Below are 68,815 nucleotides of genomic sequence, written 5' to 3'. Positions count from 1 at the left end.
AAATAGCTTGTCTAAGGAAAATGGCAGATTATGCGATAACGTTTGCCAACTGGCTTATCGGTAAGACTCCTCTCAGTTTGATTGACAGACGGCATAATCTTCCTACGGTGGTTTAGGTGATTATTAAAACGTTCCTATAACACGGCATTTTATGTATACAGATAAAGTTGTTCTTTTTTATTTTATTTTATTTCATTTCATTTATTTATTTTTTAATTCAATTTTCAAATATAACATACAAATACAAAAGTTAACATTTTCATAATATAAAATGCATATTTTTGACAAATATGCGTTCTTGTGTTTGGATCCGTATCTGTTTATAGATTTATGAAGTGTTTTGAAAACGCCCATTTTAAATACCCTCAATATATAAATATTTCACTAAAATTAATGATGTTTAGCTGACACGTTTACACAACAATAAAGATACAAAATATTATAGATGATGCTAATACATTTAAATATTTAAATTACTATTTTGTAAATATTAACGTCAGCAAACCGTGACGAACGTTATTTCGTATTATAAAACGTATTAGTTTTTAATAGTTCAATCCCTGAAACATGTGAACAACGCCCATTTCCTTTCATAAAACAGAGTTGTTTAGATTTATGCAACATAGATATCTAGATATGTCATTAAGTGAGTTTTTATTTCTGTAGGAATTGAAATACTGCTACACTTTGGAATGACGTAAGAGACGCAAGACGTCATAAAATCCATGTTTTTTCTTTATTGGCAGCTTGTTATTCTAAATCAAAAGCGATATTAATAAATAAAGAGCCGATTACTTCGAGAAATAATAAAGTCTTGATATACATTGCCAAAGATATAACAAAAGCATGTCTTAACCCAAATTAATCCAAAAGTGTAAAACAAGGGTCTGAATATTAATTAAAATGACGGTCCGAGCAATATTATCCCAAGTGAGAAAGAAGATGGACTCAATCAAAATAGCATAAGTGAGAGAGAGGAACTTAATAAATATATTCAAAGAGAAAGAAGGTTAAAATCAAAATTGCAAGAGCGAAAAAGAAGGAAATCAAATAAGTATTCCACTTGAAGAAGAAGAAGCTATCAAACGTGAGAATGAAACAAAACCATAGCATAATAAGTAAAATTGAAAAAAAAATGTCCCTAAAGTAAACTTTTAGTCAAAGAGACAAAGGAAAATGTCAAAATAAAAATATTAAAGCTAAAAAGACAAAATGAACATCTAAAAGATGTTTTTAAAAAGAGATAAGAAAAAACAATTACAATTTTAAAAAAGCATGTTGAGAAAGTAGAAGGTCAAATATCACCATGTCCAAAGACAGGAGAAGGTCCAAACAAGACATTACAAAGAAAAAAGGAACAATCCCCTATACAGGAGTATGAAAAATACGAAAGCAGAGACATTAAACAGGTGTAACCGACATGAAAAACGGTAAAATTCTAACAGTAAATAAAAAATAGAGAAAGATAGATAAAAATATCAAAGTTAATATATCGAAAATGAGGAACAGAGTCCAAACAGAATAGCCAAAGTAAGAAACAAAGAATGAATGTCTATATGGATAAAGAGGATGGTCCAAACAGAAATATCAAAAAAGTGCATGAGGAGCTTCAATTTAAAAAAAGGCGAAAGATGAAAAAGAAGATTCAAGTATTCACGGCAATATTGGAAGGCAAGAATGTTAAAACAAAAGCATCCAAAGATAAAAGAGAAATGTTCATATAAAAATGGTCAAAAAAAGCAACAAACAAACTCAAAAACTTTCCAGGGATAGAAGAAAGACGTTTGAATAGAGTAAGCAAATAAGTTTAACAAAAATATATAACCATAGAGACAAAAAAATGATAAAGGCACATAGCTTACTTCGTTTCCTGTAATTATATGAGTGTATTATTTGCAAACAAATATTGTTTTACCTTTATTGTGAATTATCTGCCCTTGGATTAAGCAAACAATCAAAGTCAGAAACATATCACTCAAAAACGAGAACGGTGACCCCCATTTTTTTTGCTTAAAATGTTATCATACTTAAACAATATGCCAAGCCTTAACACATGCTATTAAACGGTTTTAACTTTACCTAAATGTCTATGTGAAAATTATCGAAAACGTCTTTAAAAGAAATACAATGTTCGTTAAATATTCTGTTACATTGAAGCTGTTCATGGACCACTGTGGTTAATGCAGGCTACCGCCCTATCGCCCTACCAACACTATCTTAAGCAGAATGTTTATAAGGTTATTACAGTAGTATCTTCATGACCACTTTTATAACGTTTTAAACATTCTTAATACTCAAAAAGATCAATGAAGAAATCGAATTACTTTACATTTGAAAATTCATTAGATCTTGAGTTAGTCTAGACCAATACTCGCCTTTAAATTAAATAATGTTATATTTTATTGTATATGTTACTATAATTAGTAATAAAAAATGGGTTTCCTTTTTTTGGAATATGACATGCGAAAATCCAGTAACTGAACAAGTGTGCCAATAAGCCATATTGTCGCACTTGCCAAGGGTGCCAAAATCCCATATTGAGGCTATTTCCGGTCACCACGCACCTGTTGACCAGTAACGGCAGAACGTCCGCGCGTATACACGTTACGTAATTGACAACCGAGTCGCAAAAAACGGCCGTCTAGAGGACGTTGAAAAATTGACTATTTTATCTGCTTAAACATACATTGAAATATCTATTTTTCAAGCAATTAATTTATATATTAGAACAATTACTTATTCAAGTCTGAAAAATTGCTACGGAACATATGCAATAAACAGGTCATTACATGGGGCAAGTGTGCCTTTAGTCCATATAGGCACACTTGCTTCAAAATTGCCCTCGGGGAAATTTGAACCAAGTGTGCCAGTATGGAATAAAGGCATACTTGCCCCATGTAATAACCTCTACATATTATAATATCATTCAAATACAAAAAAAAACGTTTAAATAACTCCCTTATAATATAACAATAATTTTTCCTTGTAAAATCAAGAGTAAGTGAATCTTAAATACATGTATACCGACATCACAATTCTATTTCGAATATAAATTAAGTCTTACTTACTTGTGTTTTGATAATTTATTATGAAAATTCCGTTGTTAGAAGAAGAAAATATTGTAGTCGAAACGTCGTTCACGTTTTACTTAAATCTAAATGGTGCAGATTCGTTAATCGCTTATGATTTAAACTGTTTAAAATTTAAACGTATACAACAGTTGATGTACGTGTGTTGGTTAAAATATAATTAAGTGTTTACATGAAGAAATTTGTGATAGAATAGTGTAATGATCTAGAAAATTTTACCTGATTACTTCATTCGTTCATTTTCACTTTCTGTCATTCATTGATCCTACTTTCGTTTTTGAAGCTTTTACTGGCAATATCACAGTAGTTGACTGGTGTCTTAGTTAGTTTTCACAAGACATCAGATTAATGTCACGTATCCTGCCAGATTTTATTCTAGTCTGTAAGTTAAGTTGAAATCCCTATATATTTTCCATTTCAGAATCGTGTTGTGCCATGTGTTTTTACGACTTGTTTATCTTTCCATGTAATTTGAATAATCCACCTTATAAGTCAGTTGCATATCAAATAAATCCATGTTTATGAATTTTTCTGCAAGATAACCTTTTTAGAAACTTGTTAAGTACATTACATTTTGATATTTTACATTTGACCTCTGTTGTGCAGATCCACCAATTTGGTTTTGACTGTGAGCAGTTGCTACTAGCAACCACCTGAGGCGGGTTATTTGAAAAAAGTTATTTATAATAAAAAAAACTTTCTATTTTAACAAAGAATAATGATTAACTCACGAGAGAGAACCTTTCAGGTAAATGAGTGATTTATATATTAGTTATGTATTTTTCCACATATTTTTAAGTAAGATATCAATGTTTTTATTATCAAGGGCACCTTGCACTTTGAACACAATATACAGTTGTGAGTTGTGAGCCGCACATCTCACTCTGGTGGGCTGTGAGTCTCACATCACAGACATGTGAACTGTGAGCCCAACATCATGTCATTCTAAATTGTTCAGAAAAATTAAATTTACACATTATATAGAGTTTTTTCATTCTTGTTTATAATATAACAAAGAATTAGTACTTGATATAGATCTTTTTTATACTTTGTTCAACTGGTATGTCAACACGGCGAATCTATCAAACTTAAATTAAAGACTCGTGTTTTTTCTTGATACCGTATAATCTCGTGCATTTTTAAAGAAATAATAGCGATTGTAAGAAATGATTTACTGTATATTGCTAATGCAAACATTTATGTATACATATTTTGATCTCAATTATTTATTTAATGTTAATGAAGTCTAGTTATTCTCTGTTGAAATATAATAAATTTCTATATAACACTTGATAAATGAATTCAAGTGAAACGTCAAAATTTAAACAGACTTATTTGTTCTTCTTGTGATTCAAACATTTGTTGAAGCCCAGAACTCTAGCCAAGTTCTGATAAATAGCACCTGGTCCACAAATAGCAGGCCATAGAAAGCTACCAAAACTAAACTTTCTTGATATACTGGTTAAACAAGAGTGCAGCAAACTTCTGAACTCCGGTCGACAACTTCTAGTCTATAACTACCATATGCAGACAGACGTACAAACAAAGAAGACCGTGTGCAAAGAGACTTTCAACTACTAGAGCGGCGTAACAATATTGTATAAACTTCATTACTATCATTATAATTTGGATACCATGGTTTTGATTGCGTCCTGAAGTACATTAATAACCAATTACTCCTTCCTTAATTTAACCAAGATATAACTGATATGTTTACTAGGTGACGGAGGCTGCTAAATATGAAAACAATAATCAACTAAGAAGGTTGGCATTCAATGAACGCATTCCTCAACAAAACACAGTAGGAGGACGGAGGACCACCGACAAGGAGAACAGCAGGAGGACGGAGGACCTACGACCAGGAGAACAGCAGGACACCAAACAAAAACAGGAGAGTTAAAAATAGAAAATCATAGCAACTAACAAGAAAAATTAAAAATGACAAACTATCTTTATGATACTATGCCATTTTTAGATTGCAATATTTTGGGCACAGTACATCAGTTGTGTTCTTCTTTGCAAAGAAACGGATGCTTTTTGTTGTTGTTGTTTTTTGTTGTTGTTTTTTTTTTTGGTGGGGGGGGAGGGGGGTGGGGGAGTTGGCGATGGGCTCAGTAAGTTTAAAGGATATAATTGGTATGAAAAAAGAGGCATACTTGTAAGTGACCAAAGCAAAGACACGATGCACTCATACATTTTACTACAAGCACAAATATTTACCTCTTTTTTCAGGTCCATTTTGTAATACCGTTTATTGCGTCCGTCACATGATTAATTAAGGGTCGAAAGTACATCCCTTACATGTAACAGTCTTACTCGAGTATATTGAAAAAATTCATACTATTAACAATGAAATTACATAATTATGCGAAGGTGGCAACATATTATTTAATGAGTAGTTTTAAATGTACAAATGTAAAGGGGGTTAATGTCAAAATAGAAAAAAAATAACTTAAGATAGGTGACTATTTTCTCACATGCTCCTCTTTACATTTAAGAGTTACACACGTTTTTGATATTTAAGTTTGGTTTTTATATGCTATAGTTTTATGTTATAATCGATTTATGTAAGAAAAAAAACACATACATGTACATTTGTATTTTATATGCTACAGTATTTTGTTTATAATTGATTTATGTAAGTAAAATAAACATTTCATATGCTATAATATTATGTTTATAATTGATTTATTTTAAGCAAATACATATTTTACAAAAAGATGTTACCTTGCGATAATTTAATAGCTTTTAGTTATATACTGATATATGAAAATGAGGAGCAAAAAGTGTTTGTAGTTTGCAACTTTAATTTTAAGCACAAAGATGAATTAAAAAGAGAATATAAAGGAAAGATTCTTAAAATGTGTATGGGAAGGTCCACGAATTAGTATTATGCTCATGCGAGTAAGTATTTTCTTCAACACTTACTTTTAAATATCTAAGATATTGTTTAATTTAAATTGGTAAGGCATCAACTGCTGAAACCCCGGTCATATACTTGACTTTATCCCTTTCCCCGAAGAATCATCAAAACATTGTCAATACTATCATAAATTATGAGTCCATCGTTGTTACTCTTAACAGGATAAATTAAGTACTTAGAAAAACCACCTTGTTGTCCGTCGTAAGCTATGTTTTATCCACCCGTTTCATGGGATGATTTTAATAGATTATCTGTTCCTTGATCTTTCACGAATAGAAGTTTATCAAGCCATCTTGTTTTAATACTTTTATATTTAATGTGAATCATTATTTAATAAACATGAAATAAGGTACACGCCTTAGGGATGAAAACTTCGATGAACTATTAATTTGTTAAAATAGAGAGTTGTATATAGTTTTACAGATTTCCTCAGGTTTCTGTCAAAGATGTTGTTTATTTTTGTTCTTTTTTGTTTGTTTTTTTTTTTATTTTGTTAGTAAACAATCGAATTACGTACTAAGCTGATTATTTTATTCGTTTAAAATGTTTTCCTTTGTCAGTGTTTTTCAGAATCACTTGCCTTTAGGCGGTCTGCAATATCTGTTTTTCTTTGTTACTGTTTTGCAGGATCTTTTGAACTTCTAATGACCATGGTTTTCTTGGCGTTCAGGTGGTTAACGACATGTAGCATGAATAATTTACATGCACGAACTATTTTAACAACTGCACTTTTTATTTGTATATGAGTATTTATGTACTGTATTTAATAATTTATTTCATTACGTAATAACGCAATATGCGTTATTGAATTTGAACTTTAATTTTAATAAAAAGACATGTTGAAATTTAAAAAATTGAAACTCATATGTTGGTCGTATATTAGAAAACTTCAAAATAGAAATAACATTTGCGCATCTCTGCATATCCTGTATCGTAAAATGTTAATTTGTTATCAGTGTTATCAAGGCTTTATTTGCTTGAAAAGCCATGGCGTATTGCATAACTTGAACACAAAATAACATGTTTTATACAGATTTCAGTCTACTTCAAATTTAATTAAATTAAATATTTATGGAATGTTATGTTTGCGCACTTTATTTTAATTAAAACGATCGCAAAAATATACTGATTCATTATACCCATGTAAATGACATCACGTTGGAAACTAAGTTATTAAGACCAGTCAACCCTTTGCTAAAGATAAAACAAGATAAATGTTTATAAAGTGACAAATGGAACACACGTTTAAAAAACAACAAATGATAATGACTTTTGTAAATTTACAATAACAGAACAGAACAGACTTTTATTAAAGACTTATATATAGTCTACAAACACTGAATACAATATGTAAGTGACTAATGTGTTACAAACAACACTATTACATTATTTGCATACTTCACCGATATAGTTTAAAATGGAACCAACAATTGCATCAAATAACTGACAAAGCACTTATGGTCTTTTTGGTATCTTTTTACAAATATACAACAAAACGTACAACGCTTTCGATTCTTTTCCAGATAAATATTCATTATAAAAAGCAAAGTTAAAATTAAAAGAAAACAAAGTGGCTAAATAATTAAAACTATCTACAACTTCTATATCTCAAACATTTAAAGTACATTTCTGCCGCGTCATGACAAAACCAACGTAATGTGTTTGTGACCAGCATGGATCCAGACCAGCCTGCGCATCCGCGCAGTCTGATCAGGATCAATGCTGTTCGCTTACAAACCCTATTACAAGTAGAGAAACTGATAGCGAAAAACATGGATCCTGATCAGACGCTTGAGAGTAGGGTCTGAGAACCATCCCCACTGCCCCTTACAAATACTCTTTGCATATAATTTTATACACTTTAACATGACTGTTATAGAAGTGTTCTTTAGAATTTGTAGTACGTTTATGGGGTTTCTGTTTTTAAAACATAGAAGAGAAATACAAACAAATCTTTAGCATATTCCTAAAGCAAACATTTTCCAAAGACTTTTTAAAACATAAAATGAAATAAAAAGTTTTGTCTAGATGCTTCATTTTGAAAGAGATAATAAATTTTTTGTTTCAATTTATCCTATTGAGAGTTGCTTCCCTTTAACCTTCTAATATTTGTTGGAACAAAAGGTATTTTCAGCAAAATTGATAGACAGGACTGATTTTAAGAAAATATGAATGCTAGAGGCATTTTATTGTACAAGTGGTATCTTGAGTGTTTCAACCTAATTTGGGTATGCTGAAGACGATGGGGTGGATATCAAGAAAATATCAAAATATAAGATATCAAAAAAAATTGACCTTGACCTTCAAAAGGTCAATTCAAAATGGCCGCTTGAAAATACTTAACAAGTCAGTAAAAGTATTATAATATAATAATGTCATTAATTATTCTTGTCAAAATCAAATGTTTATTCAATATTCTCAAAGTAAATACAATTATTCAGGTTATTATATAATAATTTTCTTGCTTTATAACGTTAATTCGTAAAAATCGTCCCAAAACAAGGTCAAAAAGGTCATGTACACATGCGTAACCTTTTTTATTTCGCAAAGCATGATTATTATTATGAAATGTAAAATTACATTTTGTTATTAAACTAAGGTCATATTTAAGTGTCTATTAAATGAATTTGAAACTGAAGGTTTGAGTTATGCAATAAAGCGGATAGAAATGGTTGAATCTTGTTGATTGTATATGTCGCCATCCAGGAACGGCAACAGTAACAAAACAGCTAGGTAATGGAGTTTTAACCAGTGATTTGTGGATAAATTAGAATTGACTGGCTTGGAGATTCCTCGGGAGACATTCCTATTGAATTTAGGTCTTTCATTGTGACCCCTGAGGATTCTAATGTGGCTAAGTCTTTGACCTTGTTTTTTCTATGATCCCATTTGACTTTGAACCTAGGTTGGTCAAAGGTACCACTAGTACTTTGAGCCTTGGATATTAATGACAAAGGCAGTCGGAATGCTTTCGAGAAATTAATTATTAATTAACTATGCAACATCACAGGCGTTCGGCCAATAATGTTCAAATTATCATAAAACAATCTCCCCTTCGTCATCAAGAACAAAATTACTATCTAGCACCTATTTACTATATAAGATATTTTATATAGTTGTTGATTATATAAAGGTAATTATTTTAATGATAATTTGATCGTTATTGGCTGAACGCCTGTGTGTAATATTGGATGCATTACCACTTCCAATGCAGAGATAATATTTTAATTTATGGATAGAAAACTCAGCCATTATGAAAAAACAGCCATTACGAGAAAAGTCTGACTGATGAGATTCGGACATTTAGATGATTGACTGTTTGACATGACCATTATGAAACTAACTCTACACTGAGGATTGTAACTTATGTGTCTGTTTAAGTTATATAATTACTATTGTTTTTAAATTTCTAGTGACGATATAAATCATTCTACTTAACATTTCCTGAATTTCCATACCAAAATGGGTGGATTGCCTTGGGCACCTATGAGATGTACGAGTTAACCATTTACTAATAAAATTTTAGGCTGTTGATCAAGTTAGATAATGTCATTGGGAGTAATACCGGCATATGGTACTAGGAATCCAGGTAGCAACTCTAAATACTTGCATATAATGTGAGATTAATGTCTTTCAAAGGTCTTTCTATTTCTGGCAAGATAACATTTGAAAGCTCTGATCTTGCAGATATGACAGGGAAGAGTGTAGTGGTCACTGTCCTTAACCCTCTGTATATGTGATAGGATTACGAGTAGGGACTTTTCTGTCTGTTGCATTCTAGTCTCTTATTTTTAAAGCTTTTATATATTATCTTTAATATTTTCCCCCCTATAAAACCTATGGGAAAAATGTTCGCCATCTTGGATTTTTCAGCATATTGGATTTTTTTTTTTAATTTGGTTTTGGTCTCTAAATTATTTACTTAAACATGCTTTGTGACAAATTTTAGGCTTTTCCTATCTTTAGAATTTTTTTATATATTAACCATTTTTGATAAACAAATTTGGCGGCCATTTTAATGGTCATTTTAAATGGCCATTTAAATGGTCAAGATCATGTTTTTTAAGTTTGGTATCCACCTCTATCGGATTCAGCATACCCGAAATAGGTAAAAAGACACCAAGATATCACTTGTACAACAAAATGCATTTAGCATCTTATAAAGGCCAAAATTCTCAAAATCAGTCCAGTCTATAAAGTGGTATTCTTTTTTATTCAATGTCACAAAAAATGTTTGAAACATGATTTATGTTTAGTAAAATTGTTACATTTTCCCAAATATTTACCTACTTTTGTTGTCTAAAAAATAGATAAAAAATCTCATACAACAAGAAACTGAGTCTTTACAAAAGACTTAGCTGGTCTCAAAAGAATTGTATCATTCTGCTACCATGTTCAATAGGAATGAAACATGTAATCTTTTTAGTTTTAACACATTTTGTTTTCCTTTTATTAAAAACAAATGAAAAGTGTGTATTTCAAAATGGTGATGTCACTTTGAACACATAATTACGTCACTTTAAAAAACTAAAATCCAAATGATACCATGATTTACTTTCCTCAAGTAAGTGTAAAAACAATCATGCAATATTTACCTGAAAATATATAAGATACTGAGTTGGTCGAAAGGAATTTTAACCATTTTGCAACTATGTGCATTAAGAATAGAACTGTCACATAAAATTAATGTACTTAGCTATAACTTTAAGAGCTATTTTTTCTATGATGAGCCACTATTGGTCAGTGTGTTTTTGTAAAATCATGACAGTAACTTTTAACTCGAATGTCTCTTTAATTTACAAAGAGTAAAATCTACTCAAAACAACTTAAACATTTAATTGTAAAGAAGGAAAATGTACTATGTGATAGTCATTTAAACTAATCATTACTGTTTCTTAAACATAATACATAAAACAGAGCCAACGATTTGCTTAAGACTATGATATTCTACCAGTAAGGAGGAAGGATCAGGGTAGGAAAGAGGGGGAATTGAGGGAGAGGAAAGAGGGGGAAAATAGGGAAAATATCAAATAAAAGGTTATTGGTGTAAACTACTTTGGCTTTCGTCTCTGCTGTTAAAAATACATATCTTTAAACATTATTTTGGGTTGGTGGAAGGCTCCATACATTGCAATTTTACCAAATGCCTAGTCTAAATACATTAAAGATGGCTAAGCAAAAGAAAATTAATATTCTGAATTATATTGAAAGACTAAATTATCATTTTTCTCCCAGTCTTTTAAAAAATACTCATACTTTGAAGTTTGTTTTGCAGTATATTTTTTTCAATCTTATAGTTGACTACTATTTGATTATTAAAATTTTCCAGATAAGGCCTTATTTTCTTAATCCTACTGTAATATATATGACTTTTTGCAATCAAAATTATTTTGTTTAAAACAATATCAAGTTTTGTACTGCCAAATAAAATATCTGTTGCCAATCAATTTTGGAAATCAACATTTATTTACATTTTTCTTTAATAAAATTTTGAACTTGTAACCAGAATTGTTTTATTATTAGGCAATCACAAAACAGGTGGAACAAAGTTTCTGATTCATTTTGACAAAATGTGCAGGTATCATCATCGATAATACTCACTTTTTTAAGCATATTTTAACATGCACGTGCTTATATTTTCATTAATATTATATTTTATACTCGATATTATTATTTATCATTAATCGTTATGATAATAATAATTATTATTATTATTATTATTATTAGTGGTTGTAGTAGTAGTAGTAGTAGTAGTAGTGGGAGTGGTAGTGGTGGTGGTAGTAGTGGTGGTAGTGGTCATAGTAGTAGTGGTGGTGGTGGTGGTGGTAGTAGTGGTGGTAGTAGTTGTGGTAGTAGTAGTAGTAGTTGTAGTAGTAGTAGTAGTAGAAGTAGAAGAAGTATAGTAGTAGTGGTAGTAGTAGTGGTACTACTAGTAGTAGTAGTAGTAGAAGTTGTAGTAGTAGTAGTTGTAGTAGTAGTAGTTGTAGTAGTAGTGGTAGTGGTGGTAGTGGTAGTAGTGGTGGTAGTGGTGGTAGTGGTGGTAGTAGTGGTAGTGGTGGTGGTGGTGGTGGTAGTGGTAGTGGTGGTAGTAGTAGTAGTGGTGGTGGTAGTAGTGGTGGTAGTAGTAGAAATAGTGGTACTAGTAGTAGTAGTGGTAGTAGTAGTAGTAGTAATAGTAGTGGTAGTAGTGGTAGTAGTAGTAGTGGTAGTAGTGGTGGTAGTAGTGGTAGTAGTAGTAGTAGTTGTAGTAGTGGTGGTGGTAGTAGTAGTAGTAGTAGTGGTAGTGGTGGTGGTAGTAGTGGTAGTGGTGGTGGTAGTAGTAGTAGTAGTAGTAAAAGTAGTAGTAGTAGTAGTAGTAGTAGTAGTAGTAGTAGGTAGTAGTGGTAGTGGTAGTTGTGGTAGTGGTGGAAGTAGTGGTTGTGGTGGTAGTGGTGGTGGTAGTGGTAGAAGTAGTGGTAGAAGCAGTGGTAGAAGTAGCTGAAGTGGTAGTGGTAGAAGTAGTGGTAGAAGTAGTGGTAGAAGTAGTGGTAGTGGTAGAAGTAGTGGTAGTGGTAGAAGTAGTTGTAGTGGTAGAAGTAGTTGTAGTGGTAGAAGTGGTAGTGGTAGAAGTAGTGGTAGTAGTAGAAGTAGTTGTAGTGGTAGAAGTGGTAGTGGTAGAAGTAGTGGTAGTAGTAGTAGTGGTATTGGTAGTGGTAGTAGTGGTAGAAGTAGTAGTAGTAGTAGAAGTAGAAGTAGTAGAAGTGGTAGTAGTAGTGGTACTGGTAGTGGTAGTAGTAGTAGTAGTAGTGGTAGTAGTAGTAGTGGTAGTGGTTGTAGTGGTAGTAGTAGTGGTAGTAGTAGTAGAAGTAGTAGTAGTACTAGTGGTAGTAGTAGTGGTACTAGTAGTAGTGGTAGTGGTATCGGTAGTGGTAGTGGTAGTAGTAGTAGATTGATTTGTTTTCTTGACTTTATATTTTCAATTTTATTTTTAAAATTGAAATTTTGAAATTAGTAACGTATCATTGTTTTCATGTTCATGTTTACAGTTATTTTCTTTTTTATTTCTTTGCACTTCTTTTTCTTTGCATCAGTATTCAAAAGAAAATGTGTTTTTTGTTATATTTTTCGTGAGCTGAATCTTATTGAATATTACTCAATTAAACATATAAAACTGTATATGTACGTATATATATATATATACCTTTTGAATTACGCTAAAACAAGTTCGAAATGATTTCAAAATGTACATGTAGCATGTATATAAAATGTAAAATAAAAGTTCATTTCTATATTATTATTTTTTTCATTTTGTAAATAAAATATGGGTGGATTACGAGTATCCCCCCCACCCCCTGTGGTGTGGCCTGGATATTATATTTTACAAAATCAATCGTTGAAGTATATTAACTACGAAATTTAAGAACATAACATTCTTGATAAACGTGCTAGAAATTTATGGATAAAACTTTTATTTTTATCTCCAATTTAAATTTAATTATTCTCTATAATAAGTATACCGGTATATGAAATATTATTATGACCACCGAATACAATTATGATTTTTAAAGACAAATACCTGTAATTAACTAGTACGATTTTGTATGTACAGGTAGTCGTTATCACAGACACTTGGGGTGTGAAGATCAAAACGCCTTTAAAATCGAAATAAAATGTATATCTGTCAAACCCAGCATATGTACTGATCATATATATATATTTAAGAATAATATATATAAATAAATAAATAATAAAAAAACTATAAATAATAATAAGTAAAGCTATTTCCTTCCTTATAACAGATAAAGAAACTTTTCCCAGTCCCCCATTGAGTCCGTGTCATGACAATGCTCAAAACGTAAAGTACACAGATCCAGACTGCAGCTGATTCAGATATTTCACTGTCTGTCGGTTACCCATATTGGCTGTAGTCAGTTCGTCGAAAATATTTACAATGTCTAAGATGTACTAATGGCGAGGAGGACAGCTTTGATGTGTGTGTGTGTTTGTTTTGTTTTTTGTTGTGTGTGTTTTTTTTTTTTTTTTTTTTTTTTTTTTTTGGTGTGTTTTTAGCTCACCTGTCACAAAGTGACAGGGTGAGCTTTTGTGATCGCTTTTCGTCCGGCGTCCGTCCGTCCGTCCGTAAACTTTTACTTTAAATGACATCTCCTCATAAACCACTAAGCCAATTTCATCCAAACTTCACAGGAATGTTCCTTTGGTGGTCACCTTTAAAAATTGTTCAAAGAATTTAATTCCATGCAGAACTCTGGTTGCCATGGCAACCGAAAGAAAAAACTTTAAATATCTTCTTTTAAAAAACCCAAAGAGCTAGAGCTTAGATATTTGGCATGAAACATCTTCTAGTGAGTGTCTACCAAGTTTGTTCAAATAAAAGCCCTGGGGTCAAAATTGGCCCCGCCCCAGGGGGTCATTGATTTTCCCTATATGCATATAGTAAAAACTTAAAAAATCTTCTTTTAAAGAACCCAAAGAGCTAGAGCTAAGATATTTAGCATGAAACATCTTCTAATGAGTGTCTACCAAGTTTGTTCAAATAAAAGCCCTGGGGTCAAAATTGGCCCCGCCCCAGGGGGTCATTGATTTTCCCTATATGCATATAGTAAAAACTTAAAAAATCTTCTTTTAAAGAACTCAAAGAGCTAGAGCTAAGATATTTAGCATGAAACATGTTCTAATGGGTGTCTACCAAGTTTGTTCAAATAAAAGCCCTGGGGTCAAAATTGGCCCCGCCCCAGGGGGTCATTGATTTTCCCTATATGCATATAGTAAAAACTTAAAAATCTTCTTTTAAAGAACTCAAAGAGCTAGAGCTAAGATATTTAGCATGAAACATGTTCTAATTGGTGTCTACCAAGTTTGTTCAAATAAAAGCCCTGGGGTCAAAATTGGCCCCGCCCCAGGGGGTCATTGATTTTCCTTATATATGTGTATATCTAAGCAAAAACTTAAAAAATGTCTTTGAAAAAACCTAAATAGCTAGAGTAAAGATATTAAGCATGAAACATCTGCTAGTGAGTGTCTACAAAGTTTGTTCAGATAAAAGCCCTGGGGTCAAAATTGGCCCTGCCCCGTAGGTCATTGATTTTCCTTATATGTGTTTAGCAAAAACTTAAGTAATTATCTTCTTTGAAAAAACCCAAATAGCTAGAGTTTAGATATTAAGCATGAAACATGTTCTAGAAAGTGTCTACAAAGTTTGTTCAAATAAAAGCCCTGGGGTCAAAATTGGCCCTGCCCCGTGGGTCATTGATTTTCCTTATACGTGTATAGCAAAAACTTAAATATCTTCTTTGAAAAAACCCAAATAGCTAGAGTTTAGATATTAAGCATGAAACATGTTCTAGAAAGTGTCTACAAAGTTTGTTCAAATAAAAGCCCTGGGGTCAAAACTGGCCCCGCCCCAGGGGTGTCATTGTTTTAACTATATGTGTATGGTAAAAACCTAAAAAATCTTCTTTTAAAAAACCCAATGAGCTACAGCTTAGATGTTAAGCATGAAACATCTTCTTATGGGTGTCTACCAAGTTTGTTCAAATAAAAGCCCTTGCGTTAAAATTGACCCTGCAGGGGTGCGGCCTATATACAGGTGAGCGACCTCAGGGCCATCATGGCCCTCTTGTTTTGTTTGTTTGGGTTTAACGTCAAATCGACCGACACAGTATATATTGTAATGCGACGTTCCATCCAGTTTTACTGGTGGAGGAAAACCTCAGGTGCCTTCCCATGTATTATTTCACACACAAGCGAGCTATATTAATCAGTCTATGCGTAATAGAGCATTGACGATCACAGACGTACGACAACGCGGTCGATAAGTTACAGGGGTCAATGTCTAGAGACAGATAATCAGATATCGAATTCACTCGGACGGTCTTAATGCGACATTGAGCGGTCAGATAGCCATCGTCATGTACGTTTGACAGACGCTTGTAAAGTTTCCGACGGCCGATATTCAGGTGGATATGTTTGGCATGGGATTTCATCTCATTAACAGCCAAAACACAATTCGATGGGTGCCATGGCAGTGTCACTTACATGAACAGGCTCAATCAAATAACAAGAATAAAGATAAACAAACCGAGCCTGCAACATTTTCAATTTTGACGTGTTGGGTTTTCTTTAGGGATTCTTATTTTCTCTAATTTATCGCCACATCATCTTTGTTTGTGCCGTGTGGAGGCTGTAAAAAGTCGCCCCGTACATTCAATCAGAGATGTTATATTTCCGATCCTTAAAGATCGTTCATCACACTTAATTGTTGTGATGGTGGTAATTTAGTTGTTTCTATTCGGCTATTTTCTTGTTGGGTGGTTCCAGTATTCCTCACTTGAATACTGTTGAATCACCCATAGGATATGTGGTCTGCTTTTTAAATTTGTCTTTTGACTTCTTATCTGTAATATCCAGGCTTCATAACCTCTGATCCCCTTTCAAATTCCATTTTCTTTAGTTCTGCCAATTGTTTTACCGTTTAGGGCACACGCATTTTTTTACTTGGTGACCATTATGGCACTTACGTGTCACATTGAAGACTCCATGATATCCGCCATATGAACACATCTGCGGATGTTTAAAAATTCTGGCACTTACGTGTCACATTGAAGGCTCCATGATAACCGCCATATGAACACATCTGCGGATGTTTCAAAATTCAAAATTGTACCAGTTCATGTTAAATGTTGAATTCTGCTTAAGCCGGTGCTAGGGGGCGTAGACGGTAGTTGACACTTGACAGTACCGTCCATGAACAGGCTCAATCAAACCAAGCCTGCAACATTTTCAATTTTGACGTGTTGGACTTTCTTTAGGGATTCTTATTTTCTCTATTTTACTAGTACTATCGTGGTATGATATTGGTTTCGGTTGAGTCCTGTTTGCTCAGCGTCACGCACGGTCAAGAATACTCTTCTATGGGTGCATAGGACAAAACTTGTCACCCATGTTTTCAAGAGGAATATATTGGTACTTGACCATGGCTAGCGATTATCCCGGACTGATTACATACTGAGGACATTTGTTTGGGACATTCTTGGAAAGTGTGTTGATAGACGTGATCCTCCATCTATAACGTTACATGGTCTCCATGCGCCACAAGTTATATGTCGCCCTTACAATAGTATAAGTAGTATATTTAGTGATTTATAAGACTCGAACTGCATATATAGCTTGTTGCGACAACATAGGGCGGTTCCACAGGATACTAAGGGCATGATAAAGTGATGAGGTTAACAAAAATGACTTTACAAAGTAAAATTTGTTATTAAAATGTTTGAATGACTTTGCTGAATTGATTTAAATCTACCAAAATCTACAGGTTTTTATAATTACTAGCGGTAAAGATTTTATGTATGTATCTACAATGTGAAGAGTATATATAGTAAATATGAAGTGATTTTAGTTTATACCCACATTTAATAGATAAATACAGAATCCCTAAGATGTACTTAAAAAGTCGATATTTTATGACCGTCCTCGTACTCCTTTTCAGAAAATTGTGAAAAGCAGTATAACATAGATATGTTTATCTTCTCGGGTTATATAGAGAATGTTTTTTTATTCATTATCTATAGTGTCTATCAATGACAATAAGTCATATTTTAATACATCATATCTGATTTGATAACAACTTCCTGTCAAAATAAATGCTTTAAATTTCAACCATTTCAATGGCCTAGTAGAAAGAGTTTTAGCCTCTCACTCATGTGGACCTGAGCTCAAATATCACGTATGCAATAGATAACGACAATGCAACAGTACAAAGACACGATTGTATGACAATGTAACAGTAAGAAGCCACATTTAAAGTATTCCTTACAAAGGTTTTGTCTTATTTGTTATTTTGTCCAAATATGAATTTAATCTATGGTAACGCCACTTTAACTGAAATTCAATCATTTGACCTTCACAAAAAATGATCAAAAACCTTGAAATTACCCATAGTATTGTATCTCAGATTTTACACGTGATCTTTCACCTAATTTTGGTGAAAACTTATGATTTTGTAGCATTTTTATTTTTTTTATTAACCCTTGACCTCATGTGCATATTGTAAAAAATGGCCGTTTTCATTGAAGGCCTCCTGTTACAAGTCCAAACTGCTATGAAACTATGAGAAATGCTTCAATACTCGGCACAAATGTTGATTGACCCATAGCCTCTGTAACATCATGCCAAATCTTAAATTACTTGTTATCTTGGCAACGGGGGACGTATCAAAATTGCGAAAAATCACTATTTTGCATTGTTTTTTTTTCTTCCACTAAAACTGATTTCAAAGTGCTGCAACTTCTCAATGGATTGAGATGGAGTAAAAGACTTTTCAGCGTTGGTTACACGTTACCTTACAATCGACCTGAGGCCATTTTTAGCCTGTCACATGTCCAAAATTTTCTTGGCGATGAGGGGGCTGCCGCCCCCTTCAAACCCCCGAAACACAAGGGGGCACATCTCCCTTGTCGCTACCCCCTGATGTACCTTGTGGATAGGGGGCGGCGCCAAAAAAATGATCACTTTTGTAACAACATTTCCCAAACGAAAAACGGTGGTGTTGGCCTAAATTGGGTAATTATCCCCCGCCGATGGAATCGGGAGGGGGATATAGTTTTGGCGTTGTCCGTCCGTCCTTCCGTCCGTCCGTCCATCCATCCGTCCGTCCGAATTTCGTTTCCGGAGTAGTTCTCTGCAACTACTGGCTGGAATTCAACGAAACTTTATGGGAATCATCAATATCAAGAGGAGATGCGCATCTGACCGTCCGTCCGTCCGTCCGTCCGTCCGAATTTCGTTTCCGGAGTAGTTCTCTGCAACTACTGGCTGGAATTCAACGAAACTTTATGGGAATCATCAATATCAAGAGGAGATGCGCATATCGTCGGCTTGTTCCGGTTAGACACTTTAACTCAGAGTTATTGCCCTTGATTAGTTATGTAGTATGCATATAGAGTAAAAATCGTTTCCGCGCTACTTCTCTGCAACTACTGGCTGGAATTCAACGAAACTTTATGGGAACCTTCAATACCAAGAGGAGATGCGCATGTCGTCGGCTTGTTTGGGTCAGACACTTTAACTCAGAGTTATGGCCCTTGATTAGTTTTGCAATATGCATATGGAGTAAAAATCATTTCCGGAGTAGATCTCTGCAACTACTGGCTGGAATTCAACGAAACTTTATGGGAATCATCAATATCAAGAGGAGATGCGCATATCGTCGGCTTGTTCCGGTCAGACCCTTTAACTCAGAGTAATTGCCCTTGATTAGTTATGTAGTATGCATATAGAGTAAAAATCGTTTCCGCACTACTTCTCTGCAACTACTGGCTGGAATTCAACAAAACTTTATGGGAACCTTCATTACCAAGAGGAGATGCGCATATCATCGGCTTGTTCCGGTCAGACACTTTAACTCAGAGTTATGCCCCTTGATTAGTCATGCAGTATCCATATAGAAAAATATTTGTTATCTCGCTACTTCTCTGCTAACACCGGCTGGAATTCAATGAAACTTTATTGGATTCTAAGAGGAGATGTGCATATAGTCGCCTTGTTCCAGTCAGATACTTATAACTCAGATTTATGGCCCTTGATTAGTTATGTAGTATGCATACATCTCATTGGCATTTCCAGATTTTACTATTTAACACAGAGTTATGGCTCTGTTATTTCCCTGAATATTTATCAAGTTCAAAGAATATTACTGTTTATGCCATGATTAATATATAAATAAAGCCTTATGTCTTCAGTTGTTGTGTTAATAATAACCAGTACTCGGCGGGGGATATAAATTCAACGAATTTGCTTGTTTTTTACTGTTTGAGGCCTATAAAAAAGGGGGGGTCGAAAACCCTTCAAAACACGTCTATATGAGGTAAAGGGTTAAAGGTCAATGTCATATAAAGGTCATGTAAATTAAAGGTGTCTATTATCTTTTAGATATATCTTATATTTCTTTTAAAAAGAGAAAATACTTTTTTATAATTTTGAATAAAATTTGGCTTCAAAGATGATGTGAAATTTTCACCAATAACATTTCAAAACTTCGTATTTTACATTGTTTTTTTTGTTTTTTTCTTCTATAGCAGGGGTCATCAATATGTTTCTTTCCCTCGGGCATTATTTCAAATTTATGAAGATTCCATTATATTTAGTTTACATTAAAGGTTGTCTTTCACTTAAGTAAACTTAACATGTTATTTTCCCTGAATTGATAGAAAGGGGCTTTTCCCTGTTAGTAAGTCTAAATGCAAGAGTTTATTCAGCATCATTCATATTAGTTTGATGTGACATTTTCTTGGAAATGTAGAAACGTTACAATAAGGGACAATACATTAGAAACCTCTATTTAATATGTAGATTTTTTTTCAGTAATCGACTAATTTAAAAGAAAACTAGCTTGCTGTTCTTATCTCTGAAATTATGTTTGTGAAAAGAAGTTAACAGCTGTATTTAAAAATGAAAGGGACTCCACTGAGGTTTTTTTATTTGACGGGACTTTTCATTTGGTGTAAGTCTTACACAATACCATATGAGCAAAATTTCAGATCATTTGCTCACTCCAATTTTCCAGAATAATTGTTCTTATTCTGAAATATTACAATAGACTTATACGTTGCAAGGCTTATCACTCAAATCAACTAAGAATAGCACAAAAATGCGATTTTCAATTTATTTCTGAGTATATTTCTAAATTTCTCTGTGTATATTTTGCTGTTTTAAATGCCCCAGCTGATCTATGTAAGAAATTCAAATTTTAAATTTTCAGGCTTTTGGACCTCAGTGGAGTTCCTTTAAAATGCACTAGATTGCAATTTCCCTCGGTTAGTTTTTTTTACTGTCACATGTTGACAACGATGGAGATGACATACAACTGAATACAGAACAAACCAACAACTCAATACAATATTTATAATTTTATTTACAAGGAAATGAAATGCAGGATTTCTTATAGTAATACTATAAACTACGAGCAAAATATGTACAAGATATATTACCATGAAAAATTTCAATCAATGCTTATATATAAAAGTTAAAACATTCGTTTGATTATAAGTGGCTTCCATCCAAAAATCAAGGATCGCAGGTCCTTGTTGCTAGTCAACAGCTCAATACTCATCCAGGGCCCAAGGGTGCAGACACGCGGTTATCCGTTCCACGCCGACATTTTGGTTGGTAAAATTAAAGACATTCCAATAAATTGACACACCTGAACATCTTACGCTGAAGCAACTTGCTTTAAGTATAAAGCTTAGATATAAAACACTATATGGAAAACCATGATGGATAAAAAAGATCACGGAAGATTGATACATTGATGACAACGTAAATTTTTAAGAAATTAAATTTTATATAGAAAGGACTGACAAACTATTATCGTAGCATCAACACATTATCATAAACATGTGTAACAATATCACATGTAAAATAACAGAGATATAATAAAATGTAGAGGAACTTATGACGTCATACACTTAAAATCTTTATCAAAATAAGTAACAATTTTGAGTTTCTGAATGTCAAACTTTGTGCGAAACCTGTAACTGACATAGGGGATAATCGAATTTCTATGATGTGAAAACTAGTATATCCCGAGGATCCATGAAAATAAAACTTGCTCTGCCTATAAAATAAGAAAACCCCGAACGGTTCAGTTTGTAACTTGATTGAATAAAAAGATATATTGAATATATCTAAATTTTAAGAACATAAATTAAGTTAAATAAAAAAACTCTTAACAAATTGATGATCTAAAACAATGATAATTTGTAAACCGCAATAAGGAACCTCAATTTGCAGTTGTTCTTTTCAGATTGCATACTTTTTTGTCCTCGGCAAATTTTATGTTCAAATCACCACTTGATACAAAAAGATCAAAACAATCTGATTAGTGTTCAACAAACAATTTTTATAATTTATTTTTAATTAATTAAATATTTTAAAAGATGTAAATCTCAATATGGAAATTTTAAGATGTTAAGTCAGTTGTATTGAGGAACATCTTTTATAAGCCCTTGATAAAACATATTCTTTTTTTATTTTGTTTTACGTTGAAACAGCACTATTAAGGTCAATATGGCGACTTCCTGCTTTACTGGTGGATGAAAACTTAAATACCCTTCTGTGTATTATTTCCGGTATAAGCTGGCATCTGAGAAGAGCCACCGATGTTTCGTAAGCTAGCTGGATAGCTTTTTCACATAAAATAATCATATGTTCTTGGTAGAATTCGAACCTACCCTTGGGGGGGGGGGGGCGAATACTTTGTCAAGTTTAAGTCAACAACCATAATCAATTTGCCACGGATATCCAATGAAATATTTTAAACATTAACATAACAATAAAACATTGCTACTACTAACGATAACTTAAGTAGATCAAATGTTAAATGAAAAAATAAATATAGAAATTCTTAACATGTCTTCTGTACAAGTATTAGCATCTACATTTTGTACCTTGCAAGTGATAATGACAACATTAAAATATATTATTCAATATTTTTTTAACTGAGATTCATTATTGGAGAATGTGAAATCATTGTGCAATAATTTTGTTTTTCTTTGATTATTGAATAGGTAACATATCTATTTTCAAGAATGTGTTTCTGAGTTACTTATGAAGACTTCACTACTTATTTAGTTAAATATAATAGCAAAGAATGTCATGAAATGGAGCAAAAATATTGCTTAGTCTGAACAATAATACAGAACATAATTATGACATTAAGAAAAAATGCTCGCAATAGAAGTGTGAGGTAAAAGATAAAAATCAATAGATGCAACACACAATATTTTTTGATAAGACCAAAATTCTGCAAAATCTTCACTCCTCACTTACAAACAAGATATCAGATGTCAATATAAATGACCAATCTCCATACAGAAGTCATTTGAAATGATAAAAGTATATCCACAAGAAATTAGTCGTCATGATGAAAGATAATACATGTATTTTCATTTCCCTTTGAAACTTGATTGAAACAGGATCTGTCACTAAAAATAATCAACAAATCTTCAATAATTAACAGTTACTGCACGTAAAGTAAAATGACTCACACATAGATTAGAAATGAAATATTGAGACAATTAAATATTATCCAGATTCTGTTATAATATACTTTGGAAATAAAAAAAATGTTGGGTTTTCCAACCCAGCTAAATCTGGGGGACAAACAAACTTTTATTACAGTTACTTTCTTCGAAAAGTAGCACAGCAGATTGACTTATCTTTAAATTGTACTTGTGCCCGTAAAGCTATTACAGTAAACTTATGTTTCTTACCGATGGACTGGCTTGGAAAGACCAACATTTGCCACGTTCTGGATAAGATAAAAACAATTGAGAGATCAATACTTTTATTAAAATAATAATAGATTTAACTGTGAGCATTGTCATATTTTCTTTCATTAATAGACATTGTCACACAGTGGGGATATTCATTTTGTAATCCAATAATCTGATAACTAAAATCAGACAGATTAGAGTCATGTAACGATCAAAGCTTGTTTCTACTTAGTATTGCAGAAGGCTTCTTTAGGTATAGTGTTTAAAACACTGGAAAAATGTGCTGCGGACATCGTTGCATGACTCAAAGCGGTTAACTATTTGTTTTAGTTTAAAGTGAGCTGCCGACAGTGTTACCGGATCCAAAGCGGCGACCTCTCATTTATTTTGTAATGTATGGGTTGCGTCACTAAACACATGGAGCTAACTCAGAGCTGTATGAGGGATGAAGTTCATGTATAGTTTCAATATTACTGCCCCAAAGAAAAGAAAGAACCACAACTTTTTATCAATAGGTGTCGTGCAATGTAGCTTAATTCCACGAACGCAGATACGTCGATGGACTCTAGCATAGTAATCAGCAACTTCTGATAAAAAAATCTTGTGCCAATGTACAGGAATCTTGCAATTTATACCCGGGAATCAAACAAAGTGCTGTACCTTGAAGTACGAGTTTAACGGGTTATTTTGGAACTTCCATCGTTTCCACCGATCCACACCTTGTTTTCACCCTATATCCAATGAAAATAAGATCACGGAAGATTGATGCGTCTTTTTAAACATTTATATCCATTTTCGCTTAACTGACATTTATGACTATGTGTTAATAACGATCTAGTAGATACATTGATGAAAACGTGAAAAAATCAAAGAAAATAAATTTTATAAAGAAAGGACTGACGAACTATTATTGTAGCATCAACTAACCATCATATACATGTGTAACAATATCACATATAAATCACAGAGATATATTATAATATATGAAGAGGAAGCAATGACGTCATACATTAAAAAAATATCAAAATAATATAATGATAAAATCTTTATTTATAGAAGGTAACATACAAAGTTTAAATAGTAAAAAGTATACTTGCTTTCTGTACGGCCTTCTAATTTAATAATAAAAAAGAATAAAATGTAGATCAATACAAAATCTAAAATTAAATTTTTGTACAAACATAAAAGTAATATATTCTTGAGTGTAAAGGTTAGACATTTTCATTCATTCATCTGTTCGACACTAATATTTTAATCATGGTTATCATAGATGATTTCAAAATAATTAAGATAATAAGCAAAAGGTTATTTGTTCCAAACTTTAATACTGAAATAAGAAAAAGAAACATTTAAATAATAATTATAAAGTATACTTTTCAGAACAAGATCCTAATGAACGATTGAGCGTAAATAATGTAATTTATTGACAAGGATTTAAAATCGTGCAAGATCACATGTTTGCGAGATTTTCCGAGACAGAGATTTTACCAATACTTATATAATTATGTATACATGTTATATAAATATTCTTATGATAATAAAAAAGAAGTTTCCAAAAGGTATTAAAACGTAATACAGATTAAGAAGATGTAAATTATTCTTTGTATTGGATTAAATGTTAACAAATTCTGTTATATAAAATAAGATGGCGGGAATTAATCAACTCCAAGGGAATTTCAAACAAAGGATTGTTGGTCAAAATTTGAAAATTTCCTATTTTTAGAGCTTCTTAACCTTCTGTTATAAAAGTCTCTGTTAAAACATATATTATATGTAAATAAGAAATACACAATGACATAATTAACAAAATCAAGTAAAAAGTTTAAAAAGGGTTACAAATACAAATTGTGAGCAAGCAATTATGTTCACATAAATATTCAATGACGAAACAAGTAGAACTATCTTGTTGATTCCCTGTTACAATTTAAGTAATAATGCTTAATATATATAAATAAAATGCTCATATTAATATTGTCATGATGAACAAAAAAAAACTTCTATATACTTTAATTGAATTTGCCTTAAATTTTTTGGACAGCTTATTCAATCTTTAATGATTTAATTTTGCCAGACTCAAGGCAAGCCAAACTGACCGGATGTATAAGCTTGCTTGGATCTATGCGAGTCAGAATGCCGGATGAACAAGCTTGCTTGGCTTTAAGCAAGTCAGAATGCGAGGATGTTCAGGGTTGCCAGGCTCTAGGCATGTCAGACTGTCTCGAAGTACAAGCTTGCTTGGTTCTAGGCAAGTTAGACTGCCCGGATGTACAAGCTTAACTTGGCTCTATGCAAATCTGGAAACAAAGTGCTCCCTCGGAAGTATTAATCACAACAAAATTACAAGAGAATTGCAGACTTGGTTTGATTGAGTCTGTACATGAGGGATAATGAATATGTGCAACATCCCTCACGCCCCCTAGCACTGGTTTGAGCGGTACTCAATTCTCAACAATTGATAGTGCTGGCATCAATGATCCCGAAGGACCAGAAAAATATAACAACACTGAAGTGAAGTACGGGGCAACTTTTTACAGCTGCCACACAGCACTTGACACCTGCTGTTTTGAAGCAAGTCAGATTGCCCGGATGCACAAGCTTGTCTGGCTCTAGGCATTTCAGAAAGAGTTATAACTCAATATATGGCATACAAACTAGATTTAATTTGAACAATAACGGTTACCCGCAGCACTTGTTCAAATAAACTTACATGTCAATGTCACGGTTCAGAACTGTTCACTATTAAGGGGTGAAGATGTGTAAGCGGCCGGATAGCTCAGTTGGTCGAGTCCCGGTCAGGCTGCACTTTTTGCTCACCCTGTGGCATTTGGCGCCCAACGGGGGACCGTGACTGCATCTAGCTCAGAGTTCAATTAGCATTGCTCTGTAGCTTTGTGTAATTCGAGGACGAACAACAATATAGCCATTCTGACATACACACAGGTAATAAGTGAATACAAATGTTTCACGTCTTATTTAAAGAAAAAGAAAGATACTTATTATGACAAAATATCACTAGAATAAAAAACACGCACGCTTTAGCAAAATTATCAAAGGATAATATAAGCTTGATTTGCAATTATCTATCTGAAATGAACATTGGTCAATCAATTTAATTTTGATATTACACATACGAGGGTTGTCCCAATATTCTGTGACAAGATTGATTTAAAGCTAAATAAAACAGGTACGAATTTGATATTTTAATATGTTATAAACCCATAAAATTTAATCATTTTCATAAATTTTCATAGATAAATATCAACAAACAACAAAAATATGCCATAAACACCATGGCAACTAACTGAATCGCGGCGCACGTCCAACGTCAAAGACGGCGTTAAATCTATATAAGGCGCCTTTCTCAAATACTCTCAATGGCTTTCAACGCAATAAAGGTACCCATAAATCGTCAATTATATATATATTACAAAGAAACATTACATAATAATACAATATTAAACGTTTAACCTATAACTCCATCGGTTTTACAAGTATGATATTTGAAGAGTCTTCTGTCCTTATTCACATGATAATTTAAGCACGGTTAAATTCGTATCTAACCAATAAGTTCTTATAGAAGTTCCATACAGATGAATAAACAGGTGAACGAACAATAATATAGTAATTCTGACATACACACAGGTAATAAGTGAATACAAATGTTTCATGTCTTATTTAAAGAAAAAGAAAGATACTTATTATGACAAAATATCACTAGAATAAAAACCACGCACGCTTTAGCAAAATTATCAAAGGATAATATAAGCTTGATTTGCAATTATCTATCTGAAATGAACATTGGTCAATCAATTTATTTTTGATATTACACATATTTAAGATTTATAAGTGTGAATAATAAAATGTATATAATTCAATTAAAAAATGTTGAATAATTCAAGGAGCAAAATAAATGCCCGAAATACTAGTCCTAAAACAGTATTTTTTCAAAAAACCCGTTATATATACACCTTGAAATAAGTTAAGCACACCCAGGAAATTTAAAACTGTTTTTGATTGAAAGCACTGTCATGAGATGACGACTTAATTAAGCTAAGAAATATTGATTTGATTAGTAGCGATATCAAATAAGTAATCAAAAACAAGTAAACTTATTAGTTTAGATTTTCTAAGTTCACCAAATAATAGGAGCATAAGCACAATAAGTGATTAGTGTTTTTTTTTACAAAAAGTGTAAGTGTTTATAAGTTGAAGAGTTTACAAAACATTTACTGGTAGATATGTTTGGTAAATAACATTTTGTAGACGAATTTTTCGTAGTGTGTGTTGCCGCCACGTGCCCGGATGATATCCTCAACTCTTCCTCTCATAATACCAGTAAGGCGTCTAATGCGATTTTGAGGTAAATGTTGCCACTCTTGTTGCAAAGCTTGTTCCAGCTGTTGCAGGCTGACTAAAAGTGGTTAATACCATTGCCCAAATAAAATTTAAGATTTTAGTTCTGGTCATGTCAAAATTGAGGCAAAATGCCGGGTGTGCTTAACTTATTTCAATGGTGTATATATAACAGAATACATAGCCCTTTTCATCTATTACACAAACCCCTCTTCTATCTTTATGTACAGTGAGACTATTTGTTTAACGATTTCTTTCATTCATTTTCTTGTATTAAAATAACAGGAATACGAATATTACAAACAATCCTTCTATAAAGTTTCCCGAACAGACAAGAACGCTCAAGGCGAATCTCTCAAGTAGGTTCTTCAGATTTATCGGCTTTGTTTTAGATCTGTATATGTGTGATATTTCTCTGCTTCCTGATTCAGACTCTTATACTGTGATTCGCTGAAAATAGACAAATGAACGAACATGTAATAATGGACAATTAAAACATAGAGAAAAGAGTAACAAACAATAAGCACTGAAAAATACAGATCTAATAACACTTATAATCATGATTATGTCGAACATTCAGTTTACAGTCTTTGGTCAACAATATGTACGAAAGAAGCTATCTAAGAATTTAGTTTATGAAGAGCATTGCATTAAAAGATCAATTTTGTCAAACTCGATATAAATGGATATTTTGTGTTAAAGCTATCTAAGAAAATAACTAAATACTTAAATATTTATGATTTCCATACCTGTTTTATGTACTGGAGCTGACTGAAACATAATTTTGAATAAGAGTAGTCAATATTGTGACGAAAAACATTTTATTTGTTTTAATAGCAATTATACTATGTATACATTATAAACAAATACATGTCAGACTTTATATAAGAAATATCAAAATACTTTATTTGAAAATGTTTTGATCGAATATATGTGTTTTACAATGCTACACGATCTATATTAAACATATTCAGTTGTAATATTATTATACCAAACCGAATGATTATAGATTAAATATATGTTAAATAAGTAACGACATGAAATAAATAATTGAAATTCAACATACCTTCAAGAGAATCATAAGTTCCCCTGATTTCAGTATCTGTTCTGTTTTGAAGTTGCTCGTAGGTGTCCCTAGTAGAAATGATTTTCAAAACACGAGTCAAAGTTCAATGTCAAATTTATCAATTTAAGCGTTCTCGTCAAAGAACGAATGAGATTGATTGATGATATGCAGCAACAAGGCCACTCCAAAGTTTGCTTATTTTTAGTTTAAACTGATTTTTCATAGAATTATGACATATTATAAAATCATGATTTTCGATTGTTTAATATATAAAATCATGTTATGTATCTTAATTTTGATATTATGTTGGAAAAGTTGTTGGAAAGAACGAAATACGCATGTAATTTTATATCAAGACATACAATTAAAACATTCGTTACTTACAGAGCAGTTGGTGGTTCATTTAATTCTGTTTCATGAGAAACTGTCGGCTGAGTTTTCGAGCCTGTGTTATCAAATAGCATAATAAAGCATTTAAAATACTAAGCTGTTACTGCGTATAAAATGCACGTTCAAAATACATACGCATGCAAAATAGATCGTTCATAACATACATTAGAGAACAACCTTTATTACACCTGTTTGATAAAAGTAGAATTGGTATCATTTAAATTGGTAAAAAGTTCATAGAATAACATAACATGTTGTTTTCAATTATTTGTTTTACATAATAACAAATTTAAGCTGTTTTGTGGTATATGATTCTTCATCATTTTTGCAAAAGTAATCATTATAAAATAAATCAATCGGTAAAGATACATAATTTATAGAAATCAACACATATTTTCTTCTGTCAACTGTCAAATGTAATTGTTTCATTATTGACTTATTGCAAAGAAAAACAACAAACAACCAAACGGAAGGAAACAACTCCGTAAATAAAACCTAAAGCACTTCTCTTAAAAGATCTAAATTAATGCAGTGTTCAAAAAAGGTTTCATGTGTTATCGATAACAATAAATGTATTTAAAAGTTTGCTTATAAATCATATTTAATAGCTATTGTTCTATAAATGACAAACAATCGATGTTATTGCAATACCTGTTTTAATTCTTTTTCTAGTATGAATAAACAAGGTACAAATCGCACCAAGAATTCCAACAGCAAATACAGCAATAGAGGATCCGATAACAGCTCCTAAAGCTTCACCTGTTTTGTTTGTGGCTGTAATCACAAAAAAGATCAATGTCCTACAAAGTCTTGCACTTAGCAACATTGATATTAAATTGACCCCTTGCATGCCATTATATACTATTCCCTGATATAGTCGTGTTTTGACGGCTTTTTGTCCCCCCCCCCTTTTGAGGCCTCAAACAGTGAAAAAAATGCCCTATTTAGTCCCCAAACACTGTTTATCGTTTGAGAAATGCTGTTTAAAAAAAGTGATCACTTTTTCGGTGCCACCCCCCATCCAAATGATACATCAGTGGGTTGCCAGAAGGGGAATTTGCACCCTTCTGTTTGGGGTGTTTGAAGGGGGCGGTAGTCCCCCTCATCGCCAAGAAAATTTTGAACATATGACAGACTTAAAATAGTCTCAGATCGATCTTAGGGTAACTAGTAACCTACACTGAAAAGCCTTTTACTCTATCTCAATTCACTGAGAAGTTGCAGCACTTTGAAATCAGTTTTGATGGGAAAAAAAACAATGCAAAATAGTGATTTTTGTCAATTTTGAGACGTCCCCTGTTGCCATGGTAACAGGAAATTTACGATTGAGCATGCTGGTACAGAGGCTATGGTCCAGTCAACATTTTTTCCAAGTTTCATCAGTATTATAGCATTTTTTATAGTTTCATAGCAGTTTGAACTTGTTACAGGAGGTTTTTTAATGAAAACGGCCATTTTTCGCAATATGCTAATGGGGTTTTAGGTTAAGGAAGTTATTTTTTCTGTTTAGCTAAACAAAAATCCTAGTGTGGTTATTACTCATAATTTGACATTTCATTTAGCACAAATTTGGACGGAAATATATTCAGAAACCACGCCCCTCAGTTCCAATGCAGTTGGCAGTAATTCTAGCCTATTTGAATACTCTGCAATGCGGAGGTAATGCAATAAGGGTATACTGCCTTAAGTTCACGTGGCAAACAAGAGCTTTAAAAATGAAAGCTAAGCATTATAATTGTTGAAACTGTAGTTAAAAACACAACACATGAACAATTCAACGTGTTGATATTTTGCTATTTTTGACTTCTTATTTCACACGTGATTTCTTAAAAAATACACTTACAAAGTATCGTACACATTATTCCAAAGTACATAGTTTAAAAGAATGCTGTTGGTAAATTTAAGTTTAAGGGGAATAGCGCATGCGTTATTAATTTGCTAAACCTATTGAAATAGAAGTAGAAAAATTTGATAGGAAAGTTTTACTATGTTTAAGAACATGTTTGTACAAACTCTTTCCCGATTAATCTGTAAATGTGAGCAAAAGCAATGGCTAGTCAATAGGAGTGTTGAAACAACAAGCAACCGTAACAAATAGGACATTTTGTTTGATTTAGGACTACTTTAACAAATGACTATATTGTCGTCTGTTGTATACCCAGTAACAGCAGGCGACTGCTATGATAACGAACAAAACAAGAGGTAATCCTAATCCAAGACTCAGACCTAATATCAATGCATTATTATCGTCGTCAGCTTTGTCTGAAGCAACAGTAAGAAAGATGGTTATGAATAATTGGAGAGGTATTCCGATGAAAAAATGGAAGTACAATGTGTAGTATTTCTGAACGAAAGTTTTTTGACATTTCTTTACTTTGCAGCGTGGCATACAATAGCATACATAGAGATCATCAACAAAGAATATGTAAAAAGGTTCATGTCTTGAAATGAGAGTTTTATAAAAAAAAAATAAAAAGTATGCACTGCAATGTCCACGTGTCATGCTTATTTTTTTCTTTTTAGATTTTAAAATTTAAAAAAAAGCTTACCTGTCAGTATAGTCCTAGAATGAAAATAAATAATATTGGAATAATTAAACATAAACAAACAGAATAATATGTAATTATGTATAATATGCCTTTAAAAGGTCAAGGTTATACAGGTGATAACAACTAACATTCTTTCGAGTAAAGTATAACTTGGATTTAATAACCTTTCAAGTGCATTTATTTAGATAAAAAGTTTCGTGGAGTTAAATGTTGGAATATAAAGTCAGAAAATGATATTCTTGATGTAAATATTGGATTAAGAAGGCTGTTTTTTGTGGTTATAAATGAACAATAGAATCTAACAAAGAAACAATATGGCGGTCAACACACAAAACACGGAAAAAACGGATTGGTGAGTGACTGTTAGCGACATACTCTGTTTGATTGTGTAATCCGTGTAATCTGTGTTAAACAATATTCGTCAATATTACTATCTTCAATTTAAAAAATAAAGGAATAAAATGAACACAAGGCGTGGAAGTTCCGGGCGTGAGGGCCCGCCAAAAAAAATCGGGAACTGTGTCGGTGTCGACGGGGTCGCCTAAAAAGCCAGACTCGAACAAAAAGGATCACAGAAAAGATATTACTAGAAAGAGACACTTATACTCCGGACAAAAGTGGAAAGCAGGTAAAAATTGACGAAATGATGGCACCAAAAGAAAGTCAGCCGGACTTTAAAAAGCTTATGGACATAGTTACGAGGTTAGAAAAGAAGGTAAATAATTTGGCTTCTAAGGAATATATTGAAAATGCGCTAGACGCACGTCTGGAGGGCCTTATTAGTGAAGACTTCGTTGCCTCTTCCTTGAAAACACTTAAAAAAGACATAAGTGATGAGATCAAGGCAGATATGGATAAAGCATATGAGCAGATAAGGTCAGTAAAAAGCAAAATTAGATAGAACATCTAAAAAACTCAGAAAGTGATATGAAAGTAGAACTACAAAAGGTAAACGAGGAAAACGAAAAACATAGAAATAGGAACAAAGAGCTTAACGAAAAAATAAACAACAATCACGATAGAATTAGATACAATGAGCATCAAGTGAATGAGCTTGAGCAATACACCAGGAGAAACAGCATACGGATCTATGGGATGGACGATACCAACAAAAATGAAACACCAGAAGATACGGAGCAAAAGGTACTTACTTTCTTGAAAGACAAATTAGGCATTGATCTTGATCCTACAGACATCGATATCGCACACAGAATGGGGAAATTTATTGTTGATGGCAACAGGCCTGTCATCTGTAAATTCATATATAGGACACATAAACTTAAGGTCATTTCGGCCAGAAAGAAATTAAAGGGATCAACTCAGGTGATCAGGGAGGAGCTTACATTAAGAAATGCAAGACTACTTGAAAAAACTGTCTCAAAAAGAGGAAGTGAAAAACTGTTGGTCAGACGAGGGCAAAATTATTGTCCTTTTTGACAAACGGAAGAAAGATGAAAGTAGATATGTATACAGATCTTTCAAGGCCTTTACTCTAAAGTGTGAAAAGAAGGTTCATTTAACTCTTTGTGACTTGAAGAAATGATAGATTTATGATACAAACTGTATTTAGTTGCGTGATGTGTTAAAACTGATGATGGATACACACATGTTACATTTTCAATATCACACGTGGTTTTGTTTGTTGATTTATGTAAAAATGCCCTGTCATAAGCTTTTTTAGATTTACTCTATTTTCATTGGTCGTAAACTAGCTGTGTGCATTACGTAGTAAATCACATGCGACAAATTGCGCTTTTGATTAACCTAAATGCAAATCATCATGTATTTACACATAAACGTCTACGTCACCAGTTATCGCGCTACAGTATACAGATATTTTTCAAAGCTAATTCTGTTTATTAACGCAATTCAGCTGGTTAGAATTGCTGGCGTAAAGTAAACATTACGAATAATGATGAGACCTGTTAGATGCGTTCATTGAGAGTTAGTTTTGCCCGTTTGCTTTTTCTTTTTGCACAAGCGATAATTGTGGAAATTAATATAATCACGTAAGCGGCCAAACAAGGAAATGAAATGTAAACAAATGAAATTTCATTTAAAACATGTATTTAATTGAACTATCACGAGTCGTTATTGTATTTTGTTAATATTACACAGGGTTTTAGCCATTCATGCCGACAATTGCAGATATATTGAAATATGTTTGTATAACACAAAGACACAACTCTGAAATATTGATTTGCGCTTTTTCTGTAATCTTATTTTTAGAGATTACATCAGGATTTATTATGTGATTTGTGAAAATTGAAGAAGCAAATGCCATATTATTTATACTTAAGTACATGTAAGCTTACTCTTTGTATAGATGGTTAGTCCCAATTTTGCTTATTATGAATAATTTTTCTTTATGCTTTTTGTATTTATGATTAAGTACAGTATGTCTACAAAAAGTTATGGTGGGGTGAATTTAAACATAATTTAATTAGAGGTCACACTAAATTAAACAATATTATAGTATAAGAAGTGTTAAAAATATAACAAAACACAGACAGCCTTCTTGTTGTTATTTTTTCTCTTCAAATTTTTATTTGTATAATGGAAAGATGTTTTAAGTAAAAAATATGTTGGGGCAGTGCAGAGAGGATCAAGTTTCTGGTTTTTTCTTTACTTAGCAGTTTAAATTACTTTTTTAAAACTGATAATTTTTCCATTGTCAAACATTATTACTGTTTAGGGATTTATTGACATGATGACGGAAAATATAAATTTTGTCTCAATGAATGGTCAAGGGTTAGGGGATAGCCAAAAAAGAAAAGATGTATTAAATTACCTAAAAGTGAAAAAATACAATGTATATTTTTTACAAGATACACATTTTACTAATAAAGAAGTTAATTTTATCCGCTCACAGTGGGGATATGAATGCTATTTCAGTAATTATAATAGTCAATCTAGAGGAGTAGCAATATTTATTAATAACAATTTTGACTTTAAATTTAAAAGTCTTGAAACAGATCAAAATGGTAATTTACTTATTATACATGCATGCATTTCAAATATTGATATCACTTTAATTTGTATATACGGACCAAATAGAGATGACCCTATCTTCTACAACAATATAAAAGAGAAATCTTACAGTTAGAGAACCCATGTATAATGGTAGGAGACTTTAATATAGTGTTAAATCCTAATATGGACTACTTTAATTATTTAAACATAAATAACCCTAAAGCCAGGGAAGTTGTTTTAGATATGATAATTGAATGTAACTTAATTGACTGCTGGAGGGAACAATTTTTAGAAAAAAGGCAGTATACTTGGTTTAAAAGAAACCCTATAAAAAAAGCTAGGCTTGACTTTTTCTTAATCTCAAATAACCTTTTTACAGATATGAGTAGTGTTGACATTGTGCCAGGTTATAGAACAGATCATTCCATGATTTTATTTAGTATTCAATTTGGCAAATTTAAAAAAGGTATTTCATACTGGAAATTTAATAATTCCCTTTTGAAAGATTCACAGTATGTTAACTTAATGAAATTAAATCCGTTATATCCCAGGTCAAATTACAATATGCTTCTGAGGCCCAAGAAACAGAGGTACAATTAGAAAATATAAGTAATAATCTTATAAGTTTTATAATAGACGATAAACTATTTTTTGAAACTCTGTTAATGGAAATTAGGGGAAAAACTATTTCATACTCATCTTATAAAAAAAACAAGAAGACAAAACTCAGGAAAAATTAATGATAGAAACTGGTAGTTTAGAAAGACAGTCAAATATTAATGTCCAGATTTTAGATGAAAAAAAGAAGAATTACTTCAATTCCGAAATAAGAAAATGCAAGGTGTTTTTATAAGATCTAGGGCCAAATGGATTTCAGAAGGGGAAAAACCATCAAGATATTTTTGTAACATGGAAAACAGAAATTATGTCTCAAAAACAATGAATTCTTTATATGATATATCAGGTACTTTGCTTACAGATCAAAAAGAAATTCTACAAGAAGTAGCTGGTCATTACAAAAATTTATATACTTTAAGGGAAACAGATAATGTCAATCTTACTGCTTTATTTGATAATAATAACATACCAAAACTGAATGATGAAGAAAGCAAAGGACTTGATGGTCTTTTAACTTATAATGAAATATTAGCCAGTTTAAAAAAAAAGTCAAATGATTCTTCCCCAGGTAGTAGTGGTTTTACAGCGGCTTTCTTTATTTTTTTTTTGGAATGATTTAGGTCATTTTGTAACTAGATCAATAAACCAAGCTTTTGTTACAGGAGAATTATCAGATACCTTTTAACAAGGGGTTATAACATGCATCCCTAAAGGAAACAAAGATAACCTTTATATTAAAAACTGGAGACCTATTTCTTTATTAAATGTTTCTTACAAAATTGCATCAGCAAGTATTGCCCAACGCCTTAAAACTGTTTTAAATAAACTTATAAGTGAAGATCAAACTGGTTTCTTATCTGGAAGATACATAGGTGACAATATAAGACTTATTTATGATATTATGCAATACACAGATGATCATCAAATTCCTGGAATGTTGTTACTTATTGATTTTGCAACAGCCTTTGATTCTGTATCATGGACATTTATGCATAAAGTTTTAGAGTTTTTCAATTTTGGTGAAAATTTCATAAGTTGGGTAAAGTTATTTTACAAAAACATTCATTCTTGTGTTACAATAAATGGAATTTTGTCAGACTGGTTTCAAATACAACGCGGTTGTCGTCAGGGCGATCCCCTATCCCCTTACATTTTCATATTATGTGCAGAAATTCTTGCATTACTCATGAAAAATAACACAAATATAAAAGGTATCAGACTTAATACATGTAATTCTGAATTTTTATTATCACAATATGCTGATGACACAACTATAATGCTTGATGGAACTGTTAAGTCTCTAAGACACACTATGCAAGTCTAAACATTAACATAGATAAAACAAAAGCAGTATAGATTGGTTCAATGAAAGGGAATACTCAAAAAATTTGCCCGGACTTAAATCTTCAGTGGGAATCTGAATGTTTTCAGCTACTTGGTGTTACTTTTACAATTAATTTAAATAACATGACTCAAGCTAATTATTTATCTAAACAGGAGGAAATTAATAAGTTATTTACCCATTGGTCAAGACGTATTATTACCCCTATTGTAAGAATGTTGTTATCAAGTCATTAGCATTACCTAAATTAAATCACCTTATTCTTAGCTTGCCAAATCCTGATATAGGAACAATTAAAGCTATACAAAACTCCTTCTTTAAATTCTTATGGAAGTCAGGACCAGATAAAATTAAAAGAAATGTTGTTATTCAGAATTATGAAAATGGAGGTTTTAGAGTGATAAACTTAGAAACTTTTATAATGTCTCTAAAATTGACATAGATAAGAATAATTTTAATGTATAATACCAAATACTTTAATTTTGTTTATAATATGTACCCATTTATATCAAATATTAGTAAATATGGAGACCACTTTTTGATAAATAAACTTCAGACAGTGCAAAATAATTTTTGGAAAGATGTTTTTACTGGGCTCATACAGTTACATAAGCAGTACCCCAGGAACTGGAGTGAATTTTGCTCACTTCCTGTTTGGCATAATTCTATGTTTAAAATAGGTGGTTCTTCTGTTTGTTTCTCAAGACATGTAAATTGTGGTATTATATTGGTTAATGACTTCTTAGACAATAGAGGGAATTTGCTTTCATTTGATGAATTTTTAACTAAGTTTGATTATAAATACCAATTTTTTAGAGTATCAAAACATTATAGAGTATATTAGGAGATTTTTAAATCAGCTGTCTTTAAGACACCTACATCAGAAAGAGGAAATGCCTATTCAGCCTTTGATGATCAAGATAATAAATAGTCAAAAGAAGGGATGTAGACAAATCTATGATTATATTCTTAGAGCAAATATATCATCTACTGCTAAGAGAAAATGGGAAGATGAACTCAATTTGAATAATGATTTTAATTGGAATGGCATTTATAGGCTCCCTTTTAATATAACAAAGGATTCAAATTTACAATGGTTTCAGTATAAAGTTAATCACAGGATACTAGCAACAAATTATCTTTTACATAAAATGAGAATAAAAGATGTTAATACATGTTCTTTTTGCAACAATCATATTGAAACTATAAAACATTTATTTTGGGATTGCCAATCAAGTTCTTCTTTTTGGGGAGATATAAAATCATGGATAAATTCAAAATGTACAGATGTTAACACACAGTGGTCCTAAACAGATATTATTCTAGGCAATGAACACTTAGATAATGCAACATTGAATTTAATTCTGCTGGGAAAGTATACTCTTTATAGATGCAAATTCAAGAACACAGTTCCAAGCGTTCAACTTTTTAAAAATTATGTCGCTATTCTTTTGAGAACACAATTATATAGTGCAAAAAAAACAAAATAAAGTTTCAAAGTTTGACAATTTATGGGGAAAATATATTTCTTTGCTGCCTAATTGAGACTAATGTTTTAAGATCATTTATTTAGGCTTGATCCACTCTGTATTGTACCCACTGCCCTTTTTGTATCTTTCTTTTTTAAACACCTTGAATGACATTTGGTCTTTTTTAATCTTTCTCATGATATAAATGCATAAAGTATTCATGACAAGAGGTGCAACTCTTAAATGGATATCAATTTTAAGATAGTAGGAGGTGTTTCCCTTGAATTAATGACTTTTTTTTTCAATTATATATGTTCAATGTAAAATTGGAATTTCTCCTTTATGTCAAATACGTTCTGTAATATTGTAAAGTAAAGTTTCCGAAAATGAATCTTTTGCTTATGTTATACTAAAATAAGTCTGGTATTAAAAATTTGTCAACTCTGTTAAAATACTATTGAATTATTACCTTTATTATATTTATAAACTTTGTAGATTCTAAAAAGAAATCTCTTATTCCTCCTTATACGTTTATTTCATATATTGTATGTATATGCATAAATGTTATGTATTGTGTAAAAAAAAATAAAAAAAAAAAAAATAATAATATGCCTTTATTAAATCAGTATCGATTTCGGTAAGTGGCATTATGCTCATGAAAGTTTAAATGATCAGTGAACAGGTACAAATAAACATTTGGTGTTCAGTTACAAATTTTTCAATGACAAATATGACCAATTATTCGCATGACCAACGAAAATATTCTACAAATGTCCTTCAGAATGTATCGGTAACGCGCAATTCTTAAAAAAAGATTGGATTTAGGTATCGTAGTCTTTATATTGTATCATAAACAGTTTTCTTTATTAATTAATTAATGGAACATATAAAAAAGACTGTTCGCGCAACAATAAACTTATATAAAATAGCATTACCTGCAAGATGCTGTGTTGTCTACATATTGACATGTTTGCCCTGTAGGACAGGTGACTAAAGTTGAATGTACTCTACAAACTTTGGTTCCTGTATTGTCAGTACCGGAAGTTATACTCACTGAAATATTAGATTTATATTTATACTTCTGATCACTACTGTAAACAACAAACTGGCAATTACAAGAACATGATAACATATCATTTTGCATTTATAGAATTGTGTTCTTTAAAATACTCCTGAAAGTGTCATTTATTGAAAGCAAGTAGCTTTAATGTCGCCTTGACTTCAACCTACTCAATTTACTTGTTTTGTTTAATTTTCATTTTAAGAAAACAGTTATTTCTCTTTAAATGATATCCAAATAATCTACACGGTAGGTCCAAAACATCTGCAAGGTAGATGCAGTCAATCAGTAGACATTTTGACGAAGACAAATGATAAAAGACATCTCGTTTTAATACCATGATAACACTGAAACTATTCTATAAGTTAAAATATCTAACCTTTAAGATAGGATTAGCATTAGAGTCAGACAGTAAAAAGAAAACAAATTACATGCGCATCCGTTGACTGTAAGAGCAGTGGCTTTAGTGTTGACTCCATCCACCGCCATTGTGCCACCGTTTCTAATGTTTTGCAAATCACCGGCGACACGAGATTTCTCCGCATCGGTGTTACGTATTATTATTTGACTTTCGAATACTATTGATCCACACCTGGAGAAAAGACAATGCCGCATCATGTCAATGATTTTACAAAGTATTCCATAAAAAATGAAAAAATATTTTCAAAAAAAGGGCACCAATAAAAATTTTTAAAAATATTCTTTTAATTTTTTGGCGTGGTTTCATTGACCTTTTACACCGAAATCCGAAAAAAAAAAATTTGACCTATTCTTTGGGCGAGCCCTCTTATGGTTTCTTTTGGTTAACAGGTCTTTTCCCCTTTTTTTGTCCTTTAAAAAAAGGGCTTTTCTTTCTTTTTAAAATGGACCAAAAATTAAAAAGGAAAAAGGAAAACAGAATTTTTTCTTTTTCTTTTTTAAAAAATTCAAAAAGGGGAAACCCTTCGAGGAATAATAAATACAACCCGTTAATTAATTGAAATTCATGTCTGTCATGGCTTTATTTCATTTTAGTTCACCTTATTGTGGGTTTAAACGGGCAGTTTGGGATTTTTTTCAGATTTCCTTCATACTTTATTCAATTGTTAAATGTTGTTGTACTTTTCTGATCATTTGGGATCATCGATTGCAAAATTTCATTGTGCTGTAGCTTAAATGCTGCCTACGCCGATGCTAAAGAGCATTGGATTTTAATACACTAAAACATAAAGGAATGCCCAACACGTTAAAGTTAAAAATGTTACAGGCTATGTTTGTTCACATTTTTCATAAACAGTAATGGTAAGTAAAAGCTAAAGTTCACCCCCTGGCACCGGCTGAAATAGAACTCAACATTAAAAACTTATGTGAAATGACATTACTTCGTTTTTTACATAACAACTTTAATATGAGAAATGTATGTTGTTCCCATATGTACCTCAGCAGAAATAAATTGACAATATATTAATAGTAATTGAAATTGAAAACATTAATAGTAATACACGCCTACTAAACGGTGGCTCTTTCACATTTTGGTGATCTGTTTAAATGAGAGCCATCGACACTTCCGTTGCAGAGCCCTCGATGAAAACAAGTCTGAAAGAGGTACGAAATTTTAGTAAAATTATCAATTTAAAAAGATCATGCTTGTTTTTCAAAAATCGAAGAATGTCATGCCACGTAGAACATTTTTCTCACCATGTTGGGTGCAGTTTCGATAAGAAATACCCTGAAATGACGTTGCTAGAACTTTTACTAAATATAACCTTGTGGGTTTTCTTTTACGAGGAGACACATTTTGAATGATTTCCCTACCGTAAAGTAGATACAGGCCCACTTAATCGTGCATATAGCATTGTCCTAACCTCTTTCATCGAGGGCTCTGCAACGGAAGTGTCGATGGCTCTCATTTAAACAGATCACCAAAATGTGAAAGAGCCACCGTTTAGTAGGCGTGTAATATGAGGCGTGAAAAAGATTACACTTTTCAATATTATCCATTTACGAGTAAAAAGCAAATAAAACTGATTTGTTTTCATCTATTTGAATTTTCTTATCATTACTCAAAAAAGATTTTATAATATGATGCAACTATAATGCAACAAGTATAGAAAAAACTGCTTACCTAATATTATAGGCAACAACACGTAAAGTTGAAGGGAGTTTGGCTTTCAACTACAAATAAAAACGTAAATACTTTATAATAAGATCATTCACTAATTTGACACGAATGACACATGAAAAAGTATTATTCCATTTATTCAAACACAAAAACAAGAAGACAACTTTGGTTTTTACGATTTATTTCAGGTTTGGCGAAATTTTGTCAATGGCTGGTGATTATTACTGTGTAAAGCTAGATTAATTTTATGTTAAAATAACTTGAAAATTTACATTGCACCTTCAAAGCTTATTATATGAAAAAAAACTGCTACTGTGTGTGTTTGGGTTTGTTTACCCTCGCCACCGGAAAGAGACCATATGGGCGAGCAGGCAGACCGCTTCCACGCCGCTCAGCTTTTTATATAGGTGCTAAAAATAACTTTTGACTAAATTTTGAACCAACCAATGAGCCCGTTATAAAATCTGTTTATGGATGGAATATTCAATCTTTAGCGATTGGACTGTATATTGTAACAGAATAGCTCAACATGCCTCATTTGCTTTACATAACCTGTTTAAAGTATTTAAAAATATAGAACTGCCAACATATCAGAAATGTAAATTGTTTGATTCTCTAGTCGGTTCCATTTTGAATTATAATTCGGAGATATGGGGAATGCACGATGCTAAAGATATAGAAGTTATTCATACTAAATTTTTGCGGAGAGTCTTAGGGGTTAAAAAATCTACTAACTTGTCAGCACTTTATGGTGAGCTTGGTCGTTACCCGTTACATATTACTAGAAAACTTAACATGATAAGATATTGGTCAAAAATACTTAAACTTAATGATGTATCACTTGTTAAGCAAGCGTATTTACTTCTTAAGTCAGACACAGATGTCGGTCGAAATTACAACGGAAACAATTGGGCTTCTTTTATCAAAGACACCTTGTCAAGTCTTGGCTTTTCATATATTTGGGACAATCAGTTTGATATAGATATACCATATAATACTATTAAACAAAGATTAATTGACACCTTTCTACAAAGTTGGTATGCATCTATCAATAATTCACCAAGATTACAAACATATTGTATATTTAAGCATTCTTTTGAAATGGAAAAGTATTTAGATTATGTCCAAGAAAGTAAATACAGAACTGCTTTAACTAGATTTCGAACTTCTTCCCATAATTTATTTATAGAAACTGGTAGATACGAAAACATTCCTAGAGAACAGCGATTATGTAAATCATGCAATATGAAGCAAATAGAGAGTGAATACCACTTTCTCCTGGTGTGTCCCAACTACCGAGATCTTCGAACAAAATATTTTAAAAAATACTACTGCCATTGGCCTTCTATGAATAAATTAGATAGTATCTTGTCGTCAGACTCAAAGAAATCTATATGTGCCTTAGCTAAATTTTTGTATTGGGCAAATCGGAAACGTATATCTTAATCTGATATTTTTTCTGAAAAACTATATTGTTGATAAGTACAAGTCTTATTTGTTCCCATATTAGCTTGTATTCTTCAGAAAACTTGTGTATAATTGTTAACTGCTATTTTTCTCACTGTACATGTGTATCATTGTTAATTGGCTTTAAGCAATGTATTTTGTTTTATGCTTAATAAAATTCGTATTCGTATTCGTATTCGTATTCGTATCATGATAATGGACAAAAAGAAACAGAAATATTTTGATATACAGATATCCACCTTTAAATAACACCAACAGTGAGGTGATAATGGCGAGATAAACGGCAAATAATAGCAGTTAGCTGATGGTTTGCCTTTACGGGTCGAGGCATCAGAAATGCAGCAACCGTTTAACTCTGCGTGATCACAAGAGGCAACTAAATGGGTTCGTAATATATATATTACGGTCTATGCATCTCTTAGCTCTAGCATGTGAGATGGCTTTGTTCCCTAGTGTTGCTATAAGTTTGTTACACCCTAGGCATGCCAAAATCATCTTGTCTGTTTTTGCGTCATATGACCTAAACTCTAAACTGTGTTGGTGCACAAAACCAAACAAACAAGCTAAAACACTTACCATAGATTCAATCGATGCTTTAATTCTATCATATTTCGTTGGAACTTGCAGATCTGCCGCTACACAGGGTATGTCAAGGGCCATTTTAAGTGTTATCTTATATTCATTTGCTAAAAAGAAACAGGATAAGGTACATTAATATTGAAATATATAGAAACACATATACATATAAATGATACAGTACAATGTAATGAGGCTGAATTATACATTTTTATGGATATAAAATTCAAATAAAATGACATATTTGATCATTATGATTTTAGTTTTATTATGTAAAATTACGGGAAAAACAACACAGCATTGAGGGCGTAAAATTCAAATTCGGTTTGCCAAAGTCAAATAAGAGTCAATAAAATCCCTTTTTATATTTCTGAAAAATAACAACACAAAAACGTGAGACTTTTACACAGTTAAGTTTGGTATGTTTGATGTGTCCAAGACTTAGAATAGATTAGTTGTATCTTTTACGCCCCCTAGCACCGGCTCAATGAGCATTTAATTACCGATTTCACAAATTCTACTATTTGCCAGTATTTCCTATATTACTTTTCTTTCGGTCTCTCTCCTATTCCAGAATTGTTATACCTTTAACCATATGCTGAATATTGATTAAGTCGGTGTTAGGGGGCGTTAAATGTGTGACATTTTTCATTGTTCAAAAACAATCCTAATCAAACTGCTTTTGTCATCTTGATATATTTTTGCACTACTGTCTGAGGATTTTCTTTACAAATTCTACATTAATTTATTAACTGACTTCATTTAATAAGCATAATATATTCCTCATTTCGTATTTTGATAATAAGAAACAGTATATTTGAGCATAATGAGTTATTTAACAATATTTATTACAATATTAACAAAGATTTATTACATACTTCCGACACTTAATGACATTGTTGTGGTGCCTGAAATAAAAAAAAATACAATAATTACAACAAGAGCTGTCCGTAAGACAGCGCGCTCGACTTTTTTATTGCTTGCCAATAAAAAAAGTTTTTGCAGTAAAAGGCAATACAAGAATCTCTGTATTTTTAAAGTGAACAATGGCCATGAGCATTAAGATATTTAGTGAAGAATTATTTTACTGAATTGTGTGATACCCTTGAACACTGCAGCAAAGTTTGAAATGTTTAAGTCAAAAGAGGGCTGGTAAGAAAGAAAAAAAAACTGAGTTGAGCCTTAAATAATTTTAATAGTATTAAACCCACTTTGAGAGAATAAGGTATTTTTACGTCACTCAGAACACCTTGGTAAATGACATAATAACATAATTTTTCAAGAAATCTATGCCAAGGAAGCAGTATATTTTTGTACAATCAGCATAATATATAGATTTGACTTTGTATGTGAAAGTATTATAGTTACCTTATAATACAAGTAATAGATAAATTTTATCAAGCTTTTTTAGATGTTGTCAGTTGGTCACAAGTGGATCTCTTTCACACAGGCTGTGGGTGACTGGTTACTTTTCGTGGGTCCACTATGTAGATAATGCGTTGTAAACTGATATTTGAATTACATGAAGGAAGTTCAATTCATTATTTAATGTCATGCTAAATGTTCATGAAATCGTGACATTGAGTATATTTTTACCAATTGGGGCATCTCGTTGAACACATTCATTCTCACTATCTTCGAATGCTCCTAATTTCTGTATGTAAGCACAGTGTAGCATCACGAAACTGAATATAAGTTATATGATTTACTGGTAAAAGCCAATTCATGGAAGTCTATCAGTCTGCAATATATTACAAATTATCAATTTACACTATTTATGTCATATGTACACTTGGTATGTTCCAAAGAACTGTAAATTTTTAAGATTCACATCTCAGTTGAAGAAGAACTGGTTTGTGGTCTGAGAAGTAAGTCTCCAGCACAGAACAACTAGCAACTGTTAGATCTCGTGTAACGTATACATGATCTATTAATGTTTGAAAGTCTGTTGTGGAGCAGTCAACAAGTTGTGCACAGTGAAGTACAGCTTCAATATAAGTATCTCTCGGTATCTTTTTTAAATCATGATTGAAATCACCAATATAAATCTGCGGCTGCTGTGTATTGTCCTTTGATATGTTAGATAGGAATGTTTTTACAGTATTCTTCTTTGTTTTTGGAGATACATATAATCCAGCAACATTGACGATAGGTAAATGTGAGGAAATTCCATCAAGTTGAAATTGCACCATCTCAATGACATCATTGGCTGAATGGACAGTTCTGTAAGTGAAAGAAGATGAGAGAATTGGCTTCTTGGAATATACAGCTAATCCATATGTAGGTCTTTTATTTCCAGTGTTTGGCCAGTCAAACCTAAATAGCTGGTAACCAGGAATACTGTAGAGCTCATCTTGATCGGTATGATTCAACTTTGTTTCTGCAAATATCATACAGTCTGGAAAACGATACATACAGCTTGCTTGTATATCGCATATATGTTTGCGTAATGATCTTACATTTTGGAAGAGTATTGTAAAACAGCCAACCTGATGAATGTGGGTTATGAGACATTGTGTTAACATTTCCTTTCGTAGTCTTTCTTGTTCTGCTTGAACTCTACTGTCTACTTTGATTTTTGTCTCATTCAGATTTCTGATGTAAAGATGTTTCAAACTGGTAACTCTGCTGATTGCAACGTAATGAGAATGAGGGAAAGTTCGACCTGAGAAGTCCACTACAGCACTTTGCATAGTGTCTCCTTGACATCTATGAGTGGTTTTTGCAGCAGCGCAGCGAACTGGGAACTGTTGCCTCATAACACATGCTGACTTATAACGTCCTACAGGGAACTGTCGTTTTACTGTGAATATTGGGGTCCAAACCTTATTGATATTGCTTTTGTATAAATTTCGGTTTTGTTGTCTACACTGTTTGCCAATATCATCACTTTCAAAATGAAAAGCCCAAAGATATTGAAAATTCCCTTTTTTGTCACATGGGCCAACACCTTCCAGTTTAAAAGCTGCACCATTGCTCATTCCATCTTCAACTTGAATGTTACATGATAATTCGTTTCTTAATCCAATTGCAGTGTTCAATTGTTTAGCAAGTCCCATTGTTTTTGAAATGTCACTTGGAGTAGAATTCAAAATCCTAGATTTTATTTCTGAAGAAACATCACCTAATACCACATCCAAGGCTTCTATTTTTAAACACTTTGACCCTTGTACCTGACAAACAATTTGGTTGTGTGAATCAACATCTGCATTTCGTATGTAAATATGGGGCACAGTGAGTGGATACTGTGGGTGCATCAAGTCTGTTGAAATCTTTCTCTGAAGAAGAAATGTAACATCTGCTTTAGTGTGATTTGACTCACGAAGTCTATTTAATACTTCTGCAAATTGCTTACAATCTTTCTGCCTCATGATTTCTTGTAATTCAAACATTTTAAAGTGTTCATTCCACAAGTTCGTTGCTAGTGGTCCGTAATCATTTGACAAATTTTCAAAGATCCATCCATCAAATACTGGTTTAAGCTGGAACATGTCTCCAACTGCTAATATGGAAAGGCCACCAAACAGTTTGTTGGAGCCCATAATTTGTTGTAGTCTCTGATGAATGAAACTGAACATTTTGTTTCCTACCATAGATATCTCATCAATGATGAGCAGCCTAGCATGTCTGAAAGTACACTGCAAAGTATTAAGTTTTTCATGTACTAAAGGCTTGTACTGAAAACCTTGATTTGCTGGTATTTTGAGGAGAAAGTGCAACGTGTTTCCTTTTATAAGATGAGCTGCTTTTCCTGTAGGAGCTGCTAAAAGTACTTTTGAATCATCTGGATTTGCTCCAGGTCTCGAATTGAAAAAACGAGTCAAAGCTTGATAAATGGCTTTAACTAACACAGATTTTCCTACTCCAGCTCCACCAGTTAAAAACTGGTACAGAGGCTCTTCTGAAGTCTTGAAGTGGTTTAGAATATGCAGAAAATAGTGCTGTTGTTGCACATTCAATGATCTGATAAGCTTCAAGTAGTCTTCATCTTTCATATAGTGGTTGAGTGTCCCACATGTATTGATTTCTTGGCCTGTAGAATCTGCATCAGATACTCTCAAATCTGGAGGAACAAGTTCTGCAAACACATTTGATGACATATTAGTATCTTCATTTTGGTTGTCCTCTTTACACGCAGAAGGAGCATATTCATTCCACTTTTCATGCATTGCTTCCTCTGTTGTATTTTCAGCATCCAAAATTGCTTGATCCAAGAGCGGAAATTTGTGATTATACGCGTCCATTGTGGATTTAATGTCAAACTGTTTTGATATTACCTTGTAGTGCTCTGTGAATGTTTCACTTTTGCCCATTAAATCAGATTCATTAGTCCATGGGTAAAATAAAAGAAGTATTTCTCGAAAGTAATTTTCTTGATCTAAAGCTTCTTGGTATCTTACATATCGAATGCAGACAGGTCTTGTTCGTTTCTTCATGGTGACATTGCCAAATCTGTATGTTATCTGTTCTGTGTCATTGTCGTAATCTTCACTGTCATCAGTTTCTGGACAATGTGTTTTCTTTGTTGAGTAACATACTCTATACTTTGATGCAAAGTCTGCTAAACAAACATTATGCAGTGACTTTGGTCTTGATGCATACCTCTGGTGAATACTGACTGTTTGAATATCTGAGCAATCATCTGGAAGTTCTTTAATCACTTTCATTGATTTTAACAGACCCGTTCTTTCTTCTGGTGGAGCAGTATTGATAAACACAACATCTCTGGATGACTTTTTCAGAGGCATTTGAAGTATGTAGTAAACTGCTTCTTGAGCTGATATCTCTACATGAGTGAGAAATTGGTGACCAATAGATCTCACTTGCTTCCTCAAGTCCATGTTTCCTTCACGTGCCTCCTTGGTGGCAGCATAAAGAAGATTGCTCATACCTCTTTGGCTCTTAGCTATGTACGTTACAATATACATGGCACATGCATATGGGTCAAGAACAAACTGCAAGTCCATATTTGCTCTCCAGCATTGTAGCAGTGTTTTACTGTAGCTGTTGACACGAGATTCACTGACAGTTCTCTGTAAAAATACCTTTTTTCCAGAAATGGACGATCTGATAGCAAAGATATAATCATCATAGCTTAACTGCAGTTTATCAAGAAATGTGTTGAATTCCATTGTGAGGTCTTTCCTTTGTTTTTTATTTAGGTAGTTGAAAATGCTCTTCCAATTTGTTTTGTGTTTTTCAGCATCCTGATCATCAGTATCTAAGGGAGTCAATATACGAGGTTTCTGGTAATGGGGGTAGTGGAAAACCAAATCTGCAGATTTCTTTGTCCTTTTTTCTACAGGTTCTGCTGTGAGCATGCTCTTTTGCATTTTAACGAGGTCGTCTATTTCTGGATCTTTGGAAGCTGTAACATTCTGATCCACGAAAGTTATGACATCCGACAAAATTTTCCACAGTTGTCTTCTAATTTTTTGGTGAGTCTTCAACCCCAAATAAGCATATGAATATGCGGTGACCCTCGCATTTGAAAATTCTACTTTGTAAAAGTAGTCTGTTACCTTTCCAATAGGGCTGTTGGAACTTAGAAGGAATTCATTAATAAGCTTGTCAACTTGATGCTTGAAATGTCTTGCACATGTTACTGGGTCCTGTCTGATTAATTGACATTTGTCAAACCAGTTTCATGTTATTTAGCTCATCAATTGACAGTGTCCCTTTTCCCTTGAAGTTTTTGAGACAGGAAAACGGGAACAGGGGTTTAAAACCCCTGGAAATTCAGCTGACGAGAAAGAGGGGAAACCATGTAGGAATTTCCCAAACATCGTAACATTTTTCAAAAAGATTTTTTCTTTTTTTTTCCCAATTTTGGTTTTGAGGCCTCTGAGGTCCCTTTAAAAAACTTTTTGTTTGCCCTTTTATCTATTTGAAACATTTTTTTCCGACTTTTTTTTGTTTTTTTTATGAAATTTTTTCCCGCTGTAAAAACGGGCATTGTTTTTAGGTTTTTTTTGAAAAGGCATAAGGGGGGCTTTGTCGGGGAAAAATGCTGTGCCTTTAACTTCTTTTTACTTTTTTTAAAAAGAATAAAATTTAGGAAAATTTTTAAGAAACCCCCGATTTATGGTCTTTTAATTTTTGATTTTCAGATGTCTGAGTAAAGGAAAAAAAAAACTTCACGGGAACTGTTATTTGGTTGTTTTTCCCAAAAAAATTTTTTGGAAAAGAAAAGGGTTTTTCTGGCAAAATTTTTTCTAGGAAAAATGTTGACCAGGGGAATTTTTCCCTTTAGCTGGCCCCAAAATGCTAATTTCTTTCTTGCATTTGACGATAAATTAATTGGTTTTATCATTTTGTACCCGAATTTTTTTTACAGCTTGAAACTTCAACTGGTTTTTTCTCCCATCCTATCTTCAGCATTTTACTCATCTTTTTTCTGTAGAGGGAGGTGTGTTTTGGGCATCATTTTTTAATCTTTAATGAGGGGCAATCTTTCCCCTGTTTGAATTTTTTTGTAAAATTTTGAATCAGGATCCAGGATTCCATTTATATTTTAATTTTTCCCTTTTATCCTGTATAATTGCCTAGTAGATATGCAAAAGTTGAGAGGCCTGTTTGATTCTTGTTTAGGACGTATCATTTCCATGTTGACATGATTGTGTAAAAGACAGGCTTTCCGTTTTAACTGTAGAGGAATAGCACCATGTCATCTGACTGTGTTCTTGGTAATTTACAAACAGTTGAAAATTGATATTTGGTTGGTAAAAAAAAAAAAAAAAAAAAAAAAAAAAAAAAACATTCACAATATTTCCATTGATGCCTAATCTGTCCTTTCCACTCGGGGTAACTCTCTCAACTGGCATGAAAGGAATACGAGGTGATATAAGCCGTTCTTTTCTAGATGGTGTCCAAATCTAAACAGTCTGGTTTTTGGAAAAAACACCAAATTGTGTGTAGCTAAAGGTGGCAATTTTCTTTTCTTTATGTAGGAAACACATGTATGGCAGATCCATTCTAAATTTTCAGCACTTTTTTTTCCTGTGAAGACTTTGTGTTTGAAGTGAAGGTCTGCAATGTGGAGCCCAGTTGCTTTTTGAACACTCTGTCTGTACCACATTTGATTACAGCATGTGCATATATAAGTAGGGCCTTTTTCAATTGATTCATGAAATGTTTTGATTAAAGATTTTGTATCTGTGATGGTCTTTTTAGCTTTCTTTTTGTCATTTTCAATTTGTTTATGATTATCATCTGAACGTACAAGTTGTTTATGTTCTTTTTCTTTATATCTATTTGTAACGTCTGTTCTTTTTTTCTTATTTTCAGTGTCTCTTACTTCTGAAGATGTGCGTTTCTGTCTTTTTAATAATTTCTCATTGTGTCTATTGTCAGGGTTTTCCCTTTTTCTTTTATTTTCCGATTCTTTAATTTCTGATGATAGTCGTATTTGTTTCTTTAATATTTTCTCCTTTTCTCTGTTACGAGGGTCTTCCTTTTTCTTTCTATTTTCAGATTCCCTGACTTCTGTAGATAATCGTTTTTGTTTCATCAATATTTTCTGCTTTTCTCTGTTACGAGGGTCTTCCTTTTTCTTTCTATTTTCAGATTCCCTGACTTCTGTAGATAATCGTTTTTGTTTCATCAATATTTTCTGCTTTTCTCTGTTACGAGGGTCTTCCTTTTTCTTTCTATTTTCAGATTCCCTGACTTCTGTAGATAATCGTTTTTGTCTCATTTTGATTTTCTCATTCTCTTTATTTACTGAATCCTCTCTTTTCCGTTTATTTTCTGCAAGCCGATTTTCAACGACACTCCTCCAATTCTGTTTTCTTAATTGATCTTTTTGCTTTTTATTCGCTCCGATAACATTTGGCTTTTGGAAGTTAGAACCATGTTGATCCCTGTTTCTGAGCTGTTCCTTTGCTTTAAGAGTTTGATTTTGCAATTCTTTAAATATTGTTTCATGCTTGTAGAGCTCTGGAATGCGAGTATTGGCAACATGTAAAACCACCTCGTAATGGTTGCCATTTCTATGGTTAAGGTAAATACTTTGTTGGCACACAGATATAGTTCTATCTAAGAAAGTTGGAGAGTGTTTCAACCACTGATATGTTGATTCACTTACATTGGTGTATACAAATATATTTGTTTTCAGAAGATGAGCCATAAGAAAGATTTCTATATGCGTTGCCCAAGTTTTATTTTCAGCCATTTTAGAATTTTGCAAATACTGTCTTGCAGTGATGTTGTTGTCTAGAATTGGTTTGCACAAAATTGCATATCTGATCATGTGTTGGACTAACATGGTTCTAAATTGATGGTAATTTTCTTCAGATCCTGTAACAACATACGATATACATCTGAAAAAGCAGTTGCCATCTCCAATAATATGTTTAAATTTCGATGGTGCATCTAATTTGCATGTTACATTGTTGTTTTCAAAAGTGATTTGACCTCTTAAATTTAAATTGGAGCAACACCTCCTCTGCCAATTTGCTCTTATAGGATTAAAGTATAGTTGTATTTCTTCATGTTGTGTTATGATACAAGCTTCAAGTGGTGAAGTCCTATCATCAGTGTGTGTGCTACTATCTGAAGCATCTTGTAGTTTGTTTATAACTGTATTCTTTTCGGTTGGGTTTTTGTCGGGAGTAGACTGTAAGTAAGTAACTTGTAGGTTTTCACTTTCAGGACTGTTTTGATTACTGTTTGCAGCAGAACACTTATGCAAGTCCAGTTTTTGATACGTACTAAATATTGTCCTGCATCTGTGGCAAAATGTGCATTTGTGTTTGTTTAAATTTTGGAAAGGGTTTAAAAGATTTTTTTTCAGTTCTACAGGAGGAAAATTTTTTGCCCAATTTCAATAGTTTTTCAAATCTTTTTTACTTGATTTAAGTAAGCCTTTCCCCCAACTTTTTCAGGGGAGACATGTTTGTTTAATTAGACTGTCGGGGTCTTTTAAGTCTTTTCCACAACTGTTACACTTGGGTTAAAGTTGGGCCCTTGTAGATGGGGTGCTTTCCTTTTTTTTTCCCCCAAAAGGTGTTAAATATAACCTTTAAAAAGAAAAAAAAAGTTTTAAAAGCTTGAAAGGAAAGATTTTTGTATATGAAAAAAGGCTTTTAAAGAAAAAAGCTTTTTTATGATGGGGCAAAACCGATTTCATTAAAAAAGGTTCCCTTTTGGGCCCCATTTCGTCACTTTTAAAGGGATCATATTTTATCATTTATATAAGATATTTTGTATTTGTAGAACTACAATGGATCTGATAAAAATACAAATTGAACAATTCAGCTTGCATGAAGTACAGATGTTGGGAATCTGTCATAAATTGAATAATTCAAGAGGAGTGGTGAAGCTTCTATACATCTTCAAAGTCTTCAGTTGCGTATTTTGAATAAACAGAAAAACAATTAAAGAGTCTTTAAAGTGTCTTCCTTGGAATTAGGTTCTCAAAGTAACTTGTTATAGATGTACAATAAACAATATGCATATTAGTATAACCATAGCCCAGGTTTAGTACATTTGTGTTTAATTTTGATTTATAGTGAATTTTGTGCTGTGTCCATATTCATCTTTTGTTATTATTAAGTATGAAAATGAGGCAATTGCCATCTGAAATCAGGAAGCAACTGATGTATTAGAATTGAAAATTATTTAAGTGAGTCTGAAATAAATACAAAATTTTCAATTAGTTACATGTGATGTGTAAATTGAACATATTTAATAAAACAACTTACTTACATACTGTGTGGATAGGTATCTGAAATTTTTTTTCATATATTTTTATTTCACAGTATAATTCTATGGTTTAGAATTTTTTATAAGATTATAAAAGGAATAAATTTAACTGTTTTTAAATAATTTTTTACATATTGTTTATTGTATTGTTTAGGCAATATCAACAAGCTTCTTGAGGAACCTAAATATGAAAAGTGGTACAGTTTGAAAATTCTTTAAATGTTCTTCTGTTTTTTCTTTGGTGTTTCTTCCTGCGTAATAGAGTTCTCATCCTCACAGGAAGGTTTTTGTTGAAGAAGATCATTGTTAGTGCCACATGCGCCACCGCTAAAGTCTTCTTCATTCATGAATTCTGAAAAGATGTCTTCTTGGCTTACTGTGTTCAAATCTATATTGGCTAGTTGTGAATTTTTTGTAGATATCTGAATTTCTTGCTCTTTAATTTTTTTGGTATCGTTTGTTACTTTTAATCTCAAGTGACCATTGATTTTCTTTTCTTTTTCTAGTTCCTTTTTTAAAGAAGCATTCTCTTTTTCTAAAGTTTCCATTTTTTTGTAAAATAGATCCAATTTTGTTTTTAAAGAAGACATCGATGCCTTGTTTTTCCTGGCAAGGGTCTGGAGATCAGTAGATGCTTCCCCCGCTCCTCTTAGATTATTTAACTTATGGCATATCCCCAACATTTGAAGCTCATGGGAGCTTAACTGTTCCATTTGCTTTTTAATGAGATCCATTGTAGTTCTGCAAATAGAAAATACCATGTATAAGTGATGTGCATTTATATTATGGGCACAATTTTATAAAACACCAAATATAGTAAAAATTTATATATAATTGCATTTTATAAACAAGGATACCCTAAGTCACTGTGGTAGGCAAGGAGTGTGACAAATTCCTTTAACACTACACATTTTAAGATCTACTTCTAAGAAGTAAAATAAGAAAAATGTTTAGTGTTACCATAGCCAAAATGTATGGAAGTAGTTATGGAAGGCATAAGTACTAGGTATGGTATTTATTAGTTTTTTGAGATTTAGCATTTACAAAATGTCATGAATACATGGAGAGACTGACAACCTAAATCTAGTATAAATATAAATAAATAATAATGTGTTTGTAAAGTATTAATTATATGATTTGAAGACTAAAGTAGAAAGTGCGAGAAAATATACTTACAGCTATGTGTTCTGTCCGTAGCTGGTCACTTGTCCACCAATCAAATAGGCGAGATAAAATGTGAAATATGCATATACTACTGATTTTAATTTCAAGTACAAAAAGAGAAAAATAACTAGTTGTTTGATACCCTTGAATATTACAGCAATGTTTATATGACATAATTTATGGTAAAGTGAACAAGTGGATAGGAATGAATTTTTTTAGATTTTTTAAGTTTTTTAGTGCTTGCCTATAATACAAAACATTGACAGTTAAGGGCCATAATTCAAATAAAATCTTTGACAGAATTACCTTCTCCTGGACATGTTTGGGAATCATGATTGTAAACAAGTATTCCAACTTTCAAATTAATATCTCAAACAGTTCAGTCAAAAAGTGGACTGGTACTAAAAACTTAACCAAGATTCTAAGTCGATAAAAGGCCTTAATTTTTAAAACAAATCCTTGACAGAGTTACCTTCTCTTGCGTACAGATGGGGGTAATGATGTGAAATAGCATTAAAAGTTTCAAAGCAATATCTCAAAGGGTTAAGGCAATAAGTGGATTTTACCCATATTCAATGTATTTTCTAAGTCAAAAAGGGGCATAATTCTGTCAAAAACCTTGACAGAGTTATGTCCTCTTGTCTGTTGATGAAGGTCGTGATGGTAAACAAGTATGGTCAGTTTCAAAGCAATACCTCCAATGGTTTTGAAATAAAGTGAGGTGGTACAAAAAACTTAACCAAGCTCAATACACTTTCTAAGTCAAAAAAGGGCCATAATTCTGTCAAAAACCTTGACAGAGTTATGTACTCTTGTCTGTAGATGGAGGTTATGATGGTGAACAAGTATGGTAAGTTTCAAAGCCATACTTGTAATACTTCTGAAATAAAGTGGGGTGGTACGAAAAACTTAACCAAGGTGTGACGCCAACGCCAACGCCAAGAGAAGTGTTTATTTAACAGTGAGAAAAGGAACTCGCCTTGACTTAAACCATTAATGGAAAGTTTTGACGGTTTATAAAAAATACAATATCATCTCTAGTGACTCGGATTCATCACTCAATAAAATAATACTACTTTAACAACTGTATGTTAGGTATAAACAACAGCAACAACAAGAACAATAAACTTACTTGCTCTGCAGGTTTTGTCCGTATTTTCTGTGTACCCCACTTTGCATGTACAATAATAGCCGTCTAAGGTATTTTCACAAACCTTGTTTGGGGTACTGTTGCAAATGGTAGTATCCTTAAAATGACAACAAATTATTTTTATAAAACAATTATTAAGGTTAGAAAATAGCAAGTCAGCAAACTAAAAAAATAGAGAAAAACAGAATCCCTAAAGAAAGCCCAACACGGCGAAATTGAAAATGTTGCAGGCTCGGTTTGATTGAGCCTTTTCATTGACGGTTGTGGTTATTGCAAGCTACCGTCAACGCCACCTAGCACCGGCTTAAGCAGAATTCAACATTCAAACATAAAAATGGTTAAATTTTAAATTTAAAAACATCCGCAGATGTGTTCATTCGGCGGTTATCATGGAACCTTCAATGTGGCACGTTTATGTCATACCATGCAATAAAAAAAATATTTAGAAAAATTAAAACTTTAATGAGTTTTGTTAAACTTCGAATAAACCTGTGTTCACATGAACATAACATTAACTTAAGGTATTAGCACCCTAATGCATTACCTCCGCTTTGAAGAGTATTCAAATAGGCTAGAACAACTGTTAACTACATTGAAAATGAGGGCCATGGGTTCAATCCTCAGAACTTTTTTTTTCTTTCTTTTTTTTCTTTTAACATTATTTATGTATCTCTCATGTCCCATTTGGAAAGAAAAAAAGTTTTTAATTTTGATTTTTTAATTTATATAGGTATTTATTGGCTAAATTATGCTAAATCTAGTAATAAATATGGTACCTGATATTTTCAAAGTGTAATATAATCAAAACTAGACGGTAAAAGTATTTCATATTTTACAAGATAAACCAATATACTTTTTTAAAAATTTAGGGAAACTTTGAAAACAGGCACTCATTTGGGTAAATTTTAAGAATTTTTTAAATTAGGCTCCCTAAGTAGAAAAATGGTCAGACACGTGGTAAAAATGGGTGGGGTATGGTAACATTTTTATACAGATTTCATAAATTTTAAGTAGAAACCATAATTTTGCTTATTTGGATTGTTAGCTAAATGGTACTATTTGTTTCTTACCAAAAATTAATGGGAAAACATTTTTCATTAGAATGTTATTGCAGATTATTTAAAGGTTCCTACTTTCTAAAAAAGGGCCCTCATAACATCCTAGCTTGAGTTCAGAAAAGTGGCCATAACTTGATTTCCGTACGGTAAACTTTGTTTAAATTTTGCATACAGGTGTACTTTAAGGTATACATCTGACTTATGATGTCAATTTTTTAGTTCCTGATAGTGCCCATTAGGGTCCTAATACCTTAACAGTTTTAGAGTTAGTAAACTTAGCATGTACTCTTTAAAATACAGCACATAGGAGAAGAGGGCTAGTTTACTAACTTTGCGTGGCCACAATATTCAATTATTCATCCTTTATATAAGTAGAACATAAAGAACCAAAGAAAAATATACAAGTTAAAACTGTCAATATATATCTATTAAATTATTAGTAAATGACAAATCGTTTTATGGTATCTTAGAAAAATGTACTTGTGATTATAGTTGCAATCTATAATTGCGTTGTATTAAACCGTCACCTGCTCATTTTAACTTAATGGATTAGCTCTGCTTTGAATGTGGTAAAACCCATTCAAATGTTTAGGGACTTCAATTACAAAATAATAATAATTATAATTATGATGATGATGATAAGGATGATAACAATAATACAAAATGTAATAACAATATTGATAATAATAATAATAATAATAATAATAATAATAATAATAATAATAATAAATTTAATGATAATAAAATGAGCAACCAGCTACAAGACTGCACGGGTATTCGGTTCAAGTATGTTATGGGTTAAGACAAATCTTACCGTGCATTCGTCAACATCCGTTTCACATGCTGGACCAGTCCATTTTGAATTACACATGCAGTAACCTGTTTTGTGGTTACAGGTTTGAGTTCCAACATTTTCAACCAGTCTGGATGCGTTACAGTTGCATGTTTGGGAGCAGCCGCTTCCGTACTTATTATCCGTACAAACTAGACGAAACAGAGGTCAAAGGTAAATGTTGATATTTTATGTTTTTCATGTGAAAGAAATAACTTATATTCATAAGTTACAGTAGTACGCAATCTCATTATTTTGTGTTGGACTGAAAAGAGAATTTAATTAAAATGATAAACACACCACTTAGAATACTTACTTGTTTGGCAAGTAGTTCCACTATATCCTGTTGCGCATGTGCAGGAGTATGAATTTATACATTAAAACCAAATAAGTTTTATCACTAAAATGACCAACTGCAAAGGGCTTTCTTCTAGTTTTTTCTTTCTCATTTTTGAAAGAAACCTTGTAACTTATTCGAACCACTTCTAATTCCGCTCGCCTTTGCTATCTAAAATTGTTTCTTTGACTGGTCTGTTTTGCACGCAAATATACTCTAAAATCCGGTATAAAATTTTCTCAAGGCTCATATAGACTAAAAAATAAAATTTGAAGCAAATGATGGAAATCTTTTGTATATGTATATATCTCACTCGGGTATAAGAATTGGTATTGCAAACTATACAGTCAAATTTGGTGGCAAACAAAATGACATCTTATCATTTTTTTATTACTTCGGTACCTGACAAGTAAAGCTGCGGTCTCACTTACTCCCGGCAGAGTCCAGGACCACCCCGGTAAGTTACCGGGATGATCCGGGACGATCCGGGGTGAAATTATTGTTGCAGTCACACTAACCCCGGCAGCACTACGGTAATTCCCAACTTACCACCCAGGATGCGCTCCGGACCATCAAGGCAGAGCCCAGGTGAAGCTACGGTTCATGCCGGTGCTTCCTCAGTCGTTCCCGAATGACGCCAGAAGAGCCCCGTTTGACCAAGGCAGAGCCCCGGTCGATCCAGGCAGAGCCCCGGCAGAGCCCAGGACGATCCAGGCAGAGCCCCGGTACAACCCCGGGGGATTGAAAACGCGCAAAAATGATTACATTGATACATAATTTTTATTTAATATAATATCTTTTGTCCCAGAACAGTAATTCATGATGATTTTCTGAAAAAAATTAATGCAAGACTGGATAGAAGGGAAATTGGAAGGGTTTTAATACAAACAAGTGCAATCATCGCAAATTGTCGTGATTCTTTTGAAATGAACCGGGCTCTGCCGGGGCTCTAACGGGATCAACCGTAAGCTCCATCGTCATCCTCGGGGCTCTGCCGGCATCATCCTGGGCTCTGCCGGCATTCACCGGGGCTCTGTCGGCATTCAAATGGGCTCTACCGTAGCTCTTCCGGCTATATTATACCCCGAATCAACCCCGGTTTGTGCCGGCAGAGCAAGGGTGCTTCCCCAGTGTAATCCCGGTCGTTCCCGGCAGAGCTAAGGATGAAGCCGGCAAAGCTTTACTTCTTGGATCATCCCGGACCACCCCAGTGATATTAAATATTTTATTCCATCCGGGGTCGAATGCCTGATATTCCCGGATCATCCTGGACGTTGCCGGCAGAGTAACGGATGTACCCCGGTCGTTCCCGGATCACCCTGACGTCAACCGGGGCTCTGCCGGGATGTCAGTGAGTCTGTAGCTTTAAGATTTTAGTAAAATAATAACATTTTTTGTATCTATTTTAATAAACTGAAAATCATTGTCGGTTTCTTTGGGGTTTTTTGCAACACCATTATTATTACTTCGTTAACTTAATTTATTAATTTACTTTACGTCCTTTAACTAGAATACTCACTTCCATTTACATTTACAACAATGTCAATTTCACTGGACAATGGCGGTGTCGCCCCGTCTGACACCCTGACCTTCAACGTATAACGTGATGACAATGGTGCCTTGAGGAGATATATCACTCCAGTTGATGCAATAATACCAAATGTTGTAGCGGTGTTTCCAGCTAAAACAGGTACGAATGATTTTAAAACTACTTTTATATTAAATTGAATCAATGAAATTGACAAACTAAAAATACGTTTCTTTGACGTTAATTTACTAAACGATGGTGTGCATATCATGTCCGTTTGTCATGCCCATGTATCATGTCCGTATATCATGTCTGTGTATCATGTCTGTGTATCATGTCCGTGTATCATGTCTGTGTTTCATGTCCGTATATCATGTCTGTGAATCATGTCAGTGTAACATATCGTGTATCATGTCCGTGTATCTTGTCCGTGTTTCATGTCCGTGTATCTTGTCCATGTATCATGTCCGTGTATCATGTCTGTGTTTCAAGTCCGTATATCATGTCTGTGAACCATGTCAGTGTAACATATCGTGTATCATGTCCGTGTATCTTGTCCATGTTTCATGTCCGTGTATCTTGTCCGTGTATCATGTCCGTGTATCATGTCTGTGTTTCAAGTCCGTATATCATGTCTGTGAATCATGTCAGTGTAACATATCGTGTATCATGTCCGTGTATCTTGTCCGTGTTTCATGTCCGTGTATCTTGTCCATGTATCATGTCCGTGTATCTCGTCTGTGTTTCAAGTCCGTATATCATGTCTGTGAATCATGTCAGTGTAACATATCGTGTATCATGTCCGTGTATCTTGTCCGTGTTTCATTTCCGTGTATCTTGTCCATGTATCATGTCCGTGTATCATGTCTGTGTTTCATGTCTGTGAATCATGTCAGTGTATCATGTCTGTGTTTCATGTCTGTATATCATGTCTGTGTATCATGTCTGTGTATCATGTCCGTGTATCATGTCTGTGTTTCATGTCCGTATATCATGTCTGTGAATCATGTCAGTGTAACATATCGTGTATCATGTCCGTGTATCTTGTCCGTGTTTCATGTCCGTGTATCTTGTCCATGTATCATGTCCGTGTATCTCGTCTGTGTTTCAAGTCCGTATATCATGTCTGTGAATCATGTCAGTGTAACATATCGTGTATCATGTCCGTGTATCTTGTCCGTGTTTCATGTCCGTGTATCTTGTCGGTGTATCATGTCCGCATATCATGTCCGTATCATATCCGTGTATCATGCCCGTGTATCATGTTCAGATATCATATCCGTGTTTTATGTCCGTATATCATTATCAGTCTATCTTGTCCGTGTATCATGTCCGCATATCATGTCCGTATATTAAGACCGTGTTTCAAGTGCGTATATCATGTACGTTTTTCATGTCCGTATGTCGTGTCCGTATGTCATGTTCATGTTTCGTGTCCGTATGTCATGTCCGCATATCATGTCCGTGTATTATGTCCTTGTTAAATATCCGTATATCATGTCCGTGTATTATGTCCTTGTATCATGTCAGTATATCATGTCCGTGATTCATGTCTGTATATCATGTTCTTGTTTCATGTCCGTGTATCATGTCAGTGTATCATGTCCGTATATCATATCCGTTTATCATGTCCTTGCCACATGTCCGTATATTATGTCAGTGTAAAATATCAGTGCATCATATCCATATATCATATCCGTATATCATATCCGTATATCATTGTCAGTACATTTTGTCAGTGCATCTTGTCAGTGTATCATGTCCGTGCGTATACCATGTCAGTATATCTTGTGAGTGACTCATGTCTGTATGTCATGTCCTTGTTTCTTGTCCGTAAATCTTGGCGAATCGGTTAAATGTTCCGCTACCGTTCTTTTTCTTACAGGAACGGTATTGTATTGAACGTAGTACTTCATGCATGGAAGTCAGACAACAATGGTTGCCATTGGAATTCGACCTGGTTTGAAAGTGAAAAAATATAATACAATAAGCAACAGAAATAGTGAAACAATTTTAGGTTGATCTAGCATAATTTATTTCATTTATGAAGAGAAGCGATCATAATATCATAAACATGAGAAGAAAACTAATGATTTGATATCCAACCCGTATAAAGAACTCACTTATCTGATGAGAATTTTGGCATTTTGGTCATCGGAAAATATTCCTTTTTTCAATCTTATAGTATTGAAATTTTCTGATTTGATAGTTAATTGAAATTATATGTTTTAATATTTTTATATACCATTACTTGGGAGATCGATTTGGTCATTGCTATTAAAATCTGAGAAGCTTGTTTGCTTATTAGGAAATGTAAAGTTTCTACGCAAGGGAAATAAGTTTTATCATATTAAGAAAAATATGAAATTTATGCATATGAGTAAATAATTATAAAATCTATATTATGAGGAAATGTTTACTTACAAACTATAGCGTAAGTCAAAACATTATTGGGTGACGAAATGTCGGCATCAGTTGCAGCGACGTCAACAACCACAGATGCTGTACCTGAAAAAAAAACATGTAAACGGATCTTAAAATGGTTCATAAATAAATTTAACACGTTATTTAATCAAGCACTGTCTGTATTTTAATTGAGCCGGAGAGTTTAAATATTTACAACACACAACAGCACATTGCAGTAAAAATTAAATACAGAACGTAACCTTAACAAAAATGAAATATGTATAATAAAACACGCTTTTAAAATAATAAAGCTCCTGTCTATATCTAACACTATGTTAAGATATGTGAATGTCTTCAAAAGACCTCTAAATTTTCAGAAACAAAATGATTGCAATAAAAGGTCTAGATTTTTTATTTACATGCAATTTTGAACGCAAGCCATAATCGCAGTTGCCCAATTGGAACATCATCGGCTATTCCCTATAATTACCTTGGAGTTAATATGGATTGAAAGTAGTTCTACCACGTGGTTTCAGATGTAAACAGAAACAGAGAGTGTAATCTTCGATTATGTAAAACGAATGTATATATTTGACTTCCAAAGGAAAATAAAGTCTGTTGCGGTACAATCATGATTGAAAATATGTCTGACAACCATTTTTCATTTAAAAATGCACACTGATATCCAATTTTAAACAAATCCGACAAAATGTCAACGGATTGGCATTTTGTACTTTCGGTTTCTACAACCAGAATAATAAATATATGATTAATTGTTTGCTTTTATATCTATGAATTCATTTATTTTAGATAGACTTATACTTGTTGTATTTGGAAAAGAACCTTCAAAGTCAACAACTCCCAGAATTAAATTACTATTTGTTAACATGTTTAATTTCTAAGCGTAGGTCAAACCGAAATACCGTATCTGTTCTGTGTATTCATACTATTGTGTTCGAGGTCCTTTTCCGAAGACTTACGGAATGGGCCGAAAAGTTGCGATTGTGCAGTTGTCTTTCCTAGGTTGGTTCGATTTGCTTGGTTCAATTTTTTTTAAAAGTACCCGAGTCGCTTACTGAAGGGCAGTTACCTAACAAGTATTCCCAGTCTTGTCTCCAATACATCTCAACTATATTCTAATGCCGCTAACTAAGTCGACATATACTCTGGACTCTACATGCTAATAAATCAGCACCTCCGGGTAATCAGGAGGCAATCTCAACTTAGTGATCTCCCCTTTTATGCCTTTGTTACTCTGGATTACCTGCCCCTGTTACTACGTTATCATGGAACAAACTTAGATGTTTTATATGACTATGTATAGGTCATGTGACATTCTTGGTGGGCGTGGTAACTGTACCGATCAGAGAGAGTAACCGGTGTGAGCAGCTGGCTGACGCTATTTTATTGTACAAGGTATTAAAACAAAATGATACTCACCTAAAGGTTTGCTTTCAGGAATGGTTATAGGGCTTACAGGAGTTATAACGGGAGAGTTGTCATTTAAGTCATTCACATTGACTGTTAAAATTGCACTGTCTACGGTAAATGTGCCATCCGTAACCCTATAATTAGTTCATAATAAAATTAGAGTTATAAAGACAAACTATAGTCAATCACATTGTTGCATCACGTGACCAATCCGACAGTATTCGTGATGGAAGAAAAGAACGAGAAATAATATAGTTATACATGTAGTTATTTGTACGTACACTTAGTCAAGTGTATGTTAACTTTCTAGAAAAGTAAGACAAATAACTTACCGAAATACAATGGCATACGTTCGATGAACTTCAGCGTTAAAGGCATCTTTGTTTGTCTTTAAGACTCTGTTTTCCAGTTTAAACATATTAGTCGGTGTGTTTGGAGTCTGGCTTTTAATAGAAATTACCAAACTGCCACTCGGAGTATCCCCATCGGCAACGTTCACCGTAAATACAGATGTATCTATTGCTGCGTTTTCATTCACAGTGGCGGTTGTTGGCGTTGATGGAATAAATGTTGGACCTTAAAATACAAATGTCTCTTTTACCAATTTTACCCATGTTAATAACCCGAAATAAAAGATATTTTCCCATATATGAAACAAAAAGAGAAACTAACAAACAAACAAAGTCAGCAAAGTCAGTTACAGACGGGATATAAGAAGTGTTTAGGGCTTCATTTTAGACATACCAATGATAGACTTAGCTGTAAGGTTATGATGACATAACGAGATAAAATTGGACGGACAAACATGTGGTCAGAATGAAAGTGGGTAATACAATTTTCTTAAACTTTTCATGATCTAAGAATATGATACTAGTAACAGAAACATTTTAAACGAAGCACGTGATCACTGATACTTGCGATCGGAATACCTTGTCGCTTATTCATAATAATCCCGGACTTAATACGGAAATGAAAAGTATATCTGACAATCAGAATCAATATCAACCAATTATAACCAATTCCGAAATATCGTCAACAGGAATAAAAAATATATGCCCCGATACTCATTCAGTATCCACGATGTATTTTGCAGCAATATTATGAATAAGCATACCAAAACGGAGAATATTACCAATGGGCATTTTTACATGCAGTGAAAATAAACAAATAAATAAATAAAAACTCACTAATAACAATGTCGAATCTGATTTTAGCTGTGGCAACTAGAATTGGACTCCCGTTATCCGTAGCCGTAACAGTGACGGAATATTGCGAGGTTGTTGCTTTATTAAATACCGTACCACTTGTAACTCTTATAACACCTGTTGTGGGATTGATTTCGAACTGTGAGGCACCTGGTAATATGTTACAAAATCATTCTAAATGACAAAATAATTGTGTAAAAGTCTATATTGATTACTCGCCCCTTGGAAAAAAAGATATTGACCGGGTGATACTCATTTCCAGGATGATAGATCGAAATAGTACCATTTGACGTTACATTAGGCTGTAAAAGTTTACGTGAGGTTTAATAAGCATAAATGTAGATAAAATGTAACAGTTCTAATCCAAAAGAAAATGTAACGTTTTTCGAGAGAAAAATCCGGGATATATTTCTTCAACCTACCCGTGAGACCATAGGTGATCGTGTTTCCATCGTCAGGGTCTGTTGCGACTACCTTATGTACAGTTGTTCCTTTAATCAATACAAAAACAGCAATGAACAAAGTGATTCATGTAATAAATGCAATTCGGCTTTATCTGCAAGTAAAAACTGTATTCATTTATTGATTTGTAAATAGCAGTAATCTATAGTTCAAATTTTGGAATTCTGAAGAAAACAAACTCTAATAATTGAAAGCATAACAAATAAATGAATAACATTACCAAAAAAAATTCTCAACAAAAGTAGTATATTTGCAGCTGATGATGATGCTGCTGTTGTCGTTATAATTGTTGATGTGATAATTATTGGTGTTTATGTTGTTGTTGTTGTACTTGTTGTTTTGTGTTTATTTATAAAAAAAAAACAGAAAAAACATAAAAATTGGATATAACTATAGAAACATTTATAACCTGGCGACGCAGACTGAGCTACATTTACGACATAAGGTGGCGTCCCCGAAAACACTGGCGTTTCATTAATATCTCGTATAGAAATAGTCGTTGTTAAAGTGGTCGTGTCGGTACCATCAGTCACTCTACAATAATTAAAAAAATACAATATTTCAATGATCTTATAAGATACTTGTATTTGGTGTTGATATGTGTGGGTTTTAATTCTCCGCAACATCACATTTTCTGTGAAATTTTTAGAGTCAAAATACATGTATATGTCAAGAGGTTTATGTTGAAATTCGCTATGTATTAAATTCCGGAAAAAAACATCCAAAACGCCAAGGATCAGTTTTTTAATCATTAGTACAATAAACATAATGGTATACAATGAATACAACGAAAGAATACGTAGTAGACATTTATTCATGATTTTCATGTTTTAGCTGGATTCAAATTCATAGCGATAATGTAAAGATCATATGACGCCATTTCTTCTATTAGTGGTGTTTTTTCTGGCCTTTCGGAAAATTTTATTTAAAAACATTTAGTCTTGAAAATTAACTAATGAATCAAACCAAATCTTCGAATTCCACCTATTTTTTCCCTCGTTCTTGAGGACCTACCCCCTCCCCCGTTTTCCTCCAAAATATTACATTCACAACGACAGGAGTTATATGTAAGTACTAAATGCAGCTGAAAAAAACACCACATGTCCCTTTCTAGTATTTCCAGACGTCAAGTGACCCCCACTATACACTGCAGCACCCAGTGCGCCTCACGTAGTGCATTTTTCAGGCAGAAGTACATACCAGGGTTTGACCATAAATATTATGTGTTATAAATACACATTGTAAAATCTATCAAAGCTTGTAGCTGTTAAATACTTACTGTAGAGTGATTGAGTATTCTTTAATAGCACCGTTTTTCTCGTAATCAAAGGTGCCCGCAGTGACGGTTGACTTCACTCTAAGAGTCCTACTATTTATTTCAAAAAGGTCTTTTGTCGCTGTTGGCTGTAATTAATAAATACATTACACTGAAACTTATAACTGAAAAATAACCGGCATTTGCTTGTAAATTGATTTAGGATGAACGAATAAAGAATAAGGTTTTTGATTAATGTAGCAAAACATGTTTGCAAGAGAAAATTATATTATCATTAACCAAATAACATAACCAGGTAAACTAATAATGTAAAATTAACTTTTTTTTTTTAATTTTCACAGACCGGTAAGGTCGTTAAGGCATTCATGACATGCGATTTACATATTAAGGTATAGTTAATGATAGGTCATTTTTGCACCAGGGCAATTCATCACATATTTGTGTAATTCGGAATATTCCGCCACTCTCCATATGCACATAATTTCAATAATCGCTTATTTCTTTAGGAATAGAACTCACAACTTTATCAAAATAAATAATAAAAAATGGGGGAACGGAAAGTATTGAAGTTGATCGAAATTATGCGAGCTATTTATAGATGGAATACTTTTCAGCCTCTTGTTACTAGCAAAACTTACTGATGTATCCATGGAGAACACCAATGAGTTATCATCCGTGTCGGCGTCTGTTGCCGCAAGAGTGGCAACTACGTCATTTCCTTTCTTATCCTCGTCTAAATATAGCTTATGCAAAGGATTATTGACATCTGGATTTGGCGTAGTGAAAACTGGGGCTACGGCTTCAATATAATATAAGAAAATAATAAGTAAAATGTAGTCTAATTAATTATGCTTTGAAAATGGTACATGAATTAAAAAAAGAAACAAGTAGAATATAACTAACAATATAGAGCACTGTAAGCAATTTTTTATCTGAATAAAGTTATTCTATACCGTAAATAAAAAAATGTCAAGAGTAACAGTTTTGAAAAATGTCGTTTTTCATACTAACCATGTACATGTGGCATCACCCCTAGCAACACAATGAGTAAACACACCAGCGTTGCCATCCTGAAATATAGTACATTTGTATGACAACTGCTAAATTTGTATGACAACTGCTAAGCGAGATTATTTAGAAAACAAAGCATACCACGTGTATAAAGCTATAGTTGATTAATTTTTTGATATAAAAAATATAAATACAATAACATTATGGTTGTTTCTTGAAAGATTTGTGACAGATTATCTACAATATTTATATAGAAGAATATTGCACGTCAACAGAATAAAATCTTCTGGAATAAAACATTCTGAGAGATCCATCAAGAGCAAAGATCGCTATAATAGTGGAATCAAAATTATGCTTATTTTCATCAAACCACTTGGTATTTTCACGTTTAATTGAACTTAGCAGAATTATTTTTTTATCTTAAGTGTGTGTTTTACTATCAACCATAAACACTCACCAATAAATCCGATCTAACACGGTGATGGTATTTAAGTGATTTGCAGATTGCAGAATTTCTTTGGCTTGATTAAGAATTGGATTAAGATGCAATCATTCTAAGCCGAATTTATCCAACTAAAATCAGTTTTCAGGTGTCTTCAAATATTTTTGAATACGAAATTTGTTTTTTTAATCGTTATACACATGATGATATTTATAATGATAACAAATAATGCTTTGAAATGTTATGAATTACTAAAACAATTTATATACGTAATATCTCAAGCAAATTAAACGGATATGTCAATTGACATTACGCCAGAGAATAGATTTCTCCGCCCACTGATTCACGTGACCCGGTCATTCAGAACCTTAGACAAACAAATTGTTATATATACAATTTTAATGTTTTTCTTGCTGCACCATTGTCTTATTATACAAATAGCTTGTCTAAGGAAATGGCGGATTTTGCGATAACGATCGCCGACTGACTTATCTGTAAGACCCCTGCCAGTTTGATTGACAGGCGGCATAATCTCCTACGGTAATTAAGGTGATTATTAAAACGTTCCTGAAACACGGTATTTCATGTGTACAGATGAAGTTGTTTTTTTTTATTTTATTTTATTTATTTATTTATTTATTTTTGAATTCAATTTTCAAATAGAAGATACAAATACAAAAAGTAGCATTTATATAATATAAAATGCATATTTTTGAAACATATGAATTATCATGGAGTTGAATAGACTGGAGAAGCAACTTGTGACGTCACACAGTTAAATTCAGCATAGATGCAAAGCGTTTCTCGTAAGTTATCATTTATCGCGGGATTTTCCGAGATTTGATGCATCCTGGGAAAAAGAAGTCGTAATACCGCCATATTGATTTCACGGCGATACACCGACAATAAAAGCGGATCATTTTCTTCTAATTTATGAAGCAATAGTTAACGATGAAGTTAAAGGTTGGTAGAAATTGATTGTAAAGAAAGTTTGGATAAGTCATGTTAGCTTGTTTTGAAGGAATTGAGTATTTTTTAGGAGAAAATCTTGTTGGAAAAATACTGTGCCGTACAGCGTGGTATATTGACAATCCTGCGAGAGCGGTCAATTTTAATTTGTTAAGGATCTCTAACTATTATATCAATACGTATAATTCTTGCATTTTCTTATGTATTAAGGATTTCTTAATTGAAATATGATGTTTGTTTAACTTCGTTTTTTGTTTTGATGTGAGTTTTTTCGATTTTTTTGAAGCGTATTTTATAGTCTGAACAGAGTTTAATACAGTATTTTCGGACATGTTTTTTTCCGGACAATTATAAGGTATTATCTGTTCATGGCCATAATTTATTTTCCTCGTCATTGTTTGAACTTGGAGCTCTCAAAATTATTAAAATGCTTAATTTTTAACAAAAATTTATGTTTAACTTTAAGTAATTTAAAAAACGTTGATGTTTTTTTTTTTTTTTTTGGCAATCGAAAAAAAAAAAAGAGTTCTTCTTCTGGGTGCCCTGCTTGGGTGTGTTGGAGGTTGTGTCTTGTGAACGTTACCTTTATA

At 32.8% G+C, this 68,815-nt stretch overlaps 2 protein-coding genes across 2 annotated transcripts; both read right to left on the bottom strand.

The window, feature by feature from the left end:
• Nucleotides 1–24,317: 24,317 nt before the first annotated feature.
• LOC132720129 (neurogenic locus Notch protein-like) lies at nucleotides 24,318–57,331 on the bottom strand. The gene is made up of 13 exons (XM_060704159.1): nucleotides 57,141–57,331; nucleotides 55,251–55,365; nucleotides 44,128–44,157; nucleotides 43,250–43,359; nucleotides 41,210–41,259; nucleotides 39,537–39,697; nucleotides 38,981–39,098; nucleotides 31,644–31,657; nucleotides 29,746–29,868; nucleotides 29,089–29,149; nucleotides 28,705–28,772; nucleotides 28,388–28,409; nucleotides 24,318–28,088 (listed from the first exon to the last, which is right to left on the bottom strand). Exons 1-12 carry the CDS (start codon nucleotides 57,195–57,197, stop codon nucleotides 28,393–28,395), a joined length of 924 nt encoding a protein of 307 aa, XP_060560142.1. The 5' UTR covers nucleotides 57,198–57,331; the 3' UTR covers nucleotides 24,318–28,088; nucleotides 28,388–28,392.
• Nucleotides 57,332–58,977: 1,646 nt separating this feature from the next.
• On the bottom strand, nucleotides 58,978–66,901 carry LOC132720128 (protocadherin Fat 3-like). Its single transcript, XM_060704158.1, has 10 exons — nucleotides 66,815–66,901; nucleotides 66,442–66,602; nucleotides 65,807–65,931; nucleotides 64,937–65,061; nucleotides 64,488–64,556; nucleotides 64,048–64,215; nucleotides 63,193–63,436; nucleotides 62,870–62,994; nucleotides 61,448–61,531; nucleotides 58,978–59,176 (listed from the first exon to the last, which is right to left on the bottom strand). The coding sequence occupies exons 1-10, from the start codon at nucleotides 66,870–66,872 to the stop codon at nucleotides 58,998–59,000; spliced, it is 1,338 nt and encodes a 445-aa protein (XP_060560141.1). The 5' UTR covers nucleotides 66,873–66,901; the 3' UTR covers nucleotides 58,978–58,997.
• Between the last annotated feature and the right edge of the window lie 1,914 nt (nucleotides 66,902–68,815).

The sequence above is a fragment of the Ruditapes philippinarum genome, unplaced genomic scaffold (genome assembly GCF_026571515.1).
Source record: "Ruditapes philippinarum isolate M1 unplaced genomic scaffold, ASM2657151v2 ctg7229_1_1_1_1, whole genome shotgun sequence".
In the NCBI taxonomy this organism is placed as follows: Eukaryota; Metazoa; Mollusca; class Bivalvia; order Venerida; family Veneridae; genus Ruditapes; species Ruditapes philippinarum.
The sequence above is the reverse complement of the archived record's forward strand: the minus strand, read 5'-3'. Positions and strand labels throughout refer to the sequence as shown.

Coding starts and splice junctions, on each gene's coding strand:
- LOC132720129 (XM_060704159.1), bottom strand. CDS start 57,197: ATGTGTAATTCAAAATGGACTGGTCCAGCATGTGAAACGGATGTTGAC. Junction 39,099..39,536: donor TACAGTCAACGGATGCGCAT/GTAATTTGTTTT, acceptor CTAATATTTCAG/TGAGTATAACTTCCGGTACT. Junction 29,150..29,745: donor TAGAAAAAGAATTAAAACAG/GTATTGCAATAA, acceptor TTGATAACACAG/GCTCGAAAACTCAGCCGACA.
- LOC132720128 (XM_060704158.1), bottom strand. CDS start 66,872: ATGGCAACGCTGGTGTGTTTACTCATTGTGTTGCTAGGGGTGATGCCA. Junction 66,603..66,814: donor GGTGATGCCACATGTACATG/GTTAGTATGAAA, acceptor ATTATATTGAAG/CCGTAGCCCCAGTTTTCACT. Junction 59,177..61,447: donor TTTGACTTACGCTATAGTTT/GTAAGTAAACAT, acceptor TACCTGTTTTAG/CTGGAAACACCGCTACAACA.